Source organism: Colobus angolensis, unplaced genomic scaffold, assembly GCF_000951035.1.
Source record: "Colobus angolensis palliatus isolate OR3802 unplaced genomic scaffold, Cang.pa_1.0 Scaffold42, whole genome shotgun sequence".
In the NCBI taxonomy this organism is placed as follows: Eukaryota; Metazoa; Chordata; class Mammalia; order Primates; family Cercopithecidae; genus Colobus; species Colobus angolensis.
This window is the reverse complement of record NW_012117599.1, coordinates 4,634,847-4,703,621: the sequence shown is the minus strand read 5'-3', so window position 1 is coordinate 4,703,621 and position 68,775 is coordinate 4,634,847. Positions and strand designations below refer to the sequence as shown.

Genomic DNA, 68,775 nt, shown 5'->3' with positions numbered 1-68,775 from the left:
TGCGGCCAGCCGTAACCTGGATTTTTTCACATGGGAGGTGGAGGGTTCTGAAAAGCAACAAGAGACTAAGCCCAGTGCTCATGCACTTTGAAAGCATCTTCTGTAACATAATTTGATTTTTCATTGGCTAGAGCAAGTCACAGGACCTGCCCAGAATCCACGGTGGAGAGGGAGATCGGCCCAGAAGAAGGAGAGTCATTTTCTGGCCCTTTTGGCACTCCCACCCATGGAGTGTCATGGAAATTTGTAGGGGGATAGAAATGAAGAAACCTATCCTGTTGGAGGCGGGAAGTGCAGGAGGCAGGAGGGATTTCATAGAAGAGGTGCTGCTATAGAAAGAGAGTGAAAGATCAGACGTGCCAACCAGGCAGACACCAACAGTGCAGAGGGAGTGGGCACAGTGAGCAAAGGCACCAAGACAGAAGGCTGTTATGTGCTTTTTAATCACACTCAGATGTGCTAGGTGTGAGGGGAACTCAGGGATGGTTGAAGATGTAGGGCAGGAAATGGGGAACCTCCTATGCCCTGCAACTGGAGATATTGAGGGTGGGCTAGCAGAAGACGCATATGAACCAAATCTAGTTTTATTTCTTTTTATTTTACTTTTATTTTATTTATTTAATTTTTTTGAGACAGAGTTTCACTCTTGTTGCCCAGGCTTGAGTGCAATGGCGCTATCTCGACTTACTGCAACCTCTGCCTCCTGGGTTGAAGCGATTCTCCTGCCTCAACCTCCCAAGTAGCTGGTATTACAAGCGTACGCCACCATGCCCAGATAGTTTTTTTGTTTGCTTGTTTGTTTTATTTGTTTTGCAGGGTTTCACCATGTTGGTCAGGCTGGTCTCGAACTCCTGACCTCAAGTGATCCACCCACCTTGGCCTCCCAGTGTTGGATTACAGGTGTAAGCCACCGAACCCACCCAATTTATTGATTTATTTTTGAGACAGGATCTTGCTCTGTCACCTAGACTAGAGTAGAGTGGTGTGATCATGGCTCACTGCAGCCTCACTTCTCCTTGGGCTCAGGTGATCCTCCCAACTCAACTTCTTGAGTAGCTGGAACTACAGTTGTGTACCACCATGCCCAGATAATTTTTGTACTTTTTGTAGAGACAGGGGCCTCACTATGTTGCCCAGGCTGGTCTTGAACTCCTGGGCTCAAGCTAGCTGCCCACTTCAGCCTCCCAAAGTGCTAGGATTACAGGTGTAAACCACCATGCCCTGCCAAATCTGAGTTTTAAAAACATTTCATCTCATCAAATGACCAAAGACTTACAAATAAAGCAAACAAACAAAATTAATTTTCATCTTAAGATGAAAAACTGTGAGCAACTTATGGAACTATATTTCTAAGAGGGGATGAATGGATTAATAGAGATTGCAAGATCAGTTTAGTTTATACCATTTTTTATGTACCAAAATACTGGTACTTCATTATTTTATTTATTTATTTTGAGAGGGAGTCTTGCTCTATTGCCTAGACGGGAGTGCAGTGGTACAGTCTTGGTTCACTACAACTTCTGCCTCCCAGGTTCAAATGATTCTCCTGCCTCAGCCTCCTGAGTAGCTGGAATTACAGGTGCCTGCCACCATGCCCAGCTAATTTTTTGTATTTTCAGTAGAGAAGGGTTTCACCATGTTGGCCAGGCTGGTCTCAAACTCCTGACCCCGAGATCCACATGCCGTGGCCTCCCAAAGCACTGGGATTACAGGCATGAGCCACCTTTCCTGGCCACAATACTGGTACTTTAAAAGATGTAATATTATTATTTCAGTTATGTTAAAAAAAAAAAACTGAAAGCTGATTTTCTTAAAAATTGAGACCAACTCAGAAGTTGCATTAACATTTAGAACAAAAAGTTGGCCTTCATCCTTCTCAGCTCACATTTCTCATGAGTAAAACCCTGCCTACATTTCTTTGTTTTTTTTTCTTTTTTTGAGATGGAGTTTCACTCTGTTGCCCAGGCTGGAGTGCAGTGGCGCCATCTTGGCTCACTGCATTCTCCGCCTCCTGGGTTCAAGCAATTCTCTGCCTCAGCCTCCCAAGTAGCTGGGATTACAGGCACCCACCACCATGCCCAGCTAATTTTTTTTGTATTTTTAGTAGAGACGGGGTTTCACAATCTTGGCCAGGCTGATCTTGAACTCCTGACCTCATGATCCACCCACCTTGGCCTCCCACAGTGCTGAGATCACAGGCGTGAGCCACCACGCCTGGCCAACCTTGCCTACATTTCTTGCTACTGAGGTAAATCATCCTTTTGTCCTCCAGGCCCATCTTGGAGTTCTTATTTTTTTATTTTTTATTTTCTTTTTTGAGATAGAGTCTTGCTCTGCAGCCCAGGCTGGAGTGCGATGGCACAATCTCGGCTCACTACAACCTCTGCCTCCCGGGTTCAAGCGATTCCCCTGCCTCAGCCTCTTGAGTAGCTGGGATTACAGGCGCCTGCCACCACCCCCAGGTAATCTTTGTGTTTTTAGTAAATTTGGAGTTTCAGTATGTTGGCCAGGCTGGTCTCGAACTCCTGACCTCACCACCTTGGCCTTCTTGAATGAGCTCCTGCAGAAGGTAGGGATGGGAAAGGGAGGAACATTAGGCCAGGATATGGACCCAATGCTGGTCCTGTCTTGGAATCTGCCCACTTTTTTTTTTTTTTTTTTTTTGAGATGGAGTCTCTGTCACTCACACTGGAGTTGAGTGCAGTGGCATGATCTCTGCTCACTGCAGCCTCCACCTCTGGAGTTCAAGCAATTCTCCTGCCTCAGCCTCCAGCGAGTAGCTGGGATTACAGGTGCCCACCACCACACTGGATAATTTTTGTATTTTTAGTAGAGATGGGGTTTCGCCATGTTGGCCAGGCTGGTCTCGAACTCCTGACCTCAAGTGATCCACCCACCTTAGCCTCCCAAAATGCTGGGATTATAGGCATGAACCACTGTGCCAGGCCTTTTTTTTTTTTTTTTTACTTTAATGGATCAAATTAGAAATTCTACATGACATGTGCATATCCTTGACATAAAATTGATTCCATTGTGCTTTCAAATTTTCCCACATCCTTATTGAATATTTTGACTTTGTACGTTATAATCTGCCGAGTTACAAGTATTGAACCAAGTCTTGATGTCTGAACAAATTTCAGAAATATATATTTATAGCTTTGGTTTTAAGAGAGAAAAAAGACAGAAATCCGTGGTATGACTGTCTAGCCAAGGCATTCCATATGGCAATGGAATATGGAATGGTGGGGAGGTAATTTGGGGAGGAGCAGTTCTTTACCCCGCTAAAATCTCACCATGGACATGGCTGCCTTCCTCTGAGGTCAGCCTGGCTATACTGATGATGCTCACAAAGAATCAAACTGACTCTGAGTGGTTACCAGACCACAGATATTTTCTTTCTTTTCTTTTATCTTTTTTTTTTTTTTTTTTTTTTGAGATGGAGTCTGGCTCACTGGAGTGCAATGGTGCAATCTCGGCTCACTGCAACCTCCACTTCCTGGGTTTAAGTGATTATCCTGCCTCAGCCTCCCAAGTAGCTGGGATTACAGGCACTTGCCACCACACCCAGCTAATTTTCGTATTTTTAGTAGAGGCAGGGTTTCACCATGTTGGCCAGGCTGGTCTCAAATTCCTGACTTCAGGTGATCCGCCCACCTTGACCTCCCAAAGTGCTGGGATTACAGGCGTGAGCCACCGCGCCCGGCCAACCACAGACATTCTCACCTTGTTTCTTGTTTGACCTCACAACAACCCAGTGGAGCAGGCAGGATTATCTCCAGTTTTCCTGAGGAAAAGCTGAGGACCCCAGATCCAGCCGCCTAATCAAGTTACATAAAGAGCAAACGGCTGAAACCAGGGGTCCTGACTCCCGGCTGCGTAGTCTCTGAAAAATGATTCAAATTCGGAGTCAAATCTTGTTTCGCTACCCTTCCTGCTAGCAAGTCTGCTACACGTGGCGGAAGGGAGAGCTGTCATGTACAGGATTTGGCACGACTTTTGTGGTGTTCCCCACAATGGGGATGGTCTGGGAAGGACTCCTCCCCAACTGTCTTACCTGGTCCCCCTAAAGACCAAGATCCCGGGACCCTGGCCTCATGCTGGTTGAACGTAGAGGATACGGCAGGGTGCAAACTGATGCCTGGTGTTTTGCATAAACCTCCTGTGGCGGCATCCTGGAATGGGCGCTAATGAAGGTCATGCGTCCAGGGTTAGAAATGGAAACATCCGGCCGGGCGAGGTGGCTCAGGCCTGTAATCCCAGCACTTTGGGAGGCCGAGGTGATATAAAGAGGGTTATAAAACACCACTGAGTAGTTGGGATTACAGGCTGGGATTACAGAGATCAGGAGTTCGAGACTAGCCAGGCCAACATGGTGAAATCCCGTGTCTACTAAAAATAACAAAAAATTAGCCACGCGCGGTGGCAGACACCTGTAATCCCAGCTACTTGGAAGGCTGAGGCAGGAGAATCGCTTGAACCTGAGTGGCAGAGGTTGCGGTGAGCTGAGATCCCCCCACTGCACTCCAGGCCGGGCAACAAGAGTGAAACTTCATCTCAAAAAAAAAAAAAAGAAAGAAAAGAAAAGCGTGATCTCAGTGAATGAAGCTTGTCTCCTCTTTGCCAGTCAATTACAGCAGGAGGCTCTTGGTGATGGAGCTGTGCCCTGGTTTAAATGTTCTCATCTGTGAACCAAGTGTATGGCTGCTTTAGTTCTGGTAACAGATATGCTTTCTGTTGGTGCAAAAATTAGTTTGAAAATTAAAAAGAGTGAAGTTTTTAAAGCAATGCATGACAATATGTACAAGTTTCTTTGGTTGGTAGGAAAACAGGACACTCTTCTACTTCAATTTCTGAATTTTGACATTTTATGTAATGAACATGTGCCCCTCTTATAGTGAGAAATGGCTTATAACAAGCTAAAACTCCCCATAATAGAGACATTACTAAGTGGAGTGTCAGCGACTACCAGGCAAAAGAAGGGGCTTCACTCTGCAAACTCAGCACCTGCAGGCAGCCTTCCCCCAAATATTCTCAGTAGTGATTTCCCAGTGTCCTTCAAGGAGTGTCAAGGCTGCACACTTGGAGACCCGCAACCCTTACTTTTCATCAATAGGTCTCTTTCAGCTCTGTTAGCTCCGAAGGCTGTGAGTGGAGACTGGATTTTGCTCAGAAGTGGAACCAAAGTTAATACGGTTTGGATCTGTGTCCCCACTTAGAGCTCATGTTCAATTGTAATCCCCAGTGTTGGAGGTGGGGCCCGGTGAAAGGTGATTGGATCCTGGGGGTGGACACTTCATGAATGGTTTAGCACCACCCCTTTGGTGGTGTTCTCCTGAAGGAGTTCTCATGAGATCACGCTGTTTAAAAGTGCGTGGCACATCTCCCCTCTCTTTTCCTCTTGCTCCTGCCATAAAACATGCCTGCTTCCCCTCCATCTTCCGCCATCATGGCAAGTTTCCTGAGGCCTCCCCAGCCATGCTTCCTGTACAGCCTGCAGAACTGTGAGCCAATTAAACCTTTCTTCTTTATTTTATTTTATTTTACTTTTATTTTTTCTGAGATGGAGTTTCGCTCTTGTTGTCTGAGCGGGAGTGCAATGGCGCGATCTCAGCTCACTGCAACCTCCGCCTCCCTGGATCAAGTGATTCTCCTGCTTAGCCTCTTTCTCTAGTAGCTGGGATTACAGGCATGCCGCCACCACACCCAGCTAATTTTTTTTTTTTTTTTTTTGTATTTTTAGTAGAGACGGGGTTTCACCATGTTGGTCAGGCTGGTCTCAAACTCCTAAGCTCAGGTGATCCACCCACCTCGGCCTTCCAAAGTGCTGGGATTACAGGTGTGAGCCACTACACCCAGCCACCTTTTTTCTTTATAAATTACCCAGTCTTGGGTATTTTTTTATCTTAGTGCAAGACTAATACAAAAGTAGTTAGCCAAGTACTGCTCTGGCCCAAAGCACCCCCCATAGGATATCCTTTGAAAGATGAAGGAGCCGTTCTGAGGCCCTCTGCTCTCCTCTGTCTGCAGCCACGCCCCACCTACCTGCCCACCCTGTTGTGGGGCTGGCCCCTGCTTCCTGCTTGCAGCAACTCTCTGCAGTGAATCTGAAAACACTCCTGACGGGAGCTACCAATAAATGTCTAAACAGTATTTTCTAGTAACACTGCAAGCTCATTCCTTGCCCTGGAATGAGGAGCCGAGAGAGCCCCAAAACCTGCTGCGAGTCAGGTGGAGGAGAAACAGTGACTGCAAAATGCATTCTGTCAAGCAGAGTGTCTAAGACGGAAGTGGGGCTCTCGATGGCTGGCCCACCAGAGTAGCTCTCCCATGTGCTCTTTTGATGGGGGGCAAGGGGGGGTTGGAGGGAAGTGAATTTGAAAGTGTCAGTTTGCTGAGAAGGGCTAAGTTTTCTCCTTGCAAGTGTTTGTGGTACCTTCCCTGGCAGACAGCAGACTAGAACTAGCTTTGCAGGAGACCTAGCTTCTACAAAGCCCACAGCCCTGCTGCTGGTGGTGACCGGAGCCACTCCACCTAGGGGAGAAGCACTGAAGGCCTAGGACGGATGACTCATGGAAGGGAATGGCTGGGGGGCTCAGGAATGTGTTTTCCCCTGTGTCTTATAGGACCTGGTTGCCATCTCACCTGGAGGCCTGTGCACACCTCCTCCTTGCACCTGCAGTGCTACATGATGATGATCTCTCTGTGCCTCTTAGTCTGGTAGCTCCTCAATAGCAGGGTTGTTTATCATCATGTGCCCAGCTGGCCCAAATGTTTACTGAGAGAGACTGGCCTGACTTTGTCTACTTGTCTCCTCTGGTCACTTCCCTACAGGCCGTGTCCCTTTGTACAGAAGGATCTGGGAGCCAAGGGGAGTAGAGCCTCCCTGGTAGACCCACGTTTCCCTATGGCTGCATTCACAGCTACCTGAGGAGGGGCTGCTATGCCCAGAGAGTGTATATGGAGGTGTTTGTCTGTGTGGCTGTCAAGCTGCAGTCCTCTCAGCCCAAGTGCTGGAGCCCGCCAGCAAGGTGCCTCCCAAGCCAAGGAAAGCAAGGCCACCGTGTCCAAGATGAAGTCCAGTCATGTCCAGTTGGCCATGTATAGCAACAAGGCGCTCAACAGGCTGTGCCCCTTTGTGGCACCTCCATCTTCCCCCACATCCCTCTGGAGCTCATTCCCAATAAAGTGGTGAAGAAATCCAAGGCCCTGGCTTAGGAGGTCTGATCTGGGAGTGATCAGGCTCCCAGTCATGTGCAGGGTCACACAACCCCAATCTTAATTTAGGGTGCTGTGCTTTAAATAAGAATTACTGGATTTTAGAATGCCTTTTAATTGCAAGTATTTTTAGATTTGAATCTAAGACATTACTTTTATGTAAACCCAAAAGTATCTGAGACAAGTCTCAATCAATTTAGAAGTTTATTTTGCCAAGGTTGAGCAGGCACCAGGTGACAAGGTGACAAGTCTGTGTCTTTCTCCAAAGATGATTTTGAGGGCTTCAATATTTAAAGGGGAAAGGGAAGACATTGGAAAAAGAGAAATGATATGTATGTGTGCATATATATATATATATATAGAGAGAGAGAGACAGAGTCTCGCTCTGTCGCCCAGAATGGAGTGCAGTGGCACAATCCTGGCTCACTGCAACCTCCACCTCCTGGATCCAAGCGATTCTCCTGCCTCAGTCTCCCGAGTAGCTGGGACTACAGGTGTGTGCCACCACACCTGGCTAATTTTCTGTAGTTTTGGTAGAGACAGGGTTTCACCATGTTAGCCAGGATGGTCTCGATCTCCTGACCTTGTGATCTGCCCACCTCAGCTTCCCAAAGTGTTGGGATTACAGGCGTGAGCCACCTCGCCCAGCCCAGAAAATTTTTTAAAGGTGTGGGTAAGAGGCAAGCAGTTGCATTCTTTTGAGTCTTTGATCAACTGTTCGCATGTGAAAATGTGTTCGGAGTTGGTTCCTTCCGGTGGGTTTGTGGTCTCGCTGACTTCAAGAATTAAGCTGCGGACCTTCTCGGTGAGTGTTATAGCTCTTAAAGATGGCACGAACCCAAAGAGTGAGCAGTAGCAAGGTTTATTGGGAAGAGCAAAAGAACAAAGCTTCCACAGCTTGGAAGGGGACCTGAGCGGGTTGCGGCTGCTGGCTGGGGGGTGGCCAGCTTTTATTCCCTTATTGGCCCTGACCATGTTCTGTTTCTGTCCTATCAGAGTGTCCTTTTTACCAATCCTCCATGTGATTGGCTACTTTTAGAATCCTGCTGATTGGTGTGTTTTACAGAACCCTGATTGATGCATTTTACAGAGTGCTGATTGGTGCATTTTACAATCCTCTTGCTAGCTACAGAGCGCTGATTGGTGCATTTTACAATCCTCTTGTAAGACAGAAAAGTTCACCAACTACCCACTCCACCCAGGAAGTCCAGCTGGCTTCATCTCTCAAAAGGAGGGTAGAGGAATTGTCATTTATGCATTCATCTAGCTCAGTGAATCTGCATTTCTCCATAAGATAAAATAGACACAGGGCAGAAGCAGCAATCAGATATGCACGTGTCTCAGGTGAGCAGAAGGATGACTTTCTGTCCTGCACCTGTGAAAAGCAGCTATGAATTTACATTGTCAGGGTGAAATTCAACAGAACTGTTACAGGGTGAAGGTCTTGGGGCCCACAAGGAATTTCCTAGTGGGCAAGTTGTGAGGGAGGTGTGTAGCCTTTTATCTTTGTAGGCATCTTATTTAGGAACAAAATGGGAGGCAGATTTGTGTGACGCAGTTCCCAGCTTGAGTTTTCCGTTTGGCTTAGTGAGTTTGGGGTCACAAGATTTATTTTTCTTTCACACTATCCTGTGACAAACCGGAAGACTTCTATTCTGTATTTTGCATTCCTTTCGAAGTGGAAAGCCCCCTGTGTGCATGCGAGACCAAGATTATGTGGACACCATGACATAAGTCATGATTGTCTATGTTGGTTATTCAAACTGAGGTGGTGCTAGCATTTAATCATACAGCCCCTCTAAATGAGGCTGCTGGTAAGGTGTTGTTCCTCTAAGTCTGTCTGAACTTAGCCTCCAGAGTTCAGGGAGCCAGCAGAGTCCTGCTTGCTGTCAATGTCTCAGTCTTGCCTTTGGTCGCTGTCTGACAAGGTGTGTGACCATTCTTCAGTTTTGTCTGGTACCTAGCTCTTAAAGTCTTCTAAATATATAATAAATATGATATCGCTTATCACAGTGACCATGCAAAATAGCAGGTATCTTCATTTGACTGGATTTCTGCTCAGTGTCTCACAGTTGAAGACCAAAAAATTGGGGGCTGGGAAAAATATATCAGGATCTTCCAAAACACAGGGCAGGGCTATTCTCACCATGTGAGAAAGTCACCAAAATTCTCTATGAAAATTGTTGTTGGCTCAAAGTTATACAAGGACAGAGGCCTGATTTGTCTGTTGTGTGTGTGTGTGTGTGTGTGTGTGTGTGTGTGTATGTGTGTGTGTGACAGAGTCTTGCTCTGTCGCCCAGGCTGGAGTGCAGTGGCACAATCTGGACTCATTGCAACATCTACCTTCCAGGTTCAAGCGATTTTTCTGCCTCAACCTCCCAAGTAGCTGGGATTACAGGTGCTTGCCACCACGCCCAGCTAATTTTTGTATTTTAGTAGAGACAGGGTTTCACCATGTTGGCCAGGCTGGTCTTGAACTCCTGACCTCAAGTAATCCACCTGCCTTAGCCTCCCAAAGTGCTGGGATTACAGGAGTGAGCCACAGTGCCGAGCCTTGTCTGTTTTTTTTAGAATCTAGAATCCACTCTGTAACAATGAACACAGGCTGCTTTGTCATGTCAAATGATTTTGGAAGCCTCACAAATGACTAAGATTCCATTATTGAGCCCTGGGAAATGAGTGTGAAGGCTTTGTTATGACTTAAAATATCAGAATGAGTCATGGTAGGATGGAGAGAAGGAAGGTAGAGATTCAGAAATTGTTACTGCAAAGTCAGCCTCCAAATACGGCTCCGATCTCACCATATTCAACTGTTCATCACCAGCATCCGTCTCTTGTTAACCAACTTCCCTAGACTCCCAAGGACCACATTTATCATAGCAATAATGAGCAGGGATAGATTCTACTGCCCTTGGCCATGATGGTTTGGGGGTATGGAGAAATGGAGTGGGGCTTTTCTTATTGTCTAGGGATTGGCATATGAAGCCCAAACAAAGGTCATAGGTGAAATAAACTCATGTTCTCAAAAAATGATGGGTTGAGGCCAGACACCTCCCTTAAACTTTCTAAGATGTGGGTTAACTCTTTGCATCCTATTAGTTCGATGTCTGCTGACACAGGAGATGAGCAGGTTTGCCCTTGTGCCACCCTGAGCAGGAAACTGGAGCAGCCTGCTTGGCCATCACCTGGTTGGCAAGGAAAGAACAGTTTTCCAGGAGCCTGGACATAGCCAGGTTCGAATCCCTCTGTCTGGTGCATTCAAAGAGGGCTGCATGGTCTCTGGGAAGGGCCTCTGGCACTTGAGAGGCACTGAAGCTTCTGTTGGAGTGAAGAGTCGAATGGAAGAAGAAGGGGAACCAGCTCCTGGGGGCCGTGCGGTGGGATGCTCACCACACCCCTCTGAGGAACTTGCAGGTGTGCTGTTTCCTGAAGAGTACCAAGGCCAGGCTGGGAACTACTGGCAGAAAAAGCAGTAGAGGACACCAACTGTTGTAGTCCAGGTAAGAAGTGCCTACCCCTCCTCTTCCATTGTCCTTCCCAGGCCCCAACATGAGAGGAGTTAGGCTCTGACAGGCAGGAAGTGATGGTATCTCAGAACCAGGCCACCTTCTCCCCTTTCCTGAGGCACCTCCTCACCCCTGCGCTGGGAAAGGGAGGGTGTTTTGGGCTGAATTGCATGAATTGTATCCCCTTCAATTCACATGTTGAAGTCCGAACCCCTAGTACATCTGAATGTGATTGTATTTGGAGATAGGGCCTCCCGGGTTCACGCCATTCTCCTGCCTCAGCTTCCTGACTAGCTGGGACTACAGGCACCTGCCACCATGCCTGCTAATTTTTTTGTATTTTTAGTAGAGACAGGGTTTCACTATGTTAGCCAGCATGGTCTCGATCTGACCTCATGATCCGCCCATCTTGGCCTCCTAAAGTGCTGGGATTACAGGCATGAGCCATCGTGCCCGGCCGAGATTTGATGGTTTTTAAGGGGCTCTTCCCCCTTCGCTCCTCACTCTTTGTCTCCTGCCACCATGTGAAGAAGGTCCTTGCTTCCTCTTCTGCCATGATTGTAAGTTTCCTGAGGCCTCCGAAGTCATGTGGATCTGTGAGTCAATTAAACCTCCTTCTGTGAGTCAATTAAACCCCTTTCATTATAAATTACCCAGTCTTGGGTAGTATCTTTATAGCAGTGTGAAAATGGACTAATATAGTCTGATACCCAGGACTTCCAATCTCCTAAACATTCACATTTGAGTCAGTGGACTAGGAGAGACAGACCCACCCCAAATCTGGGTGGGGACTATCTAATAGCTGCCAGCACTGGTAGAATAAAGAAGGCAGAAGTTGGAAGGACTAGACTTGCTGAGTTGTCCGGCCTTCATCTTTCTTGTATGCTGGAGCTTTCTGCCTCGAACATCAGACTCCAAGTTCTTCAGGTTTTAGCCTCTTCAACTTACACCAGTGGTTTGCAGGTGCTCTCAGGCCTTTGGCCACAGACTGAAGGCTGCATTGTCGGCTTCCCTACTTTTGAGGTTTTTGGACTTGGACTGGCTTCCTTACTCCTCAGCTTGCAGATGGCCTCTAATGTGGGACTTCACCTTGTGATCATGTGAGTCAATATTCCTTAAAAAACTTCATATATATATCCATCCTATTAGTTCTGTCCCTCTAGAGAACCCTGACAAATACAATGTGTTCTTCAGTTCTGACTCTTCAAAGCATCTCATAGGTATTTTGACCTGTGGGTAGGTAGTGTCACATGCTTATTGAAACAATAACCACATGACATCTACCCCCTGGTGGAGTCTCATGTCAGATGCCTAGAAGGATTGGTTATGTCTACCTCTCAAAGTGAGATAGAGGCAGACAGGCTAAGAGGGGTCAGATGGACTGCCCCCAGGCAGTGAGGCATTAGGAGTCGTGGTTAGATGAACCCAGGGAATTATGGGAGGTAAGATTTAGAAATGATTTGTGTTGTAATTGCAAGGTTCGGACAAGTGAGATACAACACGAAAATTCTGCAGAAGTGTCTTTTATACCAGTGCTTCTCATCTTTAAATGGCCATAAGAATCATTTGAAGATTTTGTGAAAATTCAGACTCTGATTTCAGTAGATTTCTGTTGTTGCTGCTCTGAGACAGATTCTCAGCCTGTCGCCCAGGCTGGTGTGTACTGGTGCAATCATAGTTCACTGTAGCCTTGATTTCCCAGGCCCAAGAGATCCTTCCACCTCAGCCTCCCAAGTGGCTGAGACCAGGTGCATGCCACTACACTCTGCTAAATTTTAAATTTTTTGTAAAGACGAGGTCTCACTATGTTGCCCAGGCTGGTCTCGAACTCCTGGGCTCAAGTGATTCACCTCCTCAGCTTCCCAAAGTGCCGGGATCACAGGTGTGAGCCACCATGCCTGGCTGAGATTCTGCATTTCAAATAAGCTGTGTTGATGCTGATGTTGCTGGTCCATGAACTTCACTTTGAGTAGCAAAGCTCTAAGTCAATCTCTACTCTTCCACTCCCAGGATGGGAGGCTTTAACATGAAGCCACTGTGGCGGCTAGTGCAGGCAGTTCACTGCAGTCTCTCTCACCAGCTGAGCCATGATAGTATTAATAGGCATGAAAGCCAGTGGTTCTCAGCCATGGATGCTCATCAAAATCTCCTCAGAGCTTTCAAATTCACCCATGGCCAGGACCCAACCCCCAAACAATTCACTCCCAATTTCTGAGACTGTCATAGTTTTTTAAAAGTCTCCCTCTCTTCTAAGCTATTTATGGTGACGTAATCCCCCTTCCTAGGGAATGATTTAAAAATAACGTGGATTCCATTCTAGCCAATGAGACACACAGCTGGGTAGTTTGCGGCAGGATTTTGTTGCAGGCAGCACAAGGGAGGAAAGATTTGTTCTTCAGGCCGATATTGTCCTGGCTGCTTTTGATGATGTTTTGCAAACCCAAGAGTTAAGTCTTGACCTGCTGAGGATGGAGGAGCCCAAAGCTGGGAAGATCCTGCAGCTTTGAGGTTAACCTTCAGGGCTGCTCTTCTGTGAGACAACAATTGTCCATTGTGTTGGGGTTTCCACTACTAGGCAGCCAAAAACATTTACCTGTTAGGCACTGGGCTGGACATTCTGTACATATCACTTATTCAATCTTCGCAATAGTCATTCAAGATAAGTATTATCATCCCCATTTTACAATAAAAAAAATACAGGCCAGAGAGAAATAAACTGTGTTACCATACAATCTAGAATTTAATTGATATCATGTCTATGGGGAGGGCTCAGTATTTTCTTTTTCTTTTTTTCTTTTTTTGAGATGCAGTCTCGCTCTATCGCCAGGCTGCAGTGCAGTGGTGTGATCTCAGCTCACTGCAACCTCCGCCTCCTGGGTTCACTCAATTCTTCTGCCTCAGCCTCCTGAGTAGCTGGGACTACAGGCCTACCATGTCCAGCTAATTTTTTGTATTTTTAGTAGAGACGGGGTTTCACCATGTTGGCCAGGATGGTTTCGAACTCCTGACCTCAAGTGATACCCCCTCCTCGGCCTCCCAAAGTGCTGGGATTACGGGCATAAGCCACCGCACCCAGCCAGGCTCAGTATTTTCTTAATGGTGAAACCGTTGGATATATACAATGTTTTTTTATGTATGCAAATCTCTTCTTTCATCAGGCCAAGGAGCAAGTCAACAGGCCTGAAGACCTTACCAGTAGGTCTCAACTTTGGATGCACATTAGAATGCCTTAGGGAATTTTTTTAAAATTCCAATTCTCAGGCTAGAGTTTTTAAGATATTACTAGAAGTTTATCAATCTCAATGATTTTTTTTTTTTTTTTTTTTTTTAGGAGAGCCAGCTTTTTGTTTCACTAATTTTCTATGTTTTTCTGTTTTCAATTCCATGGATTTCTGGCCTAATCTTTAGTATTCCCTTCCTTCTGCTTGATTTGGGCTTATTTTTCTCTTCTTTGCCTAGTTTCTTGAAGTAAAAACTGAAATTATTAATTTGAGATCTTTTTCTAATCTAAGCACTTAGTGTGCTAAATTTTTCTCTCAGCACTGCTTTGCATGCATCTCAGAAATTTTGATATATTGTGTTTTCATTTTCACTCAGTTCTATGTACTTTTAAAATTTTTAGTTTTGTGTTTATTTTTTGAGACAGGATCTTGCTCTGCCACCCAGGCTGGAGTGCAGTAGTGTGACCTTGGCTCACTGCAGCCTTAACCTCCTGAGCTCAAGTGATCCTTCTGCCTCAGCCCCACATGTAGCTGGGACCACAGGCCCATACCACCACTTCCTGCTATTTTTTTGATTTTTTTATAGAGACGAGGTCTCACTTTGTTGCCTAAGCTGTTCTTGAACTCCTGGGCTCAATCAGTCCTCCTGCTTCGACCTCCACGGATGCTCGAATTACAGGAGTGAGCTAACATGCCTTGCCTCTATATACTTTTTTATTTTCTTTGAAATTTTGTCTTTGATCTTTGGACTATTAAGAAGTATGTTGTTTAATTTTCAAGTGTTTGAAAATTTTTGTATATGTTTTTCTATTATTTATTTCTAGTTTAATTCCATTATAGTCAGATAATTTATTCTGTATGATTTCATGTCTTTTAAATTTGTTCAGGTTTGTTTTATGACTCAAAATATGGTCAGTCTTGGTGAATATTTCATGAACATTTGAGAAATATGTGTTTCACACCCTGCTACTGTTGAATGGCATGTTCTATAAACATCAATTAGATTCTATTGATGATGTTTTTCAGTTTCCCTATATTCTTTTTTAAAATTTTTTTGTGCAAAACTGTTGTATTTACAAAAGTGACACAAAAGTGAATTCAACAGTCAATGCACATGCATAGTTTGTTCACATCTTCAACAACAAAAGGTATTTTAGCTTTACAGAACTGAAGAAGAATATTAGCTTCAACGGCAGCTGTTAAGCACTAGGGTCACATAAGTTACACCAGAATGGGCAAATATTGCCCAAGTAAAATTCTACTGTTAAAGCCGAAACAGGTTTAAGGCCATTCAAGTTCAAGCACAGAGAGAAATCTTTTGGAGCCCCATCTAGTTGTGTTTGAAATATGTGACCTTTCTTCTAACTTGTGATCTTAAACTTCTGTTTTACAAAATCCAAAATATAGAATAAATCAATATGATAGAGATTATATTAAATAACAGTAACATACAAAGCTATAATTAAGATGAAGTAATGAAAGCTAAAACATTAAAAATTTAAAACTTGCTTGTTACTTGTTAGAACCAGTACTACACTAGGAGTTGGGTAATATATGCAATTATTTTCAAGTAGATGACTTACTTATGTTGCTCTAACACGTCCTCTTCACCACTGCATTGTTAAACTAATCAAAAACTCTACACATGTGTATTCCACAATGGCAGCACACACTACTGCTACCTGCAAAGCTGTCAGTCTCAAATGACTGAGTGAATGAAAGGAAATAAAAAGTAGATAAGTAACATATTAAGGAGAAATGGAAATTAGCAGATTCATGCAGTAATGGGAATTAGCAGATTCATGCAGTTCAGTCTTTCAGTCAGCCAGCTTGCTAGCAACAAGGGATGGTTTCCATTGAGGAAGGTCCTCTGGAGTGGGAATGTGGTCACCAGTGACCTCTGTCTTCTCCAGAGCTGCAGTAGGAAGTTGCTTGTTCTTCATCTTTGCTTTAGCCATGTTGTAATCCCCAGAATCAAAATATTTTTGCCCTTTCTGCAATCGTTTCCTTAAGAAATCTGAACCTGCAGGCATTTGTCCCAGATGAGGATATCTTGCTTTTAATTTTGCTTCTTCAGTTTTCTCTGGACTATTCACTGTATCTTCCATTTCCTTCTGCTTCTCCACAGAGGCTGCCCCAGAGACTTCCACAGACATAGTGCTCCCTCTACTAACCCTGCTTCTCTCACTTGCTGTCGTCCTCAGTTTCCCTATATTCTTACTGATTTTCTATCAAGTAATTCTATCAATTTCTGAGTGGGTGTTAAATTTCCCAACTATAATCATGGATTTGTCTGTTTTCTTTGAGCTCTCAGTTTTTGCTTTATATATTTTGAAGCTCTGTTTTTTGATGTATACGCATTTAGGATTGCAATATCTCCTTGAAGGATTGAGCTCCCCACCAGTATTCTGGTGGTGTAGATGTGACTGTATGGCCAAGGACTTTGCTACTGCTGTTGGTGGCTTGATCAGCTTACCAGTGTCCTGGTTATAGAATGAGGATGGAGTCTTCTCACTAGGTCTTTGTTAGACATCTTATTTCCTGATCCTTTGGGCAGAGTTAAGGCTTTTCTCAGAATTTATGTTTATGCCTATGTACAGTTCTGGGTAGGTTTCTCCAGTGTCCAGTCCAGAAGTAAATGATAAATAATAATAAAACCTAGGGACATCTCCATGGTGTCACTTCTCAAGTCATGTGGTTCCTAGCTACTCTACCTTGTTTTTTCCAGCATTCAGAATCCTTTTAGCCTTGCCTGTTATAATTTCCAGGGCATCTAGTAGTATTTAGAGGGGAGAAAGTGTGATTCTATGCCGTCTTGTTCTGGAACAAGAAAAATGGATGGTTTTTTATCTCTTTTTCTTGCTCACTTGCCCTGGCTAGATCCTCCACCTCGATGTGGAATAGAAATGTTGAGGACAGATATTATTGTGTTGTTCCTCACTTTAAATAGAAGTAATTCATTATTTCCCAGATGCATAGCTGTGAGTTTTTTGTAGATTTATATTTTTGAGGAAATTTCTTTCAATTGCTTATATTGCTGATAGTTTTTAATCATAGGAGGGTATTGGATTTTGTTAAATGTTATTTTCCTGCATTGATGAAGTTGATCATGTGACTTTTGTCCTTTATTAGTAGGATGGCTGATATTGATTGATTTTGTGATGGTAAACCAATGTTGCATTCCAGGGATAAAACTCATTGATCATGGTATATAATCTTATTTAGATAGAACTGGATTTGGTTTTCTAGCATCTTATGGAAATTTTAAAAATCTGTAATCATGAAGGATATTAGTCTGCAGTTTTCTTGTGATATCTTTGTCTGGTTTGGGTTTTGGGCTAGTAGTGGTGTCATAGAATGAATTAGGAGGTGTTCTCTCTTCTTATATTTTTTGGAAGAGTCTGTGAATGACTTTTATTCTTATTTAGATGTTTGATAGAATTCCCCAGTGAAGCCATCTGGACTTGTGGGTTTTTTTTTTTTTTTGGGGGGAAGTTTTAGATTTATTTTACTTTGAGACTGAGTCTCGCTCAATCACCATGCTGGAGTGCAGTGGCGTGATCTCGGCTCACTGCAACCTCTGACTCCCTGGTTTGAGTGATTTTCCTGCCTCAGCCTACCGAGTAACTGAGATTACAGTCACGTGCCACCACACCCAGCTAATGTTTTTTGTATTTTTAGTAGAGGTGGGGTTTCACCATGTTGGCCAGGATGGTCTCAAACTCCTGACCTCGTGATCCACCTGCCTCGGCCTCCTAAAGTGCTGGGATTACAGGCATGAGCCAGTGCACCTGGTCAAATTTTGAATTTATTAATCCAATCTCTTTATTCATTATATGTCTATTCAGATTTCTTCTTTGAATCATCAGTTACTTAGGAGTATGCTGTTTAGTTTTTACATATTTGTGAATTTCTAAAATGTCCTTCTATTATGATTTTTTAGTTTAATTCCATTATGGTCAGAAAACATACCTTGTATAATAGAAATTCCTTTAAAGTTACTGAGACTTGTTTTTTGAACTAACATATGGTCTACCCTGGAGACTGTTCCATGTGTGCTTATGAAGAATGTGATTTACTGTTAGAGGGTGGAAAGTCTATGGATCTCTTTTATGTCTACTTTGTTTATAGTGTTACTCAAGTCTTCTATGTCCTTGTTGATATTCTGCTTAGTTGCTTTATTCATTATTGAAAGTGGAATATTAAAATTTCTATTGCTGTTGAAATGTCTGTTTATCCCTTCAATTTTGTCCGTTTTTGCTTCATGTATTTTGGAACTGTGGTGTTAGATGCATATATCTTTACATTTGCTATACCTTCCTGATGGATTAACACTTTTCATTATAAAACAGCCACTTTTTCTCTGGTAATAATTTTTTTCTTAAAGTCTGTTTTGTCTGATAATTAGTGTAATCATCCCAGCTCTCTTCTAGTGGCTGTTTGCATGATATACCCTTTTCTAACCTCTGACTTTTAAACTATGTGTATCTTTGAGTCTAGTGTGTGTCTCCTATAGCTAGCATATAGTTGAATTTTTAAAAATACTATTTGACAATCTCTGTTGGATGAAATTATTTAATCTATCTGAATTGAATATCATTATTAATATGGTTAGATTTACCTCTGCCATTTTGCTTTTTGATTCTATACGTCTAATGTCTTTTCAGTTTTTCTGGTCTCCCTTTATTGCTTTCTTTTGAATTAAGAGGATATGTGTTTATATACATATATAATTTTTTTTTTGAGACATAGTCTTGCTCTGTTGCCCGGGGTGGGGTGGAATGCAGTGGCACGATCTTGGCTCACTGCAACCTTTGCCTCCTGGATTCAAATGATTCTCCTGCCTCAGCCTCCCGAGTAGTTGGGTTACAGGCATGCACCACCGTGCCCAGCTAATTTTTGTAATTTTAGTAGAGATGGGGTTTTGCCATGTTGGGCAGGCTGGTCCCTCCCGAACTCCTGAACTCAAACGATCCACCTGCCTTGACCTCCCGAAGTGTTGGGATTACAGGTGTGAGCCACCATGCCCAGCCAAGAGAATATTTTATAGTAACCATTTTAATTCCTTTAGTGATTTTAGTTGTTTTCTTTGTGATCACTCTAGGTAAGTGTCTCTAGGTAAGTGTTTACAATATATATCTTAACAGCCCTACCTCAGATTTCTGGCAACTTTATTTCAGTAACATTTAGAAAATTTGCTTCTGTGTATTTCTATTTCTTCTTTTTCCCTTTTGTACTATTATTTTTAGACATACTGAATCTATGTATTAGACTCAGCCATACATTTTTACAGTGATTTCCCTGTGTAATTTAATGCCTTTTAAAAAACTAAATAGAAAGGAATAGAAAGGAGAATGAGAATGTGTATATGGAGCTCATTATATCTAACTTCTTATTTACCATTTCTTATTCTCTTAATTTCTTCCTGTGGATTCCGGTTAGCACCTAATGTCATTCCTTACAATAATACAGCTTTGTTCCCATTAATCTCCTTTGTGCTATTATTGTTAAATATATCATGTTTCTATATGCTATAGGCTTGTTGATACTATCATATAATATTATTTGATGTAATTGTTTTTAAATAAGTTAAAAGAATAAAGGAGAAGAACTATTCTAACATACTCTATTTTGTAACTACCTACATAGTTACCTTTAACAGTACCCTGTTTTTCAGTCTGAGTTTGAATTTCAGTCTATTTCCCTTGCTTTCAGCCTGAAGAATGTGCCGTAATGTCTGTATTCGTCTGTTCTTGCATTGCTATAAAGAAATACTGAGACTGGGTAATTGATAAAGATATTTAATTGGCTTGTGTTCCACAAGTTGTATAGGAAGTATGATGCTGGGCAGGTATCTGCTCAACTGCTGGGAAGGCCTCAGGAAACTTACAATGATGGCAAAAGGGGAAGGGGGGAACAGATACATCTTACATAGCAGGAGCAGGAGCAAGAGAAGGTGGGAAGGTGCTACACACTTTTAAACAACCAGGTCTCATAAGAACTCATGCACTCTCCCTGGAAGAGCACCGAGGGGATGGTGCTAAACCATTCATGAGAAACCACCCCCATGATTCAATTACCTCCCACCAGGCCCCACCTCCAACATTTGGGATTGCAATTTGTCATTAAATTTGGGCAGGGACACAAATCCAAACCATATCAATGTATCTTGTAAGATGGGTCTGATCAAAAGAAATTCTCTAGTTTTTGTTTATTTATATTACATTACATTACATTAGATTAATTTACATTAATTAATTAATTACATTAATTTACATTACATTACATTCTAAATGTCTTTATTTTACCTCCATTTAAAAAATTAATAAACGTTATTTTCTACGTTCACAGCAAAATTGAATGGACATTAGAGATAGTTCTCATATACTCCTGTGTCCCCAAATGCACAACTTCCCTCACTATTGACATTCTGCACCAGAGTGGTACATTTGTTACAACTGGTGAACCTACATTAACACATCATTATCACCCAAAGTCCATAGTTTGCATTACAGTTCACTCTTGGTGTTGTACATTCTATGGGTTTCGATAAATGTATAATGACATCTATTCACAATCGTAATAGCATCCAGAATCGTTTCACTGCCCTAAAAATCCTCTGTGCTCTGCCTATTTTATATCTGTGTTTGAAAAATAGTTTTTCTAGACATAGGATTCCTTGCTGACATCATCATCATCATCATCATCATCATCATTATTGTTATTTTAGTTACATGGATAAGTTCTTTAGTGGTGATTTCTAAGATATTGGTGCACCTGTCATCTGAGCAGTATACGCTATACCCAATGTGTAATCTTTTATCCCTCACCCCACTCCCATTCTTCCCCTCAAGTCTGCAAAGTCCATTATATCATTCTTATGCCTTTGCATCCTCATAGCTTAGCTCCCACTTACAAGTGAAAGCATACAATATTTAGTTTTTCATTTCTGAGATACTTCTCTCTTAGAATAATGATCTCCAGCTCCGTTCAGGTTGCTGTGAATGCCATTATTTTGTTTCCTTTTATGGCTGAGTAGTATTCCATGGTATGTATATACACCACATTTCGTTATCCACTCATTTATTGATGGGCGTTTAGGCTGTTTCATATTTTTACAATGGCAAATTAGTGCTGCTATAAACATGTGTGTGTAAATGTCTTTTTCCTATAATAATGGCTTATTTTCCTTTAGATAGATGCCCAATAGTGGGATTGCTGGGTCACATGGTAGTTCCACTTTTAGTTCTTTAAGGAATCTCCATACTGTTTTCCACGGTGGTTGTAGTTTACATTCCGACCAGCAGTGTAAAAGTGTTCCCTTTTCACCACATCCATGTCAATATCTATTGTTTTTTGATTTTTAAGTTATGGCCATTTTTGCAGGAGCAAGGTGATATCTCATTTTATCTAATTAAAAATGTTTTAATTCACATTTCCCTGGTAATTGGTGATGTTGGGCATTTTTTCATATGGTTGTTGGCCATATATATATCTTCCTTTGAGAATTGTCTATTGCCCACTTTTTGATGGGATTATTTGTTTTTTTTTCTTGCTGATCTGTTTGAGTTTCTTGTAGATTCTAGATATTAGTCTTTTGTTGGATGCATAGTGTGTGAATATTTTCCCCACTCTGTGGGTTGTCTGTTTATTCTGCTGATTATTTATTTTGCCATGCAGAAGCTTTTTAGTTTAATTAGACCCCATCTATTTATTTATTTTTTTGTTGCATTTGCTTTTGGATTCTTGGTCATGAACTCTTTGCCTAAGCCAATGTCTAGAATAGGTTTTACAATGTTATCATCTAGACTTTTTATGGTTTCAGGTCTCAGGTTTAATTCTTTGATCCATCTTGAGCTTATTTTTGTATAAAATGAGAATTAAGGATCCAGTTTTATTCTTCTACATGTGGCTTGCAAATTATCCCAGTACCATTTGTTGAATGGGGTGTCTTTTCCTCATTTTATGTTTTTGTTTGCTTTGTCAAATATCAGTTGGCTGTACATATTTGGCTTTATTTCTGGGTTCTCTATTCTGTTCCATCAGTCTACATGCCTATTTTTATACCAGTACCATGCTGTTTTGGTAACTATAGCTTTGTGGTATAGTTTGAAGTCAGATAATGTGCTACCTCCAGATTTGTTCTTTTTGCTTAGTCTTGCTTTGGCTATGGCAGGCTCTCTTTTTTGTTTCCACATGAATTTTAGAGTTGTTTTTTCCAGTTCTGTGACGAACGATGATGGTATTTTGATGGAAATTGTATTCAGTCTGTAGATTGCTTTTGACAGTATGGTCACCTTCACAATATTGATTCTACCCATCCATGAGCATGGGATGTGTTTCCATTTGTTGGTGTCATTGATGATTTCTTTCAGCAGTGTTTTGTAGTTCCCTTAGACATGATTTTTCTTTCAGCTCTTCGACTATGCCATCCCATTGCCTCCTGCCTTCATTGTTTCTGACAATAAATCAGTTGACAATCTTGGGTTTTCTTTGTATGTGATGATTCATTTATTTTTCTTGCTAATTTCTTTTTTTTTGTTTTTTGTTTTTGTTTTTGAGGCGGAGTCTCGCTCTGTCTCCCAGACTGGAGTGCAGTGGCCAGATCTCAGCTCACTGCAAGCTCCGCCTGCTGGGTTTATGCCATTCTCCTGCCTCAGCCTCCCGAGGAGCTGGGACTACAGGCGCCCGCCACCTCGCCCAGCTAGTTTTTGTATTTTTTTTAGTAGAGACGGGGTTTCACCATGTTGGCCAGGATGGTCTCGATCTCCTGACCTCGTGATCCGCCTGTCTCGGCCTCCCAAAGTGCTGGGATTACAGGCTTGAGCCACCGCGCCCGGCCTTTTCTTGCTAATTTCAAGATTTTCTTCTTTGTCTTTGTATTTTAACATTGTGACTATGATTAACAGTGTTGATAGAGATCCTTGACTTTATCTTACTTGGAGTTCATTGAGCTGCTTAGCTGTATAGGTTAATGCTTTCCATTAAATTTTGGAAATTTTTGGAAATATTTTTGTGAAATTTTTTTCCCCTCCTTTCCGCCCCGCTTTTGGTACTTCCATTTCACATATGTCGATGTGTTTAATAGTCTCCCATATTTCTTTTAGTCTTTTTATTTTTTGTCATGATTTTATTGCCTTTATTCACCAAATCACATAATTTATATCAATCAGTCTTAAAGTGCACTGATTCTATTTTCTGTCGGCGTAAATCTATTGTTGAGCCCCTCCGATGATTTTTTCATTTCAGTTATTGTATTTTTGAACTCCAGAATTTCTATTTGGGTTTCAAGAAATGATTTATATTGGCATATATATATATTAGGCAGAGTCTTGCTCTGTTGCCAGGCTGGAGTGCAGTGGCACAATCTCGGCTCACTGCAACCTTCACCTCCCAGGTTCAAGCAATTATCCTGCCTCAGACTCCCTAGTATCTGGGACTACAGGCGTACACCACCATGCCCAGCTAATTTTTGTATTTTTAATAGAGATGGGGTTTCACCATGTTGGCCAGGATGGTCTTGATCTCTTGACCTTGTGATCTGCCCACCTCAGCCTCCCAAAGTGCTGGGATTACAGACATGACCCACCACACCTGGGTGATATTTTCTATTTAGTGAGACATTGGCCTCTCATACCTTCCTTTAATCTTTAAGCATGCTTTCCTTTATATCTTTGAACATATCTATAATAGTTGTTTTGAAGTTCTTTATCTGCCAGTTCCAGCATCTGGACCTTCTCAAAGACAGTTTTTATTTCCTGTTTTCTTTCCTCCTGTGTGTGTGTCACGTTTTTCTCTTTCTTTGCATTTCTTATAATTTTTGTTGAAAATGGGACAGTTTAGATGTTACATTGTAGCCACTCTGGATATTGATCTCTCCCCCAACCCGAATTGTTCTTGCTTACTTCTTTGGCAACTTGGCTGGACTAGTTCAGTGAAGTCCAGTTTTTCCACAATCTACAGAGTCTGATGTAATTCCTCAGGTGATGCCAGCTTGGGCATGCAATATAGTCTTTCTGTCCACTGGGGATTACTGTGCTTTCAAATGTAATATGTTTTACTGTCTCGTTTCCTGATCTTCTCATCAAGTTTCTGGTGGATCTCATTAAACTGACTATGTGATTGCTGTTTTTGACAACACCCTGGAATGTAAATTGCTTCATAGTCTGATCCAATTGAAGTAAGTCCCTTTAGAAAAAGCAAGATGTTGCCTGTCTTTGAGGTTTTCTCTGATTTCCCTCTGTGTGATATATGTTATAAAGCAGGAGCTAGAGAGAGGGGTGGAGAACTCTGCCTGTTCCATCTGGGTCCTCCCTATGGAGAAGGAGATATGTGTCAGGGGTTGCTGAGAGAATGCTGAAAACTAGTGCCCACGCTGTTGCTATTCCTCAGTATAGATCTTCTGCTGCACAGAGTCCTGGAGAATGAGATGTGCTGGAATTCAAAGGTTGTTCCAAATCTGCTCACACTAGATCTCCAGCCCTGGGAATCTGGGAGTGAAAGCAGTTGCCATTCATCTGCTGAGCCCACCAGAGCAGCTCTGCCACATTAGAGAGCTCAGTTGGAAATGAGGTTACTCTTTTCAATAGCTGCCTTGCCAGAATCCTGTCTACACAGTGGGAATTGAGGGTAAAGAAGTAGGTGCCACCCAGCGACCACCACCCACTTGAGACAGGCCTTCTGCAGCACGATTTTTAAAAAATGTGATCTGCCAAAGTTCACTATCTACCAAAACCTCCTTGAAGAGCTCTTCCTACCCAGGGAGCTAGGATTATGTGAACTGCCACTTGATTGCTGGGCCCACTGGGACAGCTCTCCCAGGAAACAGGGCTGTAGGGAGATGGATACAGTCCCTAGCTTGAATACCGTCAGCTTCCACTGTTCTTACTGAGTTTCCACAGATTTTATAGAATTAATCCTTCTCAATTTATCATAAACTTTTTGCTCAATCTCCAGAGATTTTAAATGTTTGTGTTTGCTAATTTTGACCAGATAAATAGATGTTTCTCAAGGAGTGGTTTTCCTGCATACCTCACACTACCATTCTGGAGGTCCTTCCCTGGGGCCTTTTGTTATGCAGCAATAAATAACTAATACAATGGCCAAGGAAGGATGTGTCATGTGTGATTTAAATTAAAGCAAGCAAGCAGTCAAGTGGACAGCAGCGAGGGCATTTCAAGCACGAAAAACAGAAAGTGCAAAAGTGTGGAAGGTAGAAGTACAGAGGAGGATCTGAGTTAGAGAAGTGATTCTCAGAGTGTGGTGCTTGCAAGAGCATCATCAGCATTATCTGGGAACTTCTTCATAGTGCAGATTCTTGAGCCCCACTCCAGACCTAATGAATCAGAATCTCTATGGGTGGAATGTAGCACTCTGGGTTGTAGCAACCTCTGTAGGTGTTTCAGAAGCAGGTTAACATTGGAGAACCACTGAAGTAGAGTTGTTTTTTTAATCAGCTATAATAGTTGGGCTTCTAATATGCCCAACTTCTAAGTGATTTTCTAGTTTCTTTTTTAAGATATGAGAGATAAAGAGCACATAAGTACTTCTCTTAGTGAATGCTTTAGGGCCTTATTAGAGAAAATCAGTCATGAGAAGCTGGTCATGCTGCAGCAGGTAGATGTTCCACTTTTGCGGAGAATAAGTCACCTCTGATTTTAGTCTGAATTTTATTAGTTCCAATGGTTTTAATGAACCACCTACATTTATTCTGCATATGGCCTAATTAGGATATGCAGGGCCTTTGATCCTGTGTGTAGTTCATGATCAGTGGCAGAGGGAGGTATGGATATTTAGCTTTAACACGATTTAAAAGGGAATATTTAATATTTGACTAAATCCAATTAACTGAAACAGTTAAAACTGTGCAGGACTTAAAGAGTAAAAAGAAGTTTGAACTGAAAGAAGTAAAAGCAACTCAGCTGTTAATCCAGCTTGGAAAATAGGCTCAGATAAAGTGAGTTGCAATGATCACAGATAATGCGATTTTCTCCCAAGGTCATGCTGCAGCTGGAAAATGCCATAACAACTCCCTCTTGAGTGACAAGAAACAACAGTTGGCACAGGACTGATCCTGCTTCTTCAGACCCTCAATCAGAGTCTACAGTGAGAGCTTAGACTTTACAAATCTCCTCCCTCTCAACCTAATTAAACTAAAGAGTTTCTGCACAGCGAAAGAAACTATTGGGCGTAAACAGACAACCCACAAAATGGGAGAAAATATTCAAAAACTATTCATCCAATGAAGGTCTAATATCCAGAATCTATAAGGAACTTAAACAATGGAATGAGCAAAAAACAAATAACTCCATTAAGAAATGGGTGAAAGACATGAACAGACACTTCTCAAAAGAAGACATACAAGTGGCCAATAAACATCTGAGAAAATGCTCAACATCTGAATCAGAAAAATGCAAATTAAAACCACAATGAGACACCATCTCATGTCAGTCAGAATGGGTATTATAAAAAGTCAAAAAACAACAGATGCTGGTGAAGCTGTGGAGAAATGGGAACACTTACAAACTGTTGGTGAGAATGTACATTAGGACAGCAACTGTGGAAAGCAGTTTGGAGATTTTTTAAAGAACTAAAAACAGCTATCATTCAGCCCAGCAATCTCATTACTGGGTATATATCCAGTGGAGAGGTTTGAGAGTTGTTGATATCGGCAAGGTTTCAGGAAGTTTCAATAGGATTTTAACACTGTCCGTACAAGGTTAGTGCATAGTTAAGGCAACTGGACGGGTTATAGGCTGTGTTCTTTTTCGGGATGGGTATTTAACATTCCACATTGAGGATGTAATAGTCATGGGGTCTTCTGCGTCATCTGGTCTGAGTTGAGTGCAAGGCAATAAAGGAAGAAGTTAATATCTAACAAAGGTCAGTAATTAAGAGCGAAGGGGTCTTATCTCTGGTGCCATTCAGTCTTTCTTAGTCATTTTACAGATTACAGAACAAAAAATAAGGAAGAGAGTTCATTTATAGTTGGAGAAGCTGTAGTGGCAGCTGCATGTTACACGACTGAGGCCACACAGTCACATCTCTCTCAAGGTTCAAATCATTTAATGTTCCAGTAGCCTTAAGTCTGAATTGTTTAATTTCACAATAGGCACGACTGATTAAAACATTGGCCACTGGTGACCAACTCAACTTTCAGTGCCTCTTCTCCCTGGAGACTGGGGTTGGGCTGAAAGTCCCAATCCTCTAGTCCTGCCTTGGTCTTCCTGGTGACCAGCCCCACCCCAAAGCTACCTACAGGCTGCCAGCCACTGCCAATCATCAGTATACAAAGAGACACTGAACGTTTTGAAATTGTCAAGAATTTTAGAACTTGTATGTCAAGAAATATGGACAAAGACCAAACATGTATTTCACAATATCACACAATGCTACTTTACTTTTATGAAGCTGAATATCTAGTGAACATAGAGCAAGATAAATATCTTTAAATACTGTTCGTGGAAAGAAATTTGATATTTGTTCAACATAATCCCTGGATGGCCTCATCAGATCCAGCTTTCTTTCACCACTGAATCCTAAAAAAGAAAAGAAAAATGTACCGCTCAGGTGAAATCATTCTCAGAATCAAGACAAAGCCCATGGGCAGGTTATTATGTAACATATTTCACAATCAGACCTCAGTTTGACATGTCATAAAGGCCCAGGTTGCTTTTCCCACAATCGGTACTTGTAAGATTTGGTTTTGCTGTATCTCATCAGGCCATTAGGTTGGTGTAAGCACTGTGGCCTCAGGGAACATCTTCGCCTTGTGTTTGCTGGGTAGTGCCGTTTCCCAGCAGGGCGACAGTTTTCTCAGACACCTTGGACTGCTGGGACCCTGACCGCTGGCCCCTGCTGGCAGCATCCATAGGACAGCGGCCTCATATCCTTGGGACCACATCCTCATGAGAGACAGAGAAGGCCCGGAGCTGCCCTTGAGGATTCACTTCCTCTTCCACAGGGCTGAAGGCCAAGGAATCGCTCCAAATTAAAACTCTGGATCTCAGAGCACCGTTGGAAGGGGGAAACAGCCTTGTCTGGCCATACTTAGAAATGCTCTCAGTGTAGGGAGCCTGGTAGCTTCCAGAACTCCTTGGTGCACCACGCAAGCATGACAGGGTGGTGTTTCCTTATCAAGAGGGCCAGCTGAGAAGTCACGGAGGGCCCAGCTGGGCTGCAATGAGCCTATATCCCCATCACAGTGACAGCCGGAGACCACATGCCTCCGAAGAGCTGGGCATGGAAGTGAAGGCTGCAATATTGCCCAGATAGCCTGCATCTGCTAGGCTGGGGTGGGGATCTCTGTGGTCCTGTGTGCAGGAAAAGGAAAGGGGCAGAGTCCTTGGGGTTATGCAGGGTCCTCCTTTCTTAAACAATGGTCCCCCCCGTGGCTGCCTCTCACTCTCTCCAGTCAGACACATAAAATTTGCTTGAAAGAGAAAAACTGTGATGAAGCTGACCTTGGACTACCTACTGGGCCTCATCTTCAGTGTTTCTGCCATTCCTGGGCTGGAAAAAAAAAAAGAGCAACTTACGGATACTGAGACACAACTCTCTGCAGCCTTATCTTGATTCGGCTCTTCTCTCTATTGAACCCTAAGGCCTCATTCTTCTAACAGGGATTTCACTGCCTTCCATGGGGACTCACCTGGGAAGCTCTCACCCTGGGCTAGCACCAGTCTGGAGGTCCTCTGGGACAGTGCTCCAGGAACCTCGCTGCTCCTAGGATCCCAACACTGTCACTTACCCATCATCCCACCCTTTAGCCTATGCTTATGTGGTGGGAGGTTCCACAAACCATCCAGCACAGGACTGCCCAGTCTGGAGACGTCATGGAGATGGACTGTTCTCAAAGCACTTTCCAGGAAACGAGTAGGTCATACAGACCCATGGGAGTGAGACAGGGGTGGGAAACAGCTCCACAGTCCCTGTGTTCGGGAAACAAACGCTTAAGCCAAGAGACACAGGTTGTGTTCTGCAGGACTTCTTACAGCCTGCGATGGGCCAGGGTGTATTGTGAGTCTTTGTGAATGTCGGGTGCAGTGTTTTCCGATCTTTTCTGACTTTTGCAGGGTACCTTTTAGCGCCAGTGATTCACAGAATGCAGTTTCTGGGGGCATGGATCTAGTCTGATTTGCTCATTTTTCTATGCAGATACTGAGCATCTCAAGGGTGGAGCACAGCTAGTGAATGGCCGATTAAAATCTAAAAGATAAGTCTTCGACCCTCTGACCCTTGCAAGAATTTCTGTTACCCAGGAAGGAGGAGAGGATGGTGCCTAAGCTCCTCCTGCCATGTGTTTTTGGGGCCATGAATCCTGGACCCTAATGCTCTAAAACACGGGCTCAGATTCTGGTCTACCCTGTGTCTGTCTGTCAGCAGAACTCCCTTACGCCTACTCTGGTGCTCTCAGCCTCTCCTCCTGTTGGACCCTTGCCTTTACAAGCTTCTAGGAGGAGATTTTGATTGCAGTGATACCCAGTGAAGGGTGAGAGAGTCCCCATAATTATCCACCAATTCACCAAGGGGTCCTGGCTCTGCTGTTTGCAGTCACTCCACGATTGGGATGGCTGCAGTGAATCGAGGGTAGAAAGCAAAGGTGAGAAAACATGCTATACCCTGAAAAGGAAAAAGGGTCGTCCCCAGGTGGCAGCGTGATCCTGCAACATAAAAACAGAAGCCATTATGCAACCATGTTGCATTACAAGTTCTTCAAAAATGTCTATAGGGACAGTTTTCAAAAAAGGGTCCCAGACCAGTGGCACCAACAACCTCTAGGAACTTGTAAGAAACACAAACTCTTTGCCCCAATCCAGACCCACTGAATCTTTGGGGGCGATCTGAATTTTAGCCAGGTGACTCTGACGCATGGCCACGTTTGAGAACCACCAGTGTTTGGGGTTTGTGCTCTGGTAGTGCCTCTGTTGGAGTCTGTACAGTGGCATGTGGGCTCCTGAGCGAGAGAAAGCGAGACCTTAGCAGCAGCTGGCTCCAGGTGACTCATCTGTGGGGCTGGAGGTGAAATCTGAACAGCCAGAGGCATTGCCCCATGTTCCTGTCTGCCCCCAGGGAGACCTGAACTTAATTGCTCAGCCACAAAAGATTCTCAGGGTCCTTTTGAGACTAGCTCTGCCCAGAAGTGGTCTGGAGGGGCTGCAGGGTGGCTGGCTCCAAGGACTTCCCCACCCTTCTCAGGTAGGGCTTTCTTTGGGGGTTACAGTCTCCAAGGCTCTTGTGTACCTTCTTGGTGAAGTCCACTGCAGCAGTCCCCGAACCCTGCAAGGAAATGAGGCGCGGGTAAATTCAACAGGAACCACATCATGACCTGGCAGTGGTCTTACAGTGATCCTGCCGTCCCTGGCTTCCTTCTAAGGTAGTCAGAAGTCTGGCGCAAAAGAGGAGGTGGAGAGCATGGCAAATGGTGGGATCACTGCCGTGATCTTCTCTAGCAAGCTCCTACTCAAGAAGGCAAACTTGTCGTCTTGGTTGAGTTACCATCTGTGTCCAAGTACGTTAAGTTTGCTTGCTCCTCCTAACAGCGCCAACTTTGAAACGGGCACATTGCAAAGCTTAGGACACTTCTAAAGGATTAGCCATTTTGGCTTCTTCAGCTTGTTCATTGCCTGTGAACCTGGTGTAAGAATGGAATCAGACTGGACCCGGAGGCTTGCGGTTAGCATGGGTCGGACAAACTGCTGCTGGTGCCCAGGATGGCCAACCAGTTTTCCAGGCACTTGGGGCCTGGGATTTTCAGAGCTAGAACTAGGAAAGTCGTGGACAAACTGGGATGAGCTGATCACCCTATCTGGGCAGGGGGTTCAAAATAAATTTTCTCTCTTGCTATTTGTTTGTTTATTTTTGCTACCATGAAACAAAACTTTGATTACCATTGAACAGGTTCAGCTGGTAATTTCTAAATTAAAAAGTAAAAACTAAAGAAGAAAGCTCTGACAAATGGACGACGGGCAGGTAGGGCCATGGGAAGCAGAAGCTATCTCCAGGGCAAGTTTCGTGTCAGGGGAAAGAGACAGGGGAACTGGAAAAAAGTACAAAACCAAGACACAGCTTCAGGATGAAAGGAGCCGAAGAGGAGGAGGATGGAAGCAGGCTGGGTCATGGGGTCTCTCCCCAGGCCCTTCAAGCCACCTCATGGGGTTTCAGTGGAGGAAACTGAGGCCTAGGGAGGTCAAAGGATCAGCAGTTCTGCTCAGCACTCCCTGCCAAGGTGGAGATTGAGATTTGAGGAGAGAATGACAGTGAGCCCCAAGGTGACAGCATGCTTTTACCATGATTCAATGAACTGTGAGTGGCATAAAACTATGGTGGAAGAATAAAAGCACGTACTCGCTGCAGAAATCTCTTCATCCGTCTGTTGGCGAGCTTGGCAGCCAGGTGCATTAGAGGATGCACTGGAGGAAACTGCAACAGAGAGACGCGGAGAGGGTCGGCCAGGGGGACGTCCACAGAGGGGTATTTTGAGAGCCCAGGGCTATGCGCATTCCTTTCTACTCACTTCCCTTACAAATGGGTTTAATTTTCAGAGTAAAATCCATTTTCGAGCCGAAGCCTGAAATTTTATGTTTTCAATAAAGAGCCGCTTGCCTTGAGAACAGGTTTCAATTCCAACACAACCCTTAAAAATATTCCCTTAGGGTAAATTGGACTTTTCTCTGCATTAACCGTCAGCACTCTGTGCTCCTGGAGCGGAGCGCCTTGTCCTAGCAGCAGCTCCACATGTATTCTTTCTCCCTCCCCAGGGGTGCCCACCTCATCCAAGGGAAAAGGTGGAGGGCAGCCCCTGTAACCCTCCCCAGGTACTTCTGGTTTCCTGATCTTGTCGGTGACCGCCGTGCACACCCAGGTGTACACACCTATCCTCATCTAGTCCTCATGAATCCTCCCTGTGTGCTTTGGTTTAGAGTAAAACTTGATTCGTGTTACAGTTTTTTTTTTTCCTTTCCATTATTCTTCCTCCTTTCGTGGTGCCCTTGTTGGTTTTGATAATATCCACCTCCTTGGCCGGGTGCAGTGGGAGGCCAAGCACTTTGGAAGGTCAAGGTGGGTGGATCACCTGAGGTCAGGAGTTCGAGACCAACCTGGCCAACATGGTGAAACCCCATCTTTACTAAAAATACAAAATTAGCCAGATGTGGTGGCATGTGCTTATAGTCCCAGCTACTTGGGAGGCTAAGGCAAGAGATCATGGCTTGAAGCCGGGAGGCGGAGGTTGCGGTGAGCCGAGATCGTGTCATTGCACTCCATCCTGGGCAACAGGAGCGAAACTCTGTCTAAAAAAAAATCCCCCTCCTTACCTGAGCCCTATTCCTACATCTGTAATACTGATTGATTCTTAGTGGAAACATTTTTTTTCCTGGTTATTTGCTTTTTTAAGGATCCTCTTAAGACTTGGAGAGCCTTGAATATATAACTAAGAGACTTTCTAGTGGTAGAGTTTTACTTGCTATGACTGGGTTTAAAAGTTATATTCTGGCTGGGCATGGTGGCTCACCCCTGTAATCCCTGCACTTTGGGAGGCTGAGGCGGGCGAATCACCTGAGGTCAGGAGTTTGAGACCAACCTGGCCAACATGGTGAAACCCTGTCTCTACTAAAAATACAAACATTAGCCAGGCATGGTGGTGCATGCCTGTAATCCCAGCTACTTGGGAGGCTGAGACAGGAGAATCACTTGAACCCCAGAGGTGGAGGTTACAGTAAGCTGAGATTGCACCACTGCACTCCAGCCTGGGTGACAGAGCAAGACTCTTTCTCAAATATATATATATATATACACACACACACACACACATACACATATAGACACACACACACACACACACACACACACATATATATTCTATGGCTTCTCCAATATTCCTCAACTCATATCCCATAGAAATTCACCCACACAAGCTGCTCCCGAGGGTAACTCAAATCTGTAGGAAGAAAGTTAGAGATGATGGTTACTATTCCCATTGCACATACACATCGCAACAGCCACGGAAGATGTTCATCCATGTATCACTACTGGGGGATGGTACCACACACATCACAAAGCACAAATTTAAAAACAGATGGCAAGAACAAACAACATAAACAGAACACAGTGTTTACCAGGCTCTTCCTGTACCTCTGTTTAAGTGCATAACAAAAAGTTATTTCCTACTTATTTTTCCTTTTCTATAATTTATTCTCCACCTTCTCAGATAAGTTGGCCATCTACCACCCCCCACCCCAGAGGGAGAAAGAGAATCCCTGCAGTCCCAGGGAAAAGCCCCCGGGAAGCTACCACGCAGAGGATGTCCAGAGGCCCCAGCTTTTCTACTTGTCTGTACGTATTAAGAAGGGATGGACGACATGCAGAGGAGAGCCACTTTTACAGACAGATGATTATGATAAAATACTGACCCCAGTTTTAACTGGATGTGTTGCCTCCTGAGTTCTGGAGTAGTGAAACAAAAACTAAATAAGAAAAGAAAAGAAAGTGGTATTAGTATTGAGTGTCACTTGCTCTAAACATGGAAGCTGCATGCCCTTGTACTGGGCTGGGCGGTACTCACCCTTTTGTATATGTCTTGATTATCCTGGAAAGAGAATTGTGAGGGTAAGTTAGGTGAAATTTTACAGGGGCAGGCAACTGATAACGTTTTCTGTGTCAGGTACACCATGAACCTTACTGGATTTACCTGAATATTATGATAAATTGGCAATCTAAAAAGAAATTCCTCTATTACGCAAATTTAATGAGACTATAGTTGATGCAGGATCTTACAATAAAGAAAATTGCCAGCAATACATCATCATGTGAAAATATCTCATTTCATCTTTTCAGTTTGCAGGGGGTGGGGAGGAGAGACCTACTTTCTGATGCATAGAAGAAAATAACCATCTGACTATGGGTGGAATAAACTAACTATTACAGTTTTTGATTTGCTGCAGAGTGTATCCTGGTATTCAGTTTTTATAGTTCATATTGACCAAGTTTCTTTTTCTCCAAAAGCTTTCTACATGAATTTTTTGCTCACCTTGCAGAAAGTCCAACTTTCCTTTTCTAAATCCTTGCCCATGCACACACCTCAGCCCTGGCTTGCGTACATAATGGCTGCATGTGGGCTTATCTCACTCAAGGAGATGCTGGGAAGAAGGCTTCTTACAAAACAATAGAGTAAATGTTCATGTCCGTGTTTTGTAAAGTCACTAGAGATGATTACTGTGAACAATCATTTAAATCTTCTGATCTGGCTAGTACTGATCATTCACATCTCACCCATGCTTAAAGATTTTCAAATCAGCTGAAACCTCAATCAAGACAAAAATTAAAGCTGTTAATAATACTTCTAATTGTATTGCTGTGAATACAATTACATCTTCCTGCAAACTTTGTGGAGAATTTCTTTAGTGGAAGAGAGCAATACCTATGGATCCTCTCTCTCTCTCTCTCTACCATGTACATACGTGTGGATGCACAAACATGGGCACACTCACACAGACACACACTGTAATCCAACAACTTTACCAACAGTGGAGGCTCTGTGGAACTTAACTCTATTTCCTTATGATCACCATTTTTAGCCAGCAGAAAGTACTTGCTATTTTTACAGCTCCTGGTCTTGTTGTCAGCATCTGTTCACACTGTGTGTGTGTGTGTGTGTGTGTGTGTGTGTGTGTGTTTATGGACACTTATTGGGCAAACAATTGTTTTTTGTACCACATTCATTGGCTGTATACTATTATGTTTACTTTTCAGGGCAAAAATTGATGAGGAATGTGATGATGCTTTTCCTGGTGGTAATTACCCTGCTCAACGTTTCATATGCCCCTTCCTTACTTTACTTTTTTCTTTTGTCTTTTTTTTTTTTTTTTTTTTGAGACAGGGTCTCACTCCATCACCCAGCCTGGAATGCAGTGGTGCAATCTTGGCTCACTGCAGCCTCCACCTCCCAGGTTCAAGCGATTCTGCTACCTCAGCCTCCTGAGTAGCTGGGATTACAGGCACCACGCCTGGCTAACTTTTGTATTTTTAGTAGAGATGGGGTTTTACCATGTTGCCCAGGCTGGTCTCAAACTCCTGACCTCGAGTGATCTGCCAGCCTCAGCCTCCCAAAATTCTGGGGTTACAGGCAGGAGCCACCATGCCCAGCCTACTTTTTTCTTTTTAGAGAAGAAATTATTTCTAATTGTACCGATCAATGTTGTTTATGATTCATTTCCCCAACTAGAATACCAATGCCATGAGAGCAGGTGTTCCGTTTGTTATACTACCACATCCCTAGCACCCGGCCCGTGGCATGCTCTCAATAAATATATCTTCTGAATGAATGAATAGTAGAGCTCTGTTCACAAGAACTTATTGCAATTTTCCCAATTGAAACATCTTCTAATCCCATGTGGTGACCAGAAACACGAAACGTGAAGAGTTTTGTGGCTGTCATTGTTTGCAGAATGTGACTGCTTTCTGAATTGCCTTGAGGTAAAGGTCCCCTAGAGTCACAGACTTGGCCTATTCTGGAAACCAGAACAGGAGTGAACTTAGAGCTCTGGCGACACATCCAGACTTTGGGCCATTGAGGAAACCAAAGCCCCAAGAGACGAAGTGACATGCCAAAAGTCACATTTCAGGGAAGCAGCAAGCCAGGAGGAGCCAGTTTCTCTATTAATACCTTTAAAATACTGGCAGTTTTGTTCACTGAGCAACCCCTTGCTCTTCTGCAGTTGGAAACAGTGAATGGGAGAGGCTTGGAAAAATGGAGAAGGCGGAAGGAAATTCATTCTTAGTGGGCCCTTGCTCTTGAGGATCCCCTTAACCCAATTTAATACTGCAGGTTGCCTGTGGGACAGCCACACTTCCACTGCCTCTGCGGATGCAGAGGACACCCCCACAGTCTTCACCTGAGGGACAGGGAAGTCCCTTCTGTGCAGCATGGGGAGGAAGTAACAAAGGGTTGAAGAACTCTGAGTTTTCAGCCTGAATTTTTGCTCCAAGACCAAGGCTGTAAAGAGTATTCCTGAAAATGAGAGCTAACGATTGCCTTCAAACATATGCATAGTAAACTGAAAATAAGAAGAAATGGGAATGATATATTCATGAAATTTGAGAAAGTGATGTTTGAGTCTTGAAGAATGAGAATTGGTTGCATCAACAGGCAATGGCAACAACTAGCACTTAAATGCTGTCGTTTGCCACGTTCTGGATGCTGTTGAAAGCGCTTCACAAATATGAAGCATTTAATCCTTACCACAGCATTCTAGGGTACTATGACAATTACTCGTATGCTACAGATGACAAAACCGAGGCACAGAGCAACTGAGAAACTACCAAGTTTAAACAGAGCTGGACTTTGAAACCAGGTATTTTTGTTTTAGAGTCTGGACTGTTAACTGCAGCCTGTGAAGGAGGCAAAGCCATTTCTGGTTGAGGAAAAGACTGTGCAAGGACATCAAGGGCCTGGTGCATTTGGGGAACACTGAGAGGTTCACTGTGTCTGGAGCACAGTGTGCTGTGGGTTAGGGGAGGTGAGGGATAAAGAGATGTGGCTCAAGGTGAAAATGCAGAGGCTATCCTAGGCATCATGGACTATCCTACCACCCTTTTGTTCTTTCAAGTAAATCAACTTACTTTATATCTGTGTGGTTACTACAGTTACTGTAAAGTTTTTTGTTTTTGTTTTTTCGGTGAGACAGAGTCTTGTTCTGTCACCCAGGCTGGAGTGTGGTGGCATGATCTTGGCTCACTGCAACCTCCGCCTCCTGGGTTCAAGCAATTCTCCTGAGTAGCTGGGATTGCAGGCATGCACCACTGCACGCGCCCAGCTACTTTTTGTATTTTTAGTAGAGGCAGGATTTCACCATGTTGGCCACGCTGGTCATGAACTCCTGAGCTCATGATCTGCCCACCTCAGCCTCCCAGAGTGCTGGGATTACAGGTGTGAGCCACCATGCCTGGCCAGTTCCTGTAGAGTCTTTTAAATGAAACTTTTTTTTTTTTTTTAATTGAAGCAGAGTCTTGCTCTGTCACCCAGGCCAGAGTGTAGTGGCCCAATCTTGGCTCACTGCAACCTCTGCCTCCTGGGTTCAAGCTATTCTCCTGCCTCAGCCTCCCAAGTAGCTGGGATTACAGGTGCGCCACCATGCCTGGTTAATTTTTGTATTTTTAGTAGAGATAGAGTTTCACCTTGTTGGCCAGGCTGGACTCAAACTCCTGTTCCCAAGTGATCTGCCCACTTTGACCTCCCAAAGTGCTGGGATTACAGGTGTGAGCCACCATGCCCGGCTAGTTACTGTAAAGTCTTTTACATGATAACTATTGTTTTGGAGAACTGCTATATCATGGTATATCAATTTGTAATATGCAATATATCATAACATATATAATTAGCTTAACTATATATGATTATAATAATCATAATATAAATGAACTACCCATATTTTATAGTAATTTATATTTAAGATATTTGCTTGATTTTGTATAAAATTATATTCTTGAACACACATATAAATGCACAGTTACATATACATACAGCATTCTCCCGTAGGTAGCAAAAGAGTGTGTTTGTTGCAGACATATATATATATATATATATATATAAAATATATTTTTGTTGCAGACATATATATATATATAATATATTTTTTTATACACACACACACACACACACACACACACAGAGTTTTTTTACCTTAGGTTGGCGAGAAAGAGATGCCCACTGACTCAGACAATATGCCAGTTGCTAAAAAATAAAATGAAGAAAACAAATAAAAGGGATGAGGGTGATGAAGACAGATTGATTAATGGGTAATCAAATACAATTAGATAGAAGAAACAAGCCCTGGTGTTTGATAATTCAGTAGAGTGACTATAGTAAACCATAATCTATTGGATATCTCAAAATAGCTAATAGAGAATAATTTGAATGCTCCCAGCATAAAGAAAATGTAAATGTTTAAGGTAAATATTTAATATCCCTTGATACTCCACTTCCCCCAACTTGGTTATAACATACTATATGAAAGTATCAGAATATCACATGTACCTTGAAAATATGTACATTGATTATGCATTTATAATTTAAACAATGAATCAAAGATAAGTATAAATTCTTCAGTCAGCAGAATTTTATTACAACAGATTTAAAATACTAAAATTGTCCTATTTCTGAACCTCACATTATCTTCTCACACAGCGGCAGTGAATTTCAACACAACCCTCAGGATGCCCTAAATGAGGCCATGAAAAATGGCAGCAGTGAGTTTCTGCTGCAGCCAAAAATCTGATCTCAAAATAGTTTTAAGTGAACATTATACACATGATGTATTCAAGGTCCAGACTAAATAGAAATCTCACATTACTGAATAATTGGGTACCTCAAGCTGCACAATATCCAAGCCATCTGGAGGATCAGCTAAAGGTTGGGGAAATCCTATTGTGAGAAATCATAAAAGTATTAATTAGAGAAAAGAGGTCATAGCATTTACTTCAAAGTCTTTACCATGAGAAACAGACAGTTTCTATTAAAGTAATAAACCACCAAAGAACCATACAAAAGAGGTCAGTGGGAAAGTAAGATTTGATCTGATGTTGTTAAAGGGATTTACAAAGAAAATACACTTCTACTTGCCACTAGAATATACAAAGATTAATTTAAAATAGCATGGTTGTTAATTTACCATGAGTGTTCAGTACAACTGTTAGCAACTCGGCAAAGAGGAGGAAAAGAAATCCCAAGGTAACAACTTAGTTTGCATTTTGATAGAATTCATAAGGATGGCCTATTAGAAAATGGTGTCGGCCGGGCGCGGTGGCTCAAGCCTGTAATCCCAGCACTTTGGGAGGCCGAGACGGGCGGATCACGAGGTCAGGAGATCGAGACCATCCTGGCTAACACGGTGAAACCCCGTCTCTACTAAAAATACAAAAAAAAACTAGCCGGGCGAGGTGGCGGCGCCTGTAGTCCCAGCTCCTCGGGAGGCTGAGGCAGGAGAATGGCGTAAACCCGGGAGGCGGAGCTTTGCAGTGAGCTGAGATCTGGCCACTGCACTCCAGCCTGGGCGACAGAGGGAGACTCCGCCTCAAAAAAAAAAAAAAGAAAAGAAAATGGTGTCAACGAAGGATGGACATCAGAATCACCCTTGAACTCTGAAGACACATGGATACTCATCTCTCTGCTGCTACAGACTCTCTAGGGATGGGCTCTGGGGAAGGCTGCTGGCACGCAGCTGGACTCTGTCAACCTTTTGTCTAACTTCAATGAACTCCTCTTCTCATTTGCTTGTGATACAACACTTGGTGGGATAACTATAGTGCAGTTGAAAGAATCGATTGGATAGGTCGAAACTAACAAGATGAAATTAGACGGATAAATATAAAACCTGGCACTTAGATTTTTAACGTGTGGAACAGGGAATGTGTGACTCAAGAGCAGTTTATGTGTAAAAACAAGACAAAAGAAAACTGAGTGGTATTTTGTCCCCTGCATTCTCTCTGAGGCAAGATAAAGCTAAGACAATGTTATGTTATATTCAAATAACAGGGCCTAAACCTTAAAAGGTAATTGTCTGACTTGAAATGGTAAGATACAAGGTAAAGTCACTGAGCATAGTTTTCTCTGGAAACAGGAATATTAGAAAGTATATGTTAACTGCTTTCAACTGTTTTGAGAACTACAATAAGTAAGAGATATTAGTCTTATCCTGTGTTTCCCCCAAATAACAGAATAAAGGCTGATGGTTAGAAAGTTACATGTGATCACACTTAAGCTTAGCGTAAAGAAGTTTTTGACAATTGGAATCATTCAACAACGCAAAGTAATGCAAACGAATCCTAAAAGGATTTATGGAGAGGTTCTTTGTTAATAAAACGTAAAGACCTACCCTCAGGAAACATAAAGTCAAATAGGAAAAAATAGGGAGGTGAGTATAAACTTATAGAAAAATAAATAAAAGGTAATAACAGATTTACAAAAGTATAAACAAGACTCTACTGGAGCAAAGAGACAGCACCTGGCTGTCTTAGCTGGCAGTGAGTTGGGGTCATTGAAAGTAATTAAATAGAATCGCGAAGTTACAGAAGGGATCCCTGCACCCTGTCAGAGGTTAAACCAGATGACCTTCATGGTCCTTTGCAAGGCCCAGTTTTGTGATTACATTGTAGGACATGACAAAGCGAACAGACTGTTTGAAACGTATTTTCTCTGTCAATATATTTCCAAAGATGTTCTACTCTCCTAAGTCAAAATTCTAATGGAAAAATCTAAAATGGTATGTGTTTCCAACCTTAGTTGTTCTGCCACCGCCCACTTCCCTGCATCCTACGAAGATGGTGGTAAGATTCCAACCACAGACCCTCACTCCACCCCGTTCCCTAGAAGCTGGTTCTCCGAGTTGGTGAGGCGATGCCCGCGCCCGGTCAGCACCGCGGACAGCTCACCGGCCCCGGGAGGTAGCGGCTTCCACCACGCTCTGGAACTCTGCCTCTCTAAAACCCAAGGGAAAGGCTTGGAAAAGATTCCTTTTTCCACTCTGCGCTCCTCCCGCGCCCGTCTCGAACTGCCCATCAATTCCCATTCTTTGGGGCTGTAAGCTCAGTTTTACCAACTCAGTCCTCGTCTCTTCAGAATCTAGGGAGCAGAAATGGCTACAAGAGGTGTCTTCCCCTAACTCCTACCAGGACGTGCCTCACCCTTCAGTTTTAGCGGCACATGCTCAGGACATCCCTGGGGCAGGAGCAGCTTAAAGACAGTCCCACAAGGAAAAGTCTCCCTTGGTAAAAGGCTGCAGCATCTCGCTCTGTCCATCCTCTCCTAAAGGTTCGAAACAAATTGCAGCCAGAAATCAAGAAGGTAGTAATGACGGCTGGCGGGGGAGAATGAAGCTTGACTCCCCTCCAGAACTGCCCTGGGGGATCAAGGTCTGTCTCAGTCATCCTCAGAATTCAGGCCAGATGGAATCTGGTGAAGCTCCCCTTACCTGAGGAGGGAATCTCTAGCATGCAGAAGCAGTAGATGACCAAGATGAGAAGGAACTGGGGACGAAGAGGTTTCATTATTAGAGTCTGGTTTCTCCTTGCTGGCCACAGACGGATGCTGCTAGGACAGGAGCTGTGCATTTCCCCAAGGTCCACAGGCAGAGGCAACCCTCTGTCCTGCATCTGATCAGCCCAGCGAAGAAAGTGCCTTTATTTGCAGCGCCCCGGAGCCCATTTGCTGATCACCAATCAGCTTTGCACAGGAGGACTCCGGCTTTCTCATAAATGTCATGCTGGGCCCTTATTTGTAGAATAATATCCTTCTGGAGTAGGCATTGTAGAGAGATCTCTTTTACAACCCAGCAATGAAAATAAAAGGTAGAGAGTCCTGATTGTTACTCTATAACGATCTGAGAAATATTTCTGACTCAAGAAGGGCTTTTTCTCTTTTTAATAAAAAATTGGACACAAATCTATAAATTATTGCGTGATAAAGTCTTGTTTCCTATGAAGCTGCTTATTTTCCACCACTAACAAAGGATGTTGTGTCATCTTGGTGCATCTAAGAAGTACAAAATTCGGAGTCTTGGGTATAATATTTTAAAAAATCTAAAGTTCTATTGGGGCTCTGTTTGTTTGTTTGTTTTTCAGATCCTGGCTGAAAATTAGCCTCTTTAAGGTCTTTCCAGATTCATTTTAAGGAACAGGTTAAGGATTTCAAATTGTCAGTATTCAGGAAAACATGACAATGTTTAATAATCATAAATAACTTCATCTACTGAGCTTCTACATGTTGGGATCTGTTTTAGGCATGTCACATAGGTTATTTCATGTAATTCTCACAGAAAATCTATTAGGAATGTCTTATTACTCTAATTTTGTGAATGAGGAAACAGATGCTAGGAAAGATTAAGAAACTTGTCCAAGATCATCCAGCCATCAAGGATGAGAGAAGAAATTTGTACTCAAAGGTACCTGAACCCAGTCATTTCTGCAAGAATATGGAATTTTAATTGATAAGTAATTTTTTAAACGTGCTCCCTTGGGATTAGATATGTGATAGAAAGAAGCAGGAGAAAGACTGAAGTCTTCTATTTTTTGCAAAAAGGGCAACATATATAGCATACATGAAATAAATATCTTGTTTTTTTCATTATGCATATCTTTAATTTTCTTTCTTTTTTTTTCTGAGATGGAGTCTCACTGTCGCTCAGGCTAGTGTGTAGTGGTGCGATCTTGGCACACTGCAACCTCTGCCTCCCGAGTTCAAGCAATTCTCCTGTCTCAGCCTCCTGAGTAGCGGGGATTACAGGCGCCCGCCACCAGCTAGTTAGTCCAGCTAATTTTTGTATTTTTAGTAGAGACTGGATTTCACCATGCTGGGCAGGCTGGTCTCAAACTCCTGACCTTGTGATCTACCCTCCTCAGCCTCCCAAAGTGTTGGGATTACAGGCGTGAGCCATCGCACCTGGCTGCATATCTTTAATTTTTACTCTTTTAGAGATTAGGTGGTTACTAATAACCGCTGGATGTTTACACATGGCTCAAACATGTTAATACTTTACCTAAGTCATAATATATAATTGTTTTCATGAATGAGCTTTTAAAGAATAATTTTGAGTGGGAGTTGCTCAGAAGGAGCTGTTTAGTTTTGACTTAAAATGTGGCATTTTGTCAAAAAATTTTCAATTCATAACAGGCTGATAATTATAAACTACCTTATACCCATAATATTTTGCCTTTGAGCCAGTAAGAAATAGAGATTTCTATTTATTACAGTATTTACCACTCTGGTTCTAGGAGACTAACCCAAGGTCTTTAAATACCAGGCAGAGATTATGCCATTTACATTAAAATCCACCCACTTCCTAACAGCAAATCTTTACTGAATGAAAGGGAAAACATGAATAAATGCTTTTTCAACATAAACCACTTATCTACATGATATTAAACACTGTCACTTATGATCATTTTAGATACATGACACACGTAATAGCAAATGGTTGTGGTATTTTTAATAAGTGTCAATCAACAAGTACTTTTTCAACATCTGCTCTACTGGTGAACTGGTGTTTATGCATAAACATCAAGGAGGCCGGGCGCGGTGGCTCAAGCCTGTAATCCCAGCACTTTGGGAGGCCGAGACGGGCGGATCACGAGGTCAGGAGATCGAGACCATCCTGGCGAACACGGTGAAACCCCGTCTCTACTAAAAATACAAAAACTAGCCGGGCGAGGTGGCGGGCGCCTGTAGTCCCAGCTACTGGGGAGGCTGAGGCAGGAGAATGGCGTAAACCCGGGAGGCGGAGCTTGCAGTGAGCTGAGATCCAGCCACTGCACCAGTCCGGGCGACAGAGAGACTCCGTCTCAAAAAAAAAAAAAAAAAAAAAAAAAATCAAGGAAACCTCTGTGATAGCTCTGATTTATGTCAACTCTATGTTTCTTTTTTCTTTTTTTTTTTTTTGAGACGGAGTCTGGCTCTGCCGCCCGGGCTGGAGTGCAGTGGCCGGATCTCAGCTCACTGCAAGCTCCGCCTCCCGGGTTTACGCCATTCTCCTGCCTCAGCCTCCCCAGTAGCTGGGACTACAGGCGCCCGCCACCTTGCCCGGCTAGTTTTTTTGTATTTTTTAGTAGAGACGGGGTTTCACCATGTTAGCCAGGATGGTCTCGATCTCCTGACCTCGTGATCCGCCCGTCTCGGCCTCCCAAAGTGCTGGGATTACAGGCTTGAGCCACCGCGCCCGGCAACTCTATGTTTCTTCTGCGCATTTTGCCTACACTATTTTTCAGATATTCAGGGGAAAAACATAAAAATATTATTTTCAATACTAACTTAGAAATTGAAAAAGATTTTAAAAGCCCGTGCTGTTACTATTGAACAACATTGTTGTAAACTAATTTGTGTTTTCTGCATAACTCATATGCTAAAGCCCTAGACCCCAATGTGACTGTATTTGGAAACAGGGCTTTTAAGGAGGTAATTAAGGATAAACGAGGACATTAGGATGGGGCCCTAATCCAACAGGACTGGTGTCTTTATGAGAAGAGGAAGAGATGCCAGAAATCTTTTTTCTCTCTGCATGCATGCACAGAAAAAAGGTTGTGTGAGGTTGTCTGCAAGCGAAGTAGAGAGCCTCACCATGAACCACCTTGCTGGCACCTCGATTTTGGACTTGCGTCCTCCAGAGCTGTGAGAAAATACATTTCTGTTGTTTAAACTACCCAGTCTGTGGGTTTTGCTATGGCAGTCCAAGAAGACCAATACAAACATGTAAGCATTTTTAGCCAATTCAATACAAAAATAAAATAAAATAATGAAAAGTAAAAATGGGAAACTCTCCTTGATTTCAAATTACACGATTATCTACCCAGATTATCTACTAAAAATTCAGTGAAATCAACTGGTGGATGATTAGAATAAATAAAAGTTTACCAAATTGACCAAATTTCAGGAAGACTATTTTCAGTACTAATTTTCTCAGGACAAAAGCAAAAATAAATTTTGAAATGTGTCAAAATGTAAATAGCTTAAAAAACTATGAAATACTGAGGGCAAAACTGGAGAATAAATGTGCAACACATTTAAAAAGAAAACTACAAAACTGTACTGAAGAAGTGTGAATAAATGAAAAGGCATATCATTATCCTCACCAGCAAGATTCAATGTTGTTAAACATTCAATTGATGGCAAAATTCATGTGTAAAATCAGTGTAATCCTAATTAAATTCAAAATGACCCTTCATGAAATTTTAAGACTTATTCTGAAAGTAGTTTGGGAGAGAAAATATTCAAGAACATTTGACAAATTTTTGGGAAAAAAACTTGACACTTTACCAATGCCAAAATGTACCATAAAGCTGTAGCAATTGTGGTATTGTGGTCGACATTTTGTTACTGATCTAGTGACAGGCAAACCAATCCACAGAATGGGATAGAGAGAGCTGAAGCAGATTAGATTAATATAGAATAAAGGCACATTTCAAATCAGTGAAAAAAGGTGAATTACTCAATTGAATGGTGTTCAGGATCATTGGCTATTTATCTGGTGAAAATTAAATACCCTATTCCACACTACACAGTAGTCTCCCCTTATCCTAATGGGATATATTCCAAGAACCCAAGTGGATGCCTGAAGCTGAAGATAGTACCAAACCCTATAGACAGTATGCACGAATTTCTCATTCCTTCTTTACAGTTTCACAGCTAGAAAATGGTTCTTACTGTAGATCTTAGCCACCTCTGCACATGACTTTTTTTTCTTTCCTTATTATGCCAATAACTTTCACCTTTTCACCTAAAGGAAGCACTGTATGACTTCTCTTTGGGATATTTCAATGGCCAGCATCATTACTCTTGTGGCTTTGGAGCCATAATGAAGTCAGCTAAGGGTGACTTGAATACAAGCACTGTGATGCCGCAGCCATCAATCTGTTAACCAAGGCTGCTGCAGAGTGACTAACGAGCACGTAGACAGCACGGAGATGCTGGACAGAGGGAGGATTCAAGGAGAGAGGGGCAGGACCCAGAGACTTCATCATGCTACTCACCCGGGCACGCAACTGAAAAACCTAATTGCTTATTTCTGGAATTTTCCATATGTACTATGTTCAGACCACAGTGGACTAGTGGAACGGAAACTGTGGAAAGTGAAAACGCAGACAAGAGGGGACTACTGTAGGCTGGGTGCGGTGGCTCACGCCTGTAATCCCAGCACTTTGGGAGACTGAGGCGGGTAGATCACCTGAAGTCGGGAGTTGCAGATCAGCCTGGCTAACATGGTGAAACCCCATCTCTACTAAATAGACAAAATTAGCTGGGCGTGGTGGCGCATGCCTGTAGTCCCAGCTACTCGGGAGGCTGATGCAGGAGAATCGTTTGAACCCGGGAGGCGGAGGTGTGGAGGTTGAAGTAAGCTGGGATGGCACCACTGCACTCCAGCCTGGGCAATGGAGTGAGACTGTCTCAAAAAAAAAAAAAAAAAAGGGCAGGGGTCTACTGTAAATTAAAATAAATTCCAGAAGATCAATAAACTAAACCTGATACACACACACACACACACACACACACACACACACAGTATTATAAATATTTTAAAATTCTGTGTACATTATGCTGTTTTGAGATCTTAAAAAAAAATCTTTGTGGCTGGAGAAAGACCGTTCCTCCCAGGGCTAGTCACGCTTAGAGATAGCAAGGTCTCAGCCTGGAGCACGCCTGCGGTGATAAACTAAGTAGTGCAGGTCCGTAACTCCTCTATCTGGCCCCTAAGCCCCAGGAGGCAAAATCCCTCTGCCTGAAACATCCCAGGACCAGCTGCCAGGCAACTAGGAACTACCTCCACAGCTCCAAACCCTCCACAGGTATTCACATTAGCCACTCCTAAACTGTTCACCCTGCCCTGCCTTGCCCTTCCCCATAAAACCCATAAAGGTGGTGGACTAGATCTTCTCTTTGCTCCTGTCTTCTACCTCCTGACCACCCTGGTGCCTTTCCCACATGGTCCTCCTGTCTCCAGGACCTGTGAGCGTAGTACACTTTGTTTTTCCCTGTGCCACTCCTGTGTCTCCTCTTGAGGTCAGACCTGGCTGATCATCACATAAAAGAAGACAAAGGACTCATATACAGACACACAGACACTTATATAAAATCCGGTATTAGAAAAAAAATTGAGCAAAAATTTTTATAGGAAAATTGCTCTAGAGCAAAACTTAAAATAGGGATGACAATAAGGAAAAGATCGATACATTTTAAAGTATTTTAAATAATTCTGTATAAAAAGATGCCGTAATCAACGTTAGCAAGGAAAAAAAAAACACCATAGGGTAAGTGTTTCCAAAAGCTATAGGGGTAATTACTGATAATATAAAAAGAGAGGGAAAGAAAGGAAGGAAGGCAAAAAGGAACGAGGAAAGGAAAAACTTCGGAAGCAACAACCTAACTATCCATCAAGAGGTGATTGGGAAAAAAGCTGATACATACGTACAATGGAATCAATTACTAAATAAACTAAGGGATCTATAATATGGAAATTTATGTAACTGTGGCTTTTTTTGTTTTCCTTGAGATGGAGTCGCTCTGTTGCCCAGGCTGGAGGGCAGCGGTGTGATCTCAGCTCACTGCAACCTCTGCTTCCTGGGTTCAAGCAATTCTCCTGTTTCAGCTTCCCGAGTAGCTGGGCTTATAGGCACGTGCCACCATGCCCAGCTACTTTTTTTATTTTTAGTAGAGACGGTGTTTTACCATGTTGGCCAGGCTGGTCTGAACTTCTGACCTTGGGATCTGCCCGACTCAGCCTCCCAAAGTGCTGGGATTACAGGCGTGAGCCACCATGCCTGGCCTATGTAACTATTTAGAAGAGTAAGATAGGCCTACATGTATTCACAGGGAAAATTCTTTATAACATGAGTAAAGAAAAAATGTTACAAAATTTCATGTCATAGTCTCTTGCCTGCCACCATGTAAGACGAGACTTTGCTCCTCATTTGCCTTCCGCCATGATTGTGAGAACTCCCAGCCATGTGGAACTATCTGGCTCATTTTCCACCTTTGCTGTGATCTCTGAGCAGGCAAGGCTTGTGTCTCTATTTCCAGACTACTCCCTCCTTTACATCAGAGCGATTGGCACACCTGTCTCAAGCAGGAGACTAAAAACTACCTGAAGCCCTGGTGTATGCTGCACTCTTATGGGTCCCCTCTGCTATACTCTTACACATTGCTTCTTTTCCTTGGTACAAGTAAATGCTAGGAGCACTTAGAGGCTCCTAGCACTTGTAGAACAGCCATAAATGAGGAGTCTGAAAAAGAAAAAAGAAATTGCATGCCATGCACTCCAGTATCAGGTAGCTTCTGCTCATAACAAATCACTCCAAAACTTAGTTGTTTAAACAATCATTTAGCTAAAAATTCTGAAGGTCAGCAATTTGGGCTGGGTTCTACAGGGCAGCTATTCTCAGGTGGACTTACTTACACATTTGTAACCACCTGGTGAGTAGACAGGGTGCCTGAGACCCTTTGGTGCTACAGGGCAGCTATTCTCAGGTGGACTCACTTACACATCTGTAATCGCCTGGTGAATAGACAGGGTGCCTGAGACCCTTCTCCATGTAATCTCTCCTTCTCAGGGTGGTTAGCCCAGGCTTGATCTCATGCTCATTTCAGAGTTCTAAGATAGTGAGAGGAGAAGCTACAAGGCCTCTTGAGTCCTAGGTTTGCAACAGGCACTACATCACTTCTGCATTATAATGGACAAAGCCAGTCACAAAGCTAGCCCAGATTCAAGGGGTGGGAAAATAAATTTCACCTCTCAACGATGAGATGAACCACAAAGTGTTATGGCCAATTTTGCAATCTACCAACCTCCACTTATGTAAAAGTTTTAAAAAATAGAACACGTAGTTATGTATGTACAGATGTAGGTAAATGCAAAGTAAAAGAATGGGATGCTACACACACCCAAAAATAATAGCAGAGATTCTCATGCAGTGAGATTGTGAGGAGTCATTAAAAGCTTTTGAATTCTTGGCCAGGCTCAGTGGCTCATGCCTCTCATCCCAGCACTTTGGGAGGCAGAGGCGGGCGGATCACAAGGTCAGGAGATGGAGACCATCCTGGCTAACACAGTGAAACCCCGTCTCTACCAAAAATGCAAAAAATTAGCTGGGCTTCGTGGTAGGTGCCTGTAGTCTCAGCTACTCTGGAGGCTGAGGCAGGAGACTCACTTGAACTGGGAGGCGGAGGTTGCAGTGAGCTGAGATTGTGCCACTGCACTCCAGCCTGGGCCACAGAGCGAGACTCTGTCTCAAAAAAAAAACCTTTTAAATTCTTGCATTTCATATTTTTGAATTCTTGCATTGATTATTTATGAATTACTTGTATAAGTAAAACTAAATTTAAAAAATTTAATGAAGTCTGAAACACTCATAAGCATATGGATTAATATTCAAAGATCTAAACTTGCATATATAAAAGATCAACTGCTTTCATATCCTTTGCAGGGACATGGATGGAGCTAGAAGCCATTATCCTCAGGAAACTAACGCAGGAACAGAAAACCAAACACCACATATTCTCGCTTATAAGTGGGAGCAGAATGATGAGAATAAATGGAAACATAGGGGTGAACAATACATACTGGGGTCTGTTGCGGGGTGGGTGGGGTGAGAGAAAACATTGGGAAGAATAGTTCATGGATGCTGGGCTTAATACCTAGGTAATGGGAATGATCTGTGCAGCAAACCACCATGGCACATATTTACCTATGTAACAAACCTGAATATCCTGCACATGTACCCTGGAATTTAAAACAAAAGTTGAAGGGAAAAAAGATCAACTCCTTTCTTTATTTTATTCCATTAATTTTTTCCAAAGTGTTGCATTTGTTAGGCATTATTTAAAAGGCTATAACCAGTGGATTTGTCAGTGCCAAGCCAATTTAATAAGTTGTAACTTTTTTGAATAAATGAACTCACCATGTAGACTTCCCAGACCATTTGAAACAAGCAAATGTCAGAGAACTACACTAAAAATGCCTCCTCCTTTCCGCTTTAAATTGGCTTCCGCTTTGTGAATGGTTACTATGATAAAACTCAGCAGGCTTTCAGGGAACTCAATTTTAATTTGTAAAATACAAGAAAATGGAATTTCTAAATCGATTATAAGTTTCTGTATTCAAAGCACAACTTTCTGAGTGCCTCAGTGATACCCAATGTCCTTCAAGAACTCTTTTAAAAGTCTAAAGTAAATTAAGATGTAGATATGAGAATATTTGAGAGCACCACAAGGGAGGAACACGGTAATTCTTCCTCTACCCTTTCTGAGATCTTAATTGGGATTGACCCCTATAAAGAAAGACAGATTCACAGGAGAAGAACAAGCAGAAGTTTAACCATGGTGCTACAGTTTGAATAATGGTGTTTCCTCCAAAATTCATGTTGAAACTTAATCCCCAAGGTAGCAGTATTAAGAGACATGGTCTTTGGAAGGTGATTATCTCCCAAAAGGGCAGAGCCATCATGAATGGGATTAGTATCCCTATGAAAGGGCTCCAGCTTGAAGGGCATACTCTCTTACCCTTCCATTCTTTCTACAATGTGAATACCTCACATTCTTGCCCTCTAGAGGATACAGCAATAAGGCACCATCTTGGAAGCAAAGACCCGTCCTTCCCAGACAATGCCAGCGCCTTCATCTTGGACTTCCCAGCCTCCAGAATTGTAAGAAATACATTTGTCCCTTATACATTACCTAGTCTAAGGTATTTTATTAGAGCAATACAAGTAGACTAAGACACATAGATACTGCCTGTGTATATGGGAGATACCCAGGGAAAAAGTACATCTCAAAGAAGTGGCTCAAATACCATCCTCAGCTGAAACAAAGAAAGAAGGGAATGAGGAAGGCCAGGGAAAGTGCCATAAAGGTGGGTGAGGTTTGTTATGCAGATCTAAGTCAGTGCCTTCCCCATTGATAAGAATTTCTAGTGATTTAGAGTCATCCTTCTCATCCTGCTGCAGAGAGACACTCTTACAACTGGAGATTTCTTTTATAAAAGTACATTTTTCTTAAAAGGGATAATGTCTCTGTTTTTAGAGCTTCTCCTGTGTCTGCTGCTTCCAAAAATAATCAGCTGAAAATAAACTTTATGCCAAAATGACATATTTGAGGTGGCATTTTCTGGTTCTCTACCATCACACTTTGGAGTGGCATATTCCGGTCTCCTATGTCATATTTTGGGGTGACATATTCTGAGCCCCAGCAGTTTTATCTACACAGCAAGCGTTTGTAGAAAAGTCTATTTAGAGCCTGCCTGTCAAATCCCCCAAAGCCGTCTGGTGGCAGAAAAGCCCAGCTTCCCCCATTAGCTGATACTGTCCCCACCCACATGAATATACTCTCTCGTTTCTTCCCACCTTCTGTGCCTGAGTCCTGCACTTTTTCCTGGGCTTTATATCTGCTTTTATACTGGGCTATTTAGTAATGGCAGGGGATTAGAGAGCTATGAAATGTTGGAAGAACCAGGTGTTCTGACAAAGACCCCTCAAAGTAAGAACCACATACCCTTCCCTGTTTTATATTTTCCTTGTCAAAAGTAATGGATCAGAGAGCTGTGCCAGCTACTTGCCCATTGGACTATTGACTGCATAAACATCTTTCCTTACTTACCCCGCCGCCACCGCATCATACAGAGCTGTAAACATGCAAAATAAACTCCCTTCCTAGCTGGCTTGCAGTTTGTTTCTGTCAATGGGAGAGAAGGCTGGAAAGAAGCTGGAAAACAAAAACAAGAAAGAAGTCTTTTTTTTTTTTCTGCCTGGGGTTATGCCTCCAGCAGAGGAAGTATTCATGGGTTCCGGCTCCAGCACCTAAAACAATACCTATGCATGACTTCAGGCTCCCCAGGTCCTGCGGGGTAATGAGAGTGTGTGCTCTCAGCTTCCTGAAGATAAGTAGAGATGATAATTAAAACAGCAGCACCAGTGGGGTCCCATCAGTCTTAGTGGCCAAGTAAACACTGTTTTTGCAAACACACCATTTTTCCTTAAGTTCCTCAAACCCTAGGCATGAATGAGGCTTTCTGTGGTTGCTAATCCCTGGGTAATGTTTCTTTTTACCACTTTGTAATTCTAGCCTCCATCCAGGATGATTTCTTTATGATTTTGTTGAGATATAACTGTGTGAACCCCAAATATCTGAGACAGGACTCAATTAATTTAGAAAGTTTATTTTGCCAAGATTGAGGACAAATGCCCATAACAAAGACGCAGTAGGTCCTGATGACATGTGCCCAAGGTGGTCAGAGCACAGTTTGGCTTTACAAATTCTAAGGAGACATGAGACATCAAGCAACATATGCAAGAACATTGGTTCGATCTGGAAAGGCAGGACAACTCCAAGCAAAGGCAGGAAGGCTCAAAGTGGGGAGGGGACTTTAAGGTCATAGGTGGATAAGAGACAAATGGTTGCATTCTTTTGAGTTTCTGATTAGTTTCTCCAAAGGAGGCAATTAGATATACATTTATCTCAGTGAGCAGAGGGGTGACTTTGAATAAAATGGAAGGCAGGCTGGCCCTAAGCAGTTCCCAGCTTGACCTTTCCCTTTAGCTTAGTGATTTTGGGGCACTAAGATTTATTTTCCTTTCACTTTTCCCCCCTTTCCTTTTTAAAAATCTTTTGGAGAAGGCATTTTAGAAGAAAATGGGTCTCTGGTCTCAGGTTTTGTCTGATCTCTCATGGCTAGGATGGTTTATTCCTAGACAGATATGTCTCAAGTTATTAGGAAAGCTCATTTTTAGCATGTTTTGAATTCTCATGTCCTGTGAAGAGAAAAAAGGGGGTGGAAGAGAGAAAACAACAACAAACAAAAGAACAATCCTGGAAAATTGACATAGGCCATATTACTCTGAAGCCTATATATCAGTAGGCAGGTATGAAAGAGGCCTATGTATGTAAACAGGTTGCTGTTATTTTCTTCTGAAGTTTAACTTGTCTGGCTTCATTTCACAGGGCTTAAAAGAAGCACAGCTTAGTTTTCAGTGACTCCAAATTAGAAAAAATGAGGGGGAAAAAGAAGAAAAAAATGAAAACATTATTTTGAAGACTTGTAGCCAAAACAAATTAGAATTCAGTCCAAACTGTAGAAAATAATAAAAGTTGAAACACATTAGGCAAGATAGAATCTAACAACAGGTGTACTATAATTTTTGAAACGTAATTTTTCTCTTCAGTTTCCCATATTTACTAAAGGCAAATCATGGTAGGACTAATTTTCTTTATTATAGTTGGCCTGATCATTTGTATACACTGCAGCAAGAATATATATAAATATATATTTACATAGTCTTTTAAATTGGCTTTGATGGAACTTTGTTCCATAGAAGGAATCTCAGATGAGACTTTTGTAAAGCTGAGCCCAGCCATGGATTTTTACCACCAAATACCTATGAGTTGAGTGAATTCCTCTCTTCTTGAGGTCCCAAGATAAACTTGGGGCTCCTAGGCCTGTCAGAAAGTGACATTCTTTACTTACCACAGATCAGAAATCCTGTACAGATACTGTGTAGACAAGGTATGAGGCCAGTTTTCCCAAAGGGGATTTTATTGTGTACATAAGTCAAGTTTGATTCCTTAAAGGAAAGCACACCATTCCACTCAAAGCCTTGGTGAAATAACCAGTTTCTCCAATTGTGTATTGTTACAAATGAAAACAGATTCTTATTGCACTTACGCAAATAACTCTATTCCCATAAGTTAAGAATACTCATAAACAGTTTCCAAATTCTAGAGAAATCAGGTAGAGAGAAACAAGTATGCTCCAAATTCTGTTCACAGGAGTATACTAAATTGTTAAAAGTTGTCAACAGCTCAAAAGAAAAGTTCTGAAAAACAAAACAAAGGATCAGCAATGTTTTACACAAAAAGTTAAAAAGATTACTTCAGACTTCTATTAGTTTAGTCCATGTAGCTTGTTCTGCTTGATATTTATGAACATTTCAGCTCTCTGTGAATCCTGAAAGTTTTTCCCCTATTATGATGTTACAATCTCCAAAGTTATCAGAAACCCGCATTCGAGAGCACCTGTTAGAGTTTTATAGTTGATTACAAAACCACCTTCTAAAGAGGACCTAAACAAGACAACAATTATCCATGGATGACAAAAAGTTTCAGGACAGCCATCGTCAAAGACGCAATTGACAAGGAAATTTGTTACCTCTGTGGCACACAATAATTTAATATAATAATTATAATTATTACTTATAAAGTACATTAAGTCATATCAGAATTATAGGAGTTTCTCATAATTTTGGAATACATACCAATAACATATTTATACAAATACAGCCCAAAGAAAACCAAACACTGTTTCATATTTGACAATGCTTCCTGTATAATTTTTATACCAAATTATAGCCAAATATGTCATTTTTGGACTTTAGGGACCCTAATATCTTAAAGAATTAATTAGGCCAGAAGAAGACATAGTTTATAATTTGATTTGGAAAGTTTGTCAAATATCAAAGGTTTAAAACACTTGATATCACAAAATAGGATCACGGGTCATTGTAAAACAAGTCATTCATTTAACCAAAGTGATAAGGATTTCCAAAAAAAGGTGAAAACATTTATTCTTTGAGAGAGGACACTTAATTTTCCAAACAATAAGCCCTAATAGAAACAGCATGAAGCCCTGCTATAAAGACACATGCACACATATGTTTATTGTGGCACTATTCACAATAGCAAAGACTTGGAACCAAACCAAAATGTCCATCAATGATAGACTGAATTAAGAAAATGTGGTACATATACACCATGGAATACTATGCAGCCATAAAAAAGGATGAGTTCATGTCCTTTGTAGGGGCATGGATGAAGCTGGAAACCATCATTCTGAGCAAACTATCACAAGGACAGAAAACCAAACACCACATGTTCTCACTCACAGGTAGGAATTGAACAATGAGAACACTTGGATACAGGGTGGGGAACATCACACACCAGTGCCTGTGGTGGGGTGGGAGGAGGAGGGAGGGATAGCATTAGGAGATATACCTAATGTAAATGACGAGTTAATGAGTGCAGCACACCAACATGGCATATGTATACATATGTAACAAACCTGCATGTTGTGCACACGTACCCTAGAACTTAAAGTATATAAAAAAAGAAACAGCATGAAGCCAATTAAATCTTTTAAAATTTTGCAATCTACAAAATTTTAATCTTGATCATAAGATATAACTTCCATAAACCTTTATAACCTATATAACCTTCATTTATGAGTTGGTTAATGCTTCAAGAAAACCTTGTTAATCTGACACAGGGGTCTATATCCTGGTCTTGCATTGGTGTGCTTTTCACACCAATGGTTAATTTATAAAGAAATGTAACTTATTTTATCTCTTAAAATCATCCCTTACGATCTCATATGCCCACTTCTTCCACAATAGTCCCTGGGCCTGGAGGAGTTGAATGGCTTTAATTTCTGGCCTTGTGCCTGGGGAATGCAGTTTATTTTGATTGGCATCTTCTATGGGGCCTGAAGATGAGGCTTTCACTGCTGTCAGCGTTTAAGATTTGGACTTGGTGTTCTTTTTACACCCAGGAGTCAAAACTCTGTAACTTAATGTCACAAGTACTTTAAAAACACATATAGAAAGATACATGGAAGTAATAACCTTAATTTGAAAAAAATATTTTTTAATCTTATTTTTTCTGACTGAGCAAACCCAAACATAATAATAATGGCATAGGAATTATTTCAATAAAACATAAAATCTGTTAGGCCAGTTACCAAAAGGCAAAAGAAAAGAACTTCTGCAGTATATAGAATATTATGTTGGAAGAAAACATTTCCTTTAGATCTTTAAGAAAATATTAGCATCGGATCACAACAAAAAGAACTTGAGAAAAAAACTTATACGAGCTGAAAATGAGTTGAAGGAGAGCGTTATTTCATGCCTTTTAAAAGGGGAGAGAAAACTGAAAATGGTGAGATGCAATAAAAGTTAAACTGTGGATTAACAAAAAATTAAAATCTCTAACAATGTATTAAGAGTAAATTAATCCCTCAAGGAAATTTTGTTGTTCTAATTAATTATAGTGTATAAGTGTTTTTTTAACATTAAACCCAATCTCTAGAAAGACCATTATAATTTCCCTTTAATTACAGACAACTTGATCATATAAAAGATTTTTTTTAATAAATCTTTTTATATCGTGACTTACACAGACCATTCATGACATGCTTGGACTTTCTGGTTGGTCCTGAATATCCCTCTTTCTTAAAAAACCAGTCATTTCCTTCCAGGTCTAAATTTATCATACAAGGTTCTTTCTTATATAAAATAATTTCTCTTTAAGCTTTCTTTCCAAAAAATACCTCTTTATTTCTATAACATCCTTTACATCTCTCTTATTTCCTGGTTTCTTTTATCTAATTTTATATGTAACCTTTGAATTAGACAAAAATCGTTAACCTTTTTTAAAAGGACACCTTTTTTAGAAAGAATATTTTCCTACAATAATTTTTATATAAAAATACCCAAATAATGAAATATATATTATTTAATTTAATATAACTTTAGAGTGTAAATTATGACAAGTTTCTCTACGAGTATTTATCCCATTACATTTGCCTACGTATTTTATTTTATTGGTTTACCTAGATTGTTTATGAAAATTGCAATAGTCATGATGTAAAGTTATAAAACTCACCACTGCAAAATTCTGAGACAGTGAAAAAGATATGACCTAACTTAGTCCATCTTGCTTCTAACTTCCAAGCTGTCCTTGTTCATTCTTGGACTTTGGGAGAAACTTAGTTTAGCTTTGAAACAAAGATGATAACAGTCCTTTCCCAAAACAAACCTCCTTACTGCCTGTGGACTCAACTGCTGAAAACCATAAGATTAGAAGTTACGGTAATTTTACTAAATAATTCAAGATGTAGCTATTTTCACTAAACCAAGTTCAATGTCTTATTTATTAAAGATTACACAAGCAAAGATCATTCTGTCTTGGGCTGTGTTTATAGTATTGTAACTCCTATGCCAAATTTTAACACCTTATAGTATTTTGCAGGGATAAGTATGAAATTACTTGATTGATAAATGCAAACAAAAATGCATGCTGGCAATTCTTAAGACATTTCTAATGTTACTTTGCCAATAATTTTAAAGCTAGTTTATTTATTAAAGATTTTACTTAAGTCATGTAAACTTTAAAAAGCATTTGACTAGTCTTTCTTTTTTCTGAAGTATTTAAGTGCTTTTATTTCTCTTTAAGCTAATTAATTAGAGCTCCTTTATATATTTTTCAGTAGTGAAACTACTGAAAACTTTAGTACACAACACACAAATGCATAGACATATTAGGCATACCAATAGAAGTACATCTTATAGATTCATAAAAATCTTTTTTTCCCCTATCTTAGATTTTCACATTCTTGATAATCTGTTTCACAACCCTAGGCAGCTGTCAGCTAAATAGCATTACATTTGCATATTAAAGGAAACAACTCAGATGAAGATCAAATAGCAAAATTTACATCATAAGCTATAGAGAGAAAGAGTGTGGTGTGCTAGACAGAGATTAAAGATGAACACCAAATCAAACATAAAATCATAGAAATCTATCATCAGATTGTATAAAGAGACCAATTTTATTTAGATATGGACTACCTAACTTTTTTTTTTTTTTTGAGACAGAGTCTCGCTATGTCACCTAGGCTGGAGTACAGTGGTGTGATCTCAGCTGAGTGCAAGCTCTGCCTCCCAGGTTCATGCCATTCTCCTGCCTCAGCCTCCCGAGTAGCTGGGACTATGGGTGCCACCCACCATGCTCAGCTAATTTTTTGTATTTTTAGTAGAGATGGGGTTTCACCATGTTAGCCAGGATTGTGTCAATCTCCTGACCTCGTGATCCACCCACCTCAGCCTCCCAAAGTGCTGAGACTACAGGCATCAGCCACTGTACCCGGCCGGCTACCTATCTTTTAACTGGATCTCTAAGCTCTGGGCAGAGCCCACACTGAATCCTGGGTTTCCAAAAAGGGAGAATTATTATGAGGCTAGACCACGTGATACTTTTACAGTGCAGTTAAAAAATTTTTTTTAAACAAACACATTTCTGAGTGTCTAAACTACACTCTTCTTAAAAAATAAAAAACCCAAGAGTAGCTTCTGTTGTAATAATAATTTTAGTCAATAAACCATGTAATGCAATACAAAAGGAAGCAGTTTAAGAGCTGACATGAACTTGTCTGTTTACACTCTTGGCATTCCATAAGGAAAAACAGGTTTCTCCTCCAAAGGGAGTCTGGTGCATTTGCCATTTTCTTTAAGGAACCCCAGACTACTAGAAATGATTAAGTGCCTCGTGCAGCAGAAGGTGCAAGAGAAAGGAGAGACAGCAGAAGTAAATGAAGAAAACAGAATGCAGTCAACTGGGAGGGGAGGGGGAAAGGGCAAGGTCCTAGGAGAGAAAAAACAAAAAAAAAACCCAAAACATTAAGGCCTTTTAAATACAAATATACACACATGCACATATACACACACACATCTTGGATGTGAGCTTTTAATTAAGCTGACATTTAACCATTGAGCTCTTAGTAAAAAAACTTTTTAAAATTCTCATTACTATATTTCAGCTAGGACAAATTGTTGCTATTTCAGAAGCACCAGGTATCAAACCTGAAAGGGCTTGTTTTAGGAACTAAACTCAGGCTGCCATGGTGGAAAAAAAAGAAGGCAGAACCTTAGCTGTGGAACTGCAGCGTGGGGTGACAGCCATTGCTTTCAGTTTGACCTGGCTAACAAAAAGGTGGCCTTGTTATGTAAATAAAGACCCTCTAGCAGTTAAAATTTTAAAAATCTTTCCTCTTTTTTTTTCCCCCCTTTTGCTGGCCATTTCTCTCCCACCACACCATCTTTGTGCGTGTGGTGGGGGTAATTTAGCCACTTCAGAGGGCTTGTTCCCCATAATTTGGAACTTTCCTTTGGATTTGATCAAGTCAGATAGAGTTGATCAAACCCAAAGGGAAAAGACTGAAACAACAAAAACAGAAACAAACAACAACAAAAAACAGTTAAGCAAAAAACAATGACGCAACTTATATTAACTTTAGCCGAGAAAAAACCCAATTCAGTAACTTACCTAGGGATGGGCCTCAGGCTGTAGACTGCTCTCTACCATCCTAAAAGCAGGAAAAAAAAAAAAACACAAAAACTCAGCTTCTCCTTTGGAAGCAAGCTCAAACTCCATAAAGGAGTTACCCGCCTTCCATCGGAAACAGGAAATCTTGCCTTCCTTGTTGGAAGCAAGTAAAACTTCAAAAAGAAGAGGAGTGGTACAGCAAAATAAATTTTAGATCTCAACCAAATTTTGGAAGATCAGGGACTCTCTGGAGGGGTGCTCTCAGACCTCAGCAAATTGTCCTATTGGTTTGAGCCATAAAGTTAACTCATGCCGGTACCAAGCACCGATAGGAGAATTGTCAAAGATCAGGGACATTGCCACTCAGAACCCCCTTGTAGTTACTAAAATGTGAACCTGAAGATCTGAGACACATCTCAGTTAATTTGGAAAGTTTATTTTGCCAAGTTGAGGTCACACACCCGTGACACAGCCTCGAGAGGTCCTGACGACATGTGCCCAAAGTGGTCAGAGCACAGTTTGGTTTCATACATTCTAGGGAGACAATCAACACACGCAATATAAACACTGGTTCAGTCTGGAGAGGTGGGACAACTCGAAGCACAGCTGGGCAGACTTGAAGCAGGGAGGGGCCTTCAAGGTCATAGGTAGATATGAGACAAATAGTTGCATTCTTTTGAGTTTCTGATTAGCTTCTCCAAAGGAGGAATCAGATATGCATTTATCTCAGTGAGCAGAGGGGTTGACTTTGAATAGAATGGGGGGTAGGTTGGCCCTAAGGAATTCTCAGCTTGATTTTTCCCTTTAGCTTAGTGATTTTAGGGCAAGATTTATTTACCTTTCACAATGGACATACAATAAATTATATATATTTAAAGTGTATAATTTGATAACCTTTAACATAAGTATAGACTGTGATATCATCATCGCAATAAAAATAAAGAACATGTCCATCACCTCCAAAAGTTTATTGTGCTTCTTGGCAATCTGTCCCTCCCCTTTCCTGCCTACTGATTGGCTTTCTGTGATTACAGCTTGCATTTTATAGAATTTTATATAAATGGAATTGTATATTATATAGTATGGACTTCTTTTAATTTTTTTGAATTTTTACTTAGCATAATTAAACTAATTCCTGCTGTTGCATATTTCAATTGTTTATTCCTTTTTATTGCTGAATAGTACTCCATTATGTGAATATACTGCAATTTATTTATCTGTAGCTCTGTTGATAAACATTTGGATTGTTTCCAGTTTTGAGCCATTATATATAAAGCTTCTGAGCATTTTTGTACAAGTCTTTGTATGAGTATCTGCTTTCATTTCATTTAGGTAAATACCTAAGTTTGGGTTGGCTGAATCATATGGTAGTCATATATCTAACTCTTTAAGGAACAACCAAAATTATATTATTTTACATTCCCACCAGCAGTGTATAAGAATTCCAGTTGTTCCAAATCCTTGTCAACACTTGGTATAATTAATGTTTTTAATTTTAGCTGCTGTACTCTTTCCAATATTTTTGTAACCAGTTCCCTAAATTAAAGTACCTCTGTTTAAAACACCTGCAGTGATGTCTTTCTTCCTAGTTGGGTGATGACTCAATACAAGTATTAGGTGACTCAACACTCACTACCTGTTAGATAAATGAATGAATGAGTTATTTAGAGGAAAGCTCTCAGGGATATAAAAGGTTGAAAAAGTAAGAGTCATGTCCAGGCGGTCAGAGACTATGATGAATATGATGAAATGACACTGCAAAAACTCTATTTTAAACATAGACACAGAAAGGCAGCAATAAAAGAATCTCTAACAAATACACAGAGGAAGGTTCAGAGGCTTGCAATGGGAACCATTTAAGAGTAGGAAAGAATAGTAAGTAGCTAGTGTTTGAAAAGAGAGACTAAGTAATGGGAGAGTACAGATGAAGGTCAGGTAATTTAACAAGAAAGAGTGAATAGGAATGGCAATCAATAGAAAAGATAATGGCTTACAAAGATTGGAGAGAGTTTCCAAGAATAAGTTTGAAGAAGGGGGAGTTTAATGGGGACCAATTAGCCTAAAAGTTTAACTGAAGGCGAGAAAATAAAAGTGGCTTGCAATAAACTCTGAACAGTATATTACAAAGTATGCAGATTATAGAGAAACAAAGGCTGTGAACGGGGACAAGCAGCCCACATGACCTTGGGCAGATTCAGAAATGGATTTGATAGTGACACAGGCACTGGTTCTGGTGCCTGCCCAGCCTGTTTCTTCTGGGTAGGTGACTGGGTTGGGTGGGTGATATGAGTCAGTTTGCTGTAGGCAGATGCACAAGTCCTTCTATCCTGCTGACTAGGGAGGGAGCTGGAGGAGAAGGGGGGACTACTGGCTTTGGAAGGAAAGGAGGACGGTTACTTGGTGTGTGGAGAAGCTGGACACAATGCTTCCTCCTCGCAACTTCGCCATGTATTTGTTGCTTACACTGCCTTGTCTTATGGGGTTTCCTATATATTCACACTGCAGCCCCTACCACCTTTACCCTCGGGAGGATGGGGGCTGTGTTTTCTAGCTCCATTGCTCTTCCACAGCACTAGGAACAATGACAGTAATGTGTTCTTTTCTTTAAATATTTATGGCGCTCCTACTCTGTGTCAGGCTCCAGGGGTAGGAAGATGAAGACATAATTCCTGAGCTCAAGGAGGTCACAACACAGCAGGAAAGATGGACACATCAGTAGTTTCCTACAAGAGCGTGCGAGAAGTGCTAGAAAAGAGGTAATCATCAAGAGGCAAGGAAGTAGGCAAAGCTCTACAGCTGAGCTGGAGCTGGCTTTGGCAGGGGGCTTAAGAACAAGTAGGGGTTTGCCAAGCAGAGAAGGCAGGGGAGGGGGAACAGGGAAGACAGGGAGGGGGAACAACAGGAGAGGTAGGGAGGTCGGAAAGCTCCAGAGAAAAGTGAAGTTTGAGGTTCTTGGCGTGCGGGGACTGAAGCATGGCTGACAGCTAGAGTGGAGGGAGAAGAAGAGTTGCAGCATCTTCCAGCAAGTTGCTCGAACTAGGCCAGAGGATGCTAGGGGAACAGCAGGAAGGGCCCAAGGGAAACAGGTTTTCAGGTTGCAGATTGTAGAGGCAGTGGTAAACAAGTGGTGTTCTTTTTCTACGATTACTCTCTGTATTTGCAAGTTGCACTACCCACCATCAGCTGGGGATCCTCTGATGTTAGAACTTGACCTCACCTCTGATTGAGAAGGGAAGTGAAAAGGAATGGGAATACGATAGTTACAGATGAGGCTGGCACTGAACATTGTATTGAAAGAGCCTGATGGGGCAGAAGGGACATGCTGTGTAAGCGTCAGGAAGACACTGGTGTTTGAAAGCTTGGGATCTGACCCAGCTGTGACTACAGAGAGAAGCTTATGGTAGACATAGGAGCTGAAATGAGAAATCAGTTGGGAGGCGTGTGCAGGGGGAAAAAGTGTGAGGGCCAGATGCATGGTAGTTTTGCCACAAATGGAAAATGAGGAGGTGGCTACAACAGACATTTTAGCAGAAGAACTGTCAGAAATTGGAAGTGATTGTGTGGAGGCCGAATGACAGGAAGGGGTCAGGCCTGCAACGCAGAGCAGAGGGTGGTGGTCTTGACGGAGACTGGGAATGGAGGGCTGGAGGGAAACCTTGGGTTGATAGGTTGGATCCCTGCCTGTGGAGAAGGCATATGGAGGTGTTAGGATGTCGCTGGAAACGAATGCCTTGAGCTTAGGAAAGAGACGTAAGTCATATGTAGATTTAATCACCAGAAGCACATGCATGGTGACTGAATATTTGAAAGGGTAAGATTGCTTTAGGAGAATGAATGAGTGAAGGAACATGAGACAAGGGATGGATGAGACCCAGGAGAATATCAGTGCTCAACCACAGGGTAGGAACAGAAGCCAATAAGGGGTTGGAGAAGGATTTGTCAGGGAGAAAACCCTGCAGAGGAGCATTCCAGGAGAAGCGGGCTCAGCCTCAAAGATGGGTGGGGGCTGGCGGGAAGGCTTTGGGTTTGGCATTCAGAATGTCATGGGTGAGCAGGGGCTGGGATGGGTGGCAGAAAACGTGACAGCAGAGGAAGCAGATGCAGGCCAGTCTTGCAAGGACAGAAGGCAGGTCCTGGCACAAGAAAATGGCTGGTATCGGCTGAAGGGTGGGGTAGACTTGAGCGTATGGGTAGACAGAGAAGAGGAATTGGTGGAGATGGGAAGGTGAAGGGAAATGAAGGAACCAAGTGTAGTAACATAAGGGGAGAAAGTCATAAGCCAAGGGGAGAGAGTCATAAGCCAAGAGGAGGGATGAGTCTTCTAGTGCCTCTGACAAACAGGAGGGAAGGTAGAGAAAGGTCTGGGGGTGGTGGGCAGGTACTGGAGCCAGGTCAGGAGATGGACAGCTAAATCACCCAGTCAGAGGCAGGGAGGAAGAAACCAGGCATTAGAAAGGATCATTTAGATGCAAAACTTTACAAACCTCATATTCAATTTATTAAATTCTCTTTTCACTTTTTCCTTCTCCATATTTTATTTTTAAAATATTTTGATACTTGAATAAAGCAGGCCTGTTTTATTTCTCTCAGTGCTAGGTAATGGAAATCCAGACCTTGAAATAACAGGCACTTTCAATTGCTGGTGAAAAAAATCATAGCTAGTTAAGGAGAAGGAAATACATCCCTCTTTCCCTAACCGAAACAAATAAAACTAAATGAAAACATAAAATGTTCTTCTACATCATTTAACTGTGGTTGCCAATGTTATTAACATTTCTAATACAAGAGTTTTACAATGGATCGGAACTTCAGAGACTGTTGCTATGGCTTGTGGAAGTAATCTGTAGCTTCTGTGAAGGCTGCAATTCTCACTGATCTTGCTTTAAAATGTGTTGCTCTGGTAAAATTCCATTTGAGATCTGTTTTCCAAAAGGTATGGGTACCTGTGCATCTTCTCCACTAAGTCAGAAGATGATTATGAGCACTTTCATCATATCTTATTTACACAAAGGTAAAATTATAATAATAATAAAGTAAAACCTATGACTCTTTGGGATATCTTACTTAAACAAAGAGTTTGAAAGAATAACTCATCTAAATTAATGTTTAAGTATTTTATAATTAAACGTTTGAGAAGACACGTGAGAAATGAAAACATGACTAAGCTGGGGGTTGAGGTTAGCACGTCAATGGAGACGCCCTGCGTTAACTGTGGACCATTCTTTACAGTTTTGCACAGCTGCAGGGGCAGGTGAAGAAGATTCTGGGGGCCCAAGGAGGCATAAAAGGGGCTCTGAAACTGAAGTCAAAGGGCTAGAGGACCTCTTCTTTCTTGTCAGATCTTTGATAGAGAGTCTTGGGCCACCTCCACGAGTCATGATGAAGGAAAACCAGCACCAAGGGGAGCTTCCTCCTGCTCTTGCTCTTTGGAAGCCGTTAGGGGGCTGGCTTGCTAATGACTGCACGGCTCTCTCTGTTTGCAGAGACAAGCTGCTTATCCACCTCAGCAGGATGTCCTATTTGAGTCATTTTTTCAATAGTGAAGATAAAGTCACAGAGACAGCCATTCTCTCTGACCAAAACCTTCTCTTGGTGCCAAGAACATGTCTCTGTGAGATGCTGGATGGATCTCAAGGAGCAATCTGAGGCTGGAAGTGGGAGAATTAAACAGCTCCATTGGAAACTGAGATGCAATAATTAGTTTTGGTACCATTTCAGGAATTCAGACACGTGATTTTTTTTCTACAGTTCTTTCCATGAACTTCCATCACAAACAACCACCTACTCTCAGGAGAAGGTTTCTCTGGATGTAGTCCCCAGATCACCTGCTTCAGAAACATCTGGGGGAATGAATGAAAAATGCAGGTTCCTGGGCCTCGTTCCACACTCTCAATCAGTATTGCTGGGTGCCGTGCACAGGAATCTGAATGGTAAAGTTTTTAGAAGATTTTGCTACAATCAGAGTTTGAGAATCCCTGCTTATAGGTGAGAATCTCAGTTCGAGTAGAACTAGGCAATTTCTTATGTTTGCTCAACGGCTCATTCTCAGCCTGCTTTGGATCCCTTCTGCCTTCTGCCTTCTGCCTGTAGCCAGCATGATCCTGGGCTCTCCTCTCACCATCCCTATAGGGATGCTCAGGACATGCAAAGGTATTTTTCATATTGGTTCTGAGAAAACACAAAGAGAAGTCTTATGCCAAAAATAGATAAATAACTGACAACTTCCATGAAGGCAAGTGAAACATCTTGGGTGACCCGAGCCACAGCCCAGCTCCATCTCTGCTGCTGTCATCCATGCTATCTATGTGCAGTTATCTGAGCACTTTAAATACCATTTGGGTGCTCGTTTAAGCAGCCCTGGTGGATGGGAAGTTTCAAAGAGTGTTTTATGACCAGAATGTCTCATTTAGAGAGGCAGAATGCAAACCAAGCTTTGCTGGCTCCTCTGCTCTGTGGGCATCCTCCTGGCCTTTTCATTTTATGATTCACCAAAAATAACTTGCACGATGCTCCAACTCCCTGTTAGTCAGATGTCACCAGCTCACTTTTTCATCCCAGTTCTTTTTTTTTTTGAGACGGAGTCTCCCTCTGTCGCCCAGGCTGGAGTGCAGTGGCCGGATCCTGGCTCACTGCAAGCTCCACCTCCCGGGTTCACGCCATTCTCCTGCCTCAGCCTCCCCAGTAGCTGGAACTACAGGCGCCCGCCACCTCGCCCGGCTAGTTTTTTGGTATTTTTTAGTAAAGACGGGGTTTCACTGGGTTAGCCAGGATGGTCTCGATCTCCTGACCTCATGATCCGCCCGTCTCGGCCTCCCAAAGTGCTGGGATTACAGGCTTGAGCCACCGCGCCCGGCCCTCATCCCAGTTCTATACTTTAATGCCATTTAGCAACGATCTTCCTTGGAATCCTGTGTTTTTATTGCCCATCATGACACCACAGGAGCATGTTTTCTAGAATGCACTGAGGCATACATATGACTCACTATGGAGGAAGGCATCAGTTCACAGGAAATAAAGCTGAACTATGACAACACATTTATTCCTCCATACAAATAGAAAATGAGTTATTTTCTATTCGGAGAGTCTGTAGATGAATTCACGGGCTGACTCAGTTTCTTACTGTGTGAAGACTACACGATTCTTGCAATTATAACTACCCAGCTATAATATCTGACACCACTGTATTTATCAGAAAGTACAAATCCAAGTCCTAAGTCCACGCCATGCCATCAAGCATCTTTATGAAAAGATTCTGGGCTATCTTGAAATGGATCAGCAAAAGGAAAATTAGGATTTATTTTTCTTTCACATCAGCCCTGAAACATTCAGTATTATTTCCTTTCGACATTTGGAATCCACAAACCAAAATCAAGATTGCCAATATTTGAAGTTGTTTATTTTATATGCATTATTACATTAGTTATTTTATTCATAAAGAGACCCCAGCTTTAGGTTCTTTGGTCTAGGAGACAATACCAATCACTGTGAAGGCCTGGTCCCTGAAAAGCAGGTAGAAGGCGGCACACCAACTGGGAAACTTGGGACCCAAAGATTGACATGGTGGTGAATTCCTTGGGTTTTTGACCAGGTACTGGAGAAGTCAGTGACCCAGAAATGTCAACAAGTTTCTTCTTTTCTTTCTTTTTTATTTTTGTTTTTATTTTTTTGAGACAGGTTCTCACTCTGTTGCCTAGGTTGGAACGCAGTGGCACAATCTTGGCTCACTGTAACCTTTGCCTCCTGGGTTCAGGCGATTCTCATGTCTCAGCCTCTGAGTAGCTGGGATTACAGCTGTGCACCACCATGCCCAACTAATTTTTGTATTGTTAGTAGAGATGGGGTTTTGCCATGTTGGCCAGGCTGGACTCAAACTCCTGGCCCCAAGTGATCTGCCTACCTCAGGCTCCCAAAGTATTGGGATTACAGATGTGAAGCCCTGTGCCCAGCCAAATGTCAACAAATTTCTGACCAAAAAAGAAAAGCTTGGGAGGCCGAGGTGGTTGGATCACGAGGTCAGGAGATCGAGACCATCCTGGCTAACGTGGTGAAACCCTTTCTCTACTAAAAATACAAAAAAATTAGCTGGGTGTGGTGATGGGCCCCTGTAGTCCCAGCTACTCGGGAGGCTGAGGCAGGAGAATGGCGTGAACTGAGGAGGCAGAGCTTGCAGTGAGCTGAGATCACGCCACTGCACTCCAGCCTGGGCAACAGAGTGACACTCTGTCTAAATAAATAAATAAATAAAGAAGCCTAATTTATTCTAAATATGTAAGGATGATTCAACATTTGAAATTTATTCATTGTAATCTACCATGTAAAAAGGTCTAGGAAGAAAGAAACCACATGATTATATCAATCAATGCATTAAAACACTTGACAAAAACAACACTCATTCATGACAAAAACAAAAAAACCTAGAAAAATAGGAATAGTGGGGAGCTTCCTCAATTCATTGAAAGGTATCAAAAAAAACTTACAGCTAACATTATATTTAATGATGAAAGGCTGAATGATGTCCTTCTAAAATCAAGAATAAGCCAAGCATGTCTGTTTTTACCACTCTTATTCAACACAGTGTTACAAAATCTAGCCAGTGCAATAAGGCAAGAATAAGAAATAAAAGACATACATATAGATTGGAAGGAAAGAAAGAAAACTGTCCTTGTTTTCAGAGGACATGGTTGTCTGTTCAGAATATCTCAAGGAATAAAAAAAGAAACTCTCTTAAAACTAACAAGCAAGGCCAGAAGCAGTGGCTCACGCCTGTAATCCCAACACTTTGGGAGGCCAAGGTCGGGAGTTCAAGACCAGCCTGACAAACCCCGTCTTTACTAAAAACAAAACAAAACAAAACAAAAACTAGCCAGGTGTGGTGGTGCATGCCTATAATCCCAGCTACTTGGAAGGCTGAAGCAGAAGAATTGCTTGAACCCAGGAGGCAGAGGTTATGGTGAGCTGAGATCGTGCCACTGCACTCCAGCTTGGGCAACAAGAGCAAGACTCCATCTCAAAAACAAACAAACAAACAAACAAAAACTAACAAGCAAGTTCAGAAAAGTGACAGAATGCAAGGTAAACATAAAAAAGTATTTCTATATGCTTGCAATAAACAAGTGGACACCAGAATTAAAAATACAATACCATTTACAACTGCTGAAAAAAATAAAACACCAAGGTGTAAATCTAACAAAACAGATACAGGATTTGGATGCTGACAAGTACAAAGTGCTGATGACAGAAACCGAAGAAATTCTAAATAAGTGGAGACACATCATGTTCATGGGTTAAAAGACTCGGCATAGTAAAGATGTCAATTCTCCTCAAATTGATATCAAAGTTCCAGCAAGAATTTTTGTATAGACAAGTTTATATAGCAATGTAAAGAAACTAGAACTGCTAAAATGACTTTGATAAAGAAGAACAAAGCAGGAAGAATGCATCTAACAAATCTCTAGACTTCTTATTTAGCTACGGCAATCTAGAATGTGTGGCGTCAGCAGAGAGATAAACACAGAGGTCAAGGGAACAGAATAGAGAACCCAGAAAGAAGTCTACATAAATATGCCCAACTATTTTTTGACAAAGATGCAAAAGCAATTCTATGGAGAAAAGATGGCCTTTTCTTTTTTTACTTTTATTTTAGGTTCAAGAGTACATGTGCAGGTTTGTTATACAAGTAAACCCAAGCTATGGGGATTTATTATATAGATTATTTTGTCACCCAGTTACTAAGCTTAGTACCTGTTAGTCGTTTTTTCAGATCTTCTCTCTCCTCCCACCCTCCACCATCAGGTAGGCCCCAATGTCTGTTGTTTCCTTCTTTGTGTCCATGTGTTCTTATCATTTAGCTCCCACTTATAAGTGGGAACACTCAGTATTTGTTTTTTTGTTCCTGCATTAGTTTGCTAAGGATAATGGCCTCCAGTTCCATCCATATTTCTGCAAAGAACATGCCCTCATTCTTTTTTATGGCTGCATAGTATTCCATGGTGTATATGTACCATATTTTCTTTATCCTACTTACCATTGATGGGCATTTAGGTTGACTCCATGTCTTTGCCTTTGTAAATAGTGCTGCAATGAATATATGTGTGCATGTGTCTTTATGGTAGAACAATTTCTATTCCTTTGGGTAGATACCCAATAATGGTATTGCTCGCTTGAATATAAGTTCTGTTTTTAGTTCTTTGAGGAAACACCACACTGCTTTCTACAATGT

At 41.9% G+C, this 68,775-nt stretch overlaps 1 protein-coding gene and 1 pseudogene across 2 annotated transcripts; both read right to left on the bottom strand.

Moving 5' to 3' along the window:
* Positions 1 to 15,759: 15,759 nt before the first annotated feature.
* On the bottom strand, positions 15,760 to 16,134 carry LOC105522217 (annotated as a pseudogene). The gene has a single exon (XR_001003407.1). The product of XR_001003407.1 is annotated as a cAMP-regulated phosphoprotein 19 pseudogene (transcript).
* Positions 16,135 to 27,451: 11,317 nt separating this feature from the next.
* Positions 27,452 to 40,982, bottom strand: NMS (neuromedin S). The gene is made up of 10 exons (XM_011956578.1): positions 40,906 to 40,982; positions 38,305 to 38,360; positions 37,620 to 37,670; positions 33,504 to 33,527; positions 33,352 to 33,405; positions 31,289 to 31,363; positions 30,185 to 30,220; positions 29,563 to 29,604; positions 28,419 to 28,453; positions 27,452 to 27,480 (listed from the first exon to the last, which is right to left on the bottom strand). Exons 1-10 carry the CDS (start codon positions 40,979 to 40,981, stop codon positions 27,468 to 27,470), a joined length of 462 nt encoding a protein of 153 aa, XP_011811968.1. The 5' UTR covers position 40,982; the 3' UTR covers positions 27,452 to 27,467.
* Positions 40,983 to 68,775: the final 27,793 nt, after the last annotated feature.

Bases quoted from the DNA above. Each gene is read 5' to 3' on its own strand.
- NMS (XM_011956578.1), bottom strand. From the start codon at position 40,981: ATGAAACCTCTTCGTCCCCAGTTCCTTCTCATCTTGGTCATCTACTGC. The intron at 38,361-40,905 runs GTAAGGGGAGCT...TTCTCACAATAG, and splicing joins GCTAGAGATTCCCTCCTCAG to GATTTCCCCAACCTTTAGCT. The intron at 33,406-33,503 runs GTGAGTACCGCC...TTTCTTATTTAG, and splicing joins ATCAAGACATATACAAAAGG to TTTTTGTTTCACTACTCCAG.